Raw genomic sequence first — 72,089 nt, 5'->3', positions numbered from 1 at the left:
CTTTAAACATCCCAAGGAGCACTGTGCAAGCGATAATATTGAAATGGAAGTATCAGACCACTGAAAATCTACCAAGACCTGGCCGTCCCTCTAAACTTTCAGCGCATACAAGGAGAAGACTGATCAGAGATGCAGCCAAGAGGCCCATGATCACTCTGGATGAACTGCAGAGATCTACAGCTGAGGTGGGAGACTCTGTCCATAGGACAACAATCAGTCGTATATTGCACAAATCTGGCCTTTATGGAAGAGTGGCAAGAAGAAAGCCATTTCTTAAAGATATCCATAAAAAGTGTTGTTTAAAGTTTGCCACAAGCCACCTGGGAGACACACCAAACATGTGGAAGAAGATGCTCTGGTCAGATGAAACCAAAATTGAACTTTTTGGCAACAATGCAAAACGTTGTGTTTGGTGTAAAAGCAACACAGCTCATCACCCTGAACACCCTATCCCCACTGTCAAACATGGTGGTGGCAGCATCATGGTTTGGGCCTGCTTTTCTTCAGCAGGGACAGGGAAGATGGTTAAAATTGATGGGAAGATGGATGGAGCCAAATACAGGACCATTCTGGAAGAAAACCTGATGGAGTCTGCAAAAGACCTGAGACCGGGACTGATAGAAAACTGATAGAGACATACCCCAAGCGACTTACAGCTGTAATTGCAGCAAAAGGTGGTGCTACAAAGTATTAACTTAAGGGGGCTGAATAATTTTGCACACACATAATTTTATTACACACAGGTGGATTGTATTTATCAGCATTAGTCATTTAGGTCAACATTGGATCATTCAGAGATCCTCACTGAACTTCTGGAGAGAGTTTGCTGCACTGAAAGTAAAGGGGCTGAATAATTTTGCACGCCCAATTTTTCAGTTTTTGATTTGTTAAAAAAGTTTGAAATATCCAATAAATGTCGTTCCACTTCATGATTGTGTCCCACTTGTTGTTGATTCTTCACAAAAAAATACAGTTTTATATCTTTATGTTTGAAGCCTGAAATGTGGCAAAAGGTCGCAAAGTTCAAGGGGGCCGAATACTTTCGCAAGGCACTGTACATATGCAGCGTGTAAGTTTGGGGAAGATAATTTTCACCATAAAAATGCACCTTTATAATAAAAGCATCACATGCACAATTGCATTTGTGGTCACTTTTGAGAATGGTGGTTTCCTACTAATGGAACGTTCACGTTGATAGCCTACTACTGTGTGTGCATTGGTGTGCTTATAATGTAAAGAAATAGCCTAATAGTTTATCAACATTTTAATCTAAATGTTCTCATCTGTTGAGTCAGGCTCATTGCGTAACACAGGCGTGTTGAGGCTAATGGTTGTATTAATTTGGGATCTATTGCATCCCACAACTGTCCCAGACTTTGTTAGGAATATTTATTTCTCGCACAGAATAAAATAGGTCCTCTTTTGAACTATGGGGGATAAGGGGATAGTAGATTGACATAGGCTAGTGATTTTGCTGTTTGTTAGACCTACTCATCTTGTTGGCTGACGAAAAATAAATATGGACAGTTCTTCCAATGTCTTCAATATGCGCCTTGGAATTGGATAAGGACACGCGCAGTTGCATCTACGATGTCTATCTTCACTTGTAGCCTATGAGAAAGACCCGATCATGTGAAGAGAGCCATGTAAGTGAGAGGTGCTTTGGCATGCAGCCAGGAGAAGTGAATGATATTTATTATATTTAGCCCAAGGGCACAACGACTACTGGCCGCTTGTCGAACAACTAAAGTTACATTAATAACTCAAAATTTTAGGAACCACTCAACACAGAATAGCCCCATGTGCGCACTCCCTCAAATCGTTTTGATTCAGCTATTTTATTCAGCTATATTCTTTATACTATAAAATAATATAAAATAATGCCATAATGAATTCTAAGAAAATCTTGTCTGCTCAATGAACTCGTGTAGCCCACAGCCATATGACATAGCCATAGGACAACTCAGAGGATGCTATTCTGTTCTTCTGAAATAGAAAACATTTTCTTCATATCATGTTTCTTTAGAACTGTCTAAAATAAATAATTTATTGTGAAGGTGTAGGCTACATTAAATGGATTTATTAGACTTTTTAAAACATTTAGATATTCCAAAGGTCTACATCAGTGGCTTGTAGGTTATGCATGGAAGCTAGGAGATGCTAAATCAATTACCATGAGACAGCCAGTTATTTGCAATGACAATCACCGGCTGGAAAAAAATGTATGACTTCCATAGCCCTAGTTGTGATACAATAGATATTTTTGTGATTCAACTGAGAGTTTGTCTACACAAATCTGTTGGCACACACAACCATTGTGCGAGGTGACTCAATAACCATTGTGTGAACATTTTGCGCAGAAAAACGTCCATTATATCAAAAAGGTCTCAAATGTATTGGTTGTACAAACGGAGTGTATACAGTGCCACCTCAGACAATACATGAGACAAGCACATCAGACCACATCAATGTGGCCACCTGGGATAACTGTAGTTTTAACTATGCTTTGAGGAAAGTAACTATTGTTTCAGGGGAACAAATAGTTCATTTCGAGATGACTATAACTATTTGTGTGTATTTAAAAATAATTACTTTTTTTTTTTCCTATTTGAAACAGATCTCATAAAGTGACCATGTTTTCAAAACGACTTGAATCAGGGATTGGAACCGAAATTATCTTCTATTCGTTTAGTTGTGAACAGAACCATTATTTGTTTCATTCCGTTCCACTGTTCCCGACCCAACAAAATAAAGTTCTGAACTGGTTAGATCCAAAAGAAAGTAACGGTTTATATCGTTCCTTCATGTTCCTTTTTAAACCTCTGAAATCATTTGTTTTTTTACATTTAGCTCGACATTAAATTACTTAACCAATCAGTGAGGACAGAGCAGCTTGCTATGGAGCAGGCAAGCTATTGACATGCATTGGACAGACGAGTGTAGCGCGATGCAAAATGCATTTTGCGGGTGGGGAGAGAGAGAGAGTGGAGGAGGAGGAAGCTTGGCTTGAAGCGCTGGGGGCCTTGTTGTTACGGCATGGATTATTTTTAAATCATTGGGTAATAATACGGCAACCAGACCTGGACAGAAAATAGTTGCATTTTGTAGTTTATTTAAAAATACCAACTTTTCAAAAACTCAATGTAGTCAAATATACAGCACCAGTCAAAACCTAAGACACGCCTACTTTGATTTATTTGTACTATTTTCTACATTGTAGAATAATTGTAATAGTGAAGACATCAAAACTATGAAATAACACATATGGAATCATGTAGTAAAACAAATCAAAATATATATTTATCTTTGAGATTCTTCAAAGTAGCCACCATTTGCCTTGATGACAGCTTTGCACATTCTTGGCATTCCCTCAACCAGCTTCACCTGGAATGCTTTTCAAACAGTCTTGAAGGAGTTCCCACATGTACTGAGCACTTGTTGGCTGCTTTTCCTTCACTCTGCGGTCCAACTCATCCCAAACCATCTCAATTGGGTTGTGGTCGGGTGATTGTGGAGGCCAGGCTATTTGATGCCGCACTCCATTAGTCTCCTTCTTGGTAAAATAGCCCTTACACAACCTGGAGGTGTGTTGTGTCATTGTCCTGTTGAAAAACAAATGATAGTCCCACTAAGCGCAAACCAGATGGGATGACGTTTCGCTGCAGAAAGCTGTGGTAGTCATGCTGGTTAAGTGTGCCTTGAATTCTAAATAAATCACAGACAGTGTCACCAGCACACCTCCATCTCCATGCTTCACGGTGGGAACCACACATGTGGAGATCATCTGTTAATCTATTCTGCGCCTCACAAAGGCACGGCGGTTGAAACCAAAAATCTCAAATTTGGACTCATCAGACCAAAGGACAGATTTCCACCAGTCTAATGTCCATTGCTCGTGTTTCTTGGCTCAATCAAGTGTCTTCTTCTTATTGGTGTCCTTTTGTAGTGTTTTTTTTGCAGCAATTCGACCATGAAGGCCTGAATCACACAGTCTCCTCTGAACAGTTGATGTTGTGATGTGTCTGTTACTTGAACTCTGAAGCATTTATTTGGGCTGCAATCAGAGGCTGGTAACTCTAATGAACTTATCCTCTGCAGCAGAGGTAACTCTGGGTCTTCCTTTCTTGTGGTGGTCCTCATGAGAATCAGTTTCATCATAGAGCTTGATGGTTTTTGCAACTATACTTTTTATTTATTTATTTATTTTACCTTTATTTAACTAGGTAAGTCAGTTCAAAGTTATTGAAGTTTTCTGCATTGCTTGACCTTCATGTCTTAAAGTAATGATGGACTGTTGTTTCTCTTTGCTTATTTGAGCTGTTCTTGCCATAATATGGACTTGGTCGTTTACCAAATAGGACTATATTCTGTATACCATGCCTACCATGTCACAACACAACACAACTGATTGGCTCAAAGGAAGGAAATTCCACAAATTAACTTTTAACAAGGCACACCTGTTATTTGAAATGCATTCTAGTTGACTACCTCATGAAATTCGTTGAGAGAATGCTAAGAGTTTGCAAAGCGGTCGTCAAGGCAAAGGGTGCCTAATTTGAACAATCTCAAATATGAAACATATTTTGATTCCATATGTGTTATTTCATTGTTTTGATATCTTCACTATTATTCTACAAAGTAGAAAATAGTCCAATTAAAGAAAAACCCTTGAATGAGTAGGTGTGTCCAAACTGTTGGCTAGTACTATACATACTATACATACTATACATTGGCTAGTACTATACATACTGTAGTTTATATGGAACTATTTGATTTGATATTCAAATACAGGTCTCAGAAAAACAAATCATATTTGATAGTATTTTGAAGACCTCTCAAAGAAGGTATTTGAATATATGCCAAATTATTTGAAGGCTGCCAAATGTTTGAAGAACCAAAAACCTCAACAGTTTGTTGAATTAGTCTAAATATATGATCATAAGCACATGGTTTGGAGGGCTCTTAGATATGAATCTTGAAATGATATACATGAAGGACATGGAATCACCTCAACGTAAGAGTAGACCACTTTTGCTGCATCAAGATTACTATCATTTTTCTTAATGAGTAAGACATAAGGTAATACAGTAAGACTTGACATCAAGTTCTTATATGTGTAGTAACTAACTGAATTGCCTAGTTAAATAAAGGTTAAATAAAAAACAAGGGGAAAAAAAACATCTTTTTTTTCAAGATTGCGTAGCAGTCGAACATGTTTTTGTCTTGTCCCGAGTAAACAGTCTGTTTCTTCTGTTTGGTATATATTTGAATCTCACTTTCTATCTACGAACTAAATAAACTTTCCTGCAACCCGCCTCACCCAATGTGGTACGGATCTGCTATTTTTATACGTTATACCTGGAACCTCCACCAGGAGCTAGGCAGAGAACTAGCTACTAGTCTTTGTTAGCCACGTTTAGCTGTCCTCGCCTTTAGCTCGGAAACCAGCCAGCTTTAGCTCGGTCAATACCTGCCAGTCTGCACAGCGCGATTTCAACCCAGAGCATATTGGACTGCTTTTCTCTACCACATCACCGGATTCCTACCGCTCTGGATCATTACACTGGATCATTGCAGCTAGCTAGCTGCAACCGAGTGGCTATTGTTGGCTAACGCCTCTGTCCCGAAGCAAGCACCAATTAACCTTGAGCTAGGCCCATTTCCCGGCTAGCAAACAAAGTATACCAGCTAATTCTAGGGCTACAATACCTATTTTGCCAATTGGCCTGGACCCTTTATTGTCGACACGGAGCCCCGCCAATCCATCACGACTGGTCTGCCGACGTAATCGTCCGATGTGATTTCAACAGGCTTTTCCGTTGAGATGTCGCCAAAGACCCATCTGCTATCCCTGGCCCGCTAGCTTTCTGAACACCGTGTCTCATTGGACCCTATGATCACTCGGCTACACAGCTGATCCCTGCTGGACTGTTCACTAACACGGTACCTCATTTTGTTTATCTGTCGGCACCAGCCTCGAACTCAGGTCCTGAGTTAGGTATGTACCTAACTGACCCTCTCTGCCCATTCATCGCCATTTACCCGTTGTTGTCTTAGTCCTCCCGATCAACACCGGTGATTGCTTTACGCCTCTCTCTAATGTCAATATGCCTTCTCTACTGCTGTCTTGGCTAGTTTTTACTGTTTTATTTCACTGTAGAGCATTCAGTCCCACACAAAATGTCTTAGATAGCTTAGATAGACCTCAACTGGCTTAACTGGTGCCTCCAGCGATGCAACCTCTCTCATCGTCACTCAATGCCTCGGTATACCTCCCCTGTACTCACATCCTACCATAACCTTGTCTGTATATTATGCCCTGAATCTATTCTACCATGCCCAGAAATCTGCTCCTTTTATTCTCTGTTCCAAACGCACTAGATTACCAGTTCTTACAGCCTCTAGCCGTACCCTTATCCTACTCCTCCTCTGTTCCTCTAGTGATGTAGAGGTTAACACAGGCCCTGTAGCCATCAGTACTACACCTATTCCCCAGGCGCTCTAATTTGTTGACTTCTGTAACCGTAAAAGCCTTGGTTTCATGCATGTTAACATCAGAAGCATCATTTGTTTTATTCACTGCTTTAGCACACTCCGCCAACCCTGATGTCCTAGCAATGTCTAAATCCTGGCTTAGGAAGGCCACCAAATATTCAGAAATGTCCATCCCCAACTACAACATTTTCCGTCAAGATAGAACTGCCAAAGGGGGAAGAGTTGCAATCTACTGCAGAGTTCTGTCATACTATCCAGGTCTGTGCCCAAACAGTTTGAGCTTCTACTTTTAAAAATCCACGTTTCCAGAAATAAGTCTCTCACTGTTGCCGCTTGTTATATACCCCCCCTCTGCCCCCAGCTGTGCCCTCGATACCATATGAATTGAATGCCCCCCATCTATCTTCAGAGTTCGTACTGTTAGGTGACAGAAACTGGGATATACTTAACACCCGGCCGTCCTACAATCTAAGCTAGATGCCCTCAATTTCACACAAATTATCATGGAACCTACCAGGTACAACCCTAAATCCGTAAACATGGGCACCCTCATAGATATCATCCTGACCAACTTGCCCTCTAAATACACCTCTGCTGTCTTCAACCAGGATCTCAGCAATCACTGCCTCATTGCCTGCATCCGTAATGGGTCCGCAGTCAAATGACCACCCCTCATCACTGTCAAACGTTCCCTAAAACACTTCGGCGAGTAGGCTTTTCTAATCAACCTGGCCCTGGTATCCTGGAAGGACATTAACCTCCTCCTGTCAGTAGAGGATTCCTGGTTGTTCTTTAAAAGTGCTTTCCTCACCATCTTAAATAAGCATGCCACAAAAAATGTAGAACTAAGAACAGATATAGCCCTTGGTTCACTCAAGACTTGACTGCCCTTGACCAGCACAAAAGCATCCTATGGCGTATTGCATTAGCATCGAATATGCAACTTTTCAGGGAAGTCAGGAACCAATATACACAGTCAGTTAGGAAAGCAAAGGCTAGCTTTTTCAAACAGAAATTTGTGTCCTGTAGCACTTATTCCAAAAGGTTATGGGACACTGTAAAGTCCATGGAGAATAAGAACACCTCCTCCCAGCTGCCCAATGCACTGAGGCTAGGAAACACTGTCGCTACCGATAAATCCACGATAATCGAGAATTTCAAGAAGCATTTTTCTACGGCAGGTCATGCTTTCCACCTGGCTACCCCTACCCCGGCAAACATCTCTGCACCCCCCGCAGCAATTTGCCCAAGCCTCCCCCCGTTCTCCTTCACCCATATCAAGATAGCTGATGTTCTGAAAGAGCTGCAAAATCTGGACCTCTACAAATCATCTGGGCGAGACAATCTGGACCCTCTCTTTCTAAAATTATCAGTCTAAATAGTTGCAACTCCTATTTACTAGCCTATTCAACCTCTCTTTCATATCGTCTGAGATCCCTAAAGATTGGTAAGCTGCCGCGGTCATCCCCCTCTTCAAAGGGGGAGACACTCTAGACCCAAACTGTTACAGACCTATATCCATCCTGCCCTGCCTTTCTAAAGTCTTCGAAAGCCAAGTTAACAAACAGATCACCGACCATTTCGAATCCCACCGTACCTTCTCCACTATGCAATCTGGTTTCCGAGCTGGTCATGGGTGCACCTCAGCCATGCTCAATGTCCTAAACAATATTATAACCGCCATCAATAAAAGACAGTACTGTGCAGCCGTCTTCATTGACCTGGCCAAGGCTTTCGACTCTGTCAATCACTGCATTCTTATCGGGAGACTCAATAGCCTTGGTTTCTCAAATGACTGCCTCGCCTGGTTCATCAACTACTTCTCAGATAGAGTTCAGTGTGTCAAATCGGAGGGCTTGTTGTCCGGACCTCTGGCAGTCTCTATGGGGGTGCCACAGGGTTCAATTCTCGGGCTGACTCTTTTCTCTGTATATATCAATGATGTTGCTCATGCAGCTGGTTATTCTTTGACCCACCTCCATGCAGACGACTCCATTCTGTATACATCTGGCCCTTCTTTGGACACTATGTTAACAACCCTTCAAACGAGCTTCAATGCCATACAACACTCCTTCCGTGGCCTCCAACTGCTCTTAAATGCTAGTAAAACTCAATGCATACTCTTCAACCGATTGCTGCCCGCATCTGCCCGCCTGTCTAGCATCACTACTCCGGACGGTTCTGACTTAGAATATGTGGACAACTATAAATACCTAGGTGTCTGGCTAGACTGTAAACTCTCCTTCCAGACTTCCAGACTCACATCTCCAATCCTAAATTAAATCTAGAATCGGCTTCCTATTTCATAACAAAGCCTCCTTCACTCATTCTGCCAAACATACCCGCGTAAAACTGACTATCCTACCGATCCTTGACTTCGGTGATGTAATTTACAAAATAGCCTCCAACACTCTACTCAACAAATTGGATGCAGTCTATCACAGTGCTATTCGTTTGATCACCAAAGCCCCATATACTACACACCACTGCGACCTGTATGCTCTCGTTGGCTGGTCCTCGCTACATATTCATCACCAAACCCACTGGCTCCGGGTCATCTAAGTCTTTTCTAGGTAAAGCCCAGCCTTATCTCACACCCCATCTGGAAATAGCCCACCCAACTACCTCATCCCCATATTGGTTTTTTTTGTTGCTCTTTTGCACCCCAGTATCTCTACTTGCACATCATCTGCACATCTATCACTCCAGTGTTAATGCTAAATTGTAATTATCTCACCGCTATGGCCTATTTATTGCCTTACCTCCCTAATCTTACTACGTTTGCACACAATGTACATCGATTTTTTCTATTGTGTTATTACATTTGTTTATCCCATGTGTAACTCTGTGTTGTTGTTTTTGTCGAACTGCTTTGCTTTATCTTGGTCAGGTCGCAGTTGTAAATGAGAACTTGTTCTCAACTGGTTAAATAAAGGTGAAATAAATAAAAAAATATTTAAAAAAAAGAGATGCACTGCAGTACTTAACATCTGGCCACACCAGATACTGACTGTGACTTTTGATTTTGACTCCCCCTTTGTTCAGGAACACATTATTCCATTTCTGGCCTCCATTTCTGGCCTGCCTGGTTAAATAAAGGTGAAATAAAAAAAAGTGTTACTGAGAAAATATGGTTATTAAATGTCTAAAGGAAACCAAATATCTGAAAACTGCATTCTTGAATCAACTACAGCCAAGGTAGGTGGAAAATCATGTTAGTTTGTATTCTGGGTTCCTTATCCCTTTAAATATAGCATAGTGTGTGTTTGAAACAAGAACACTTACCCTCAGATGGAAAAAAGCTTTCAACCTTTTAAATGGCATGTTGAAAGAGTCATACAGTACTTGACTGTAAAAACATATTTATACTTATCTTTCCAAAATGTCATTGTTTAATTGTTTTGATTTTATAAATGTACACCTGGGACAATGGACATTTACAGAATGTTTCAATAGAAATGTACTATTGTGTTTTTATTTGTGTTCTTATTTGAATTCTGGTGCCTCTCTGCTCACACAAGCTTGCTAAGTAGTCCAATGTTAAGCCAACTCACTGAAGTTCAAAGACTTTCAGAGTTCTTTCATAGAACCTGCTCCTCCGTAGGTATAATTCTGTGGGCCTGAGTCAATAGGGAGTGAGTCAATATGAATCTGAGGGAAAAACAAAGTGACATACTGTATTTCATATTGAAAACCAGCAGTGAAATATGTCAAAAATGAAAATCCTTAACTTTCAATAGAACTTTCAATAGAGCCTAAACAACGGGGGGGATTTACTGAACGCAACTTGAGGCCCATCATGCAGCCGATTGTTCTCAAGAGCATTCTTTTGTTTTAATTATGTGTCAGGCAGACGTTTGTCTTTTGTTTTGTGAATAATAATTCTCATCATTTCCCTCAAATTACTTCTCTTTCCTTACAGACTCCATTCAATGGCACTTCAATCTGTTTCGGGAATCATTTACAATTTTGTTACCAAAAAAAAAAAGCCTTTGAGCCTATAAAGTTTGCCCATAAATAAACTGCATCTGAATTCACTCTTTTTCAACAAATTATTTAGCCAATCTAGCCATATTCCAACTGTTTAATCATTTTTGAAGTGCAAAGCTTGGGTGACTCATGTACTGTAGGTGTACTATTTGTTTACAGTATAAAGGGGCTGGTATGGGTATATTAACTTTATGTACTCTTTTAATGTTGACTAATGGTTTGTTCTGTTCATTTTCACTCACTGAGTGAGCAGGGGGTTTGTTGACGGTACGTTCCCATGCCTTGTAGGAGGTATGTTCCCAGACATTGTGTGTGTTTGTGAGCCTGCATGCGTGCGCACACATAAACACACACACATTTGTCCACGTGGGCAAATGTGTGTGTGTGTGTGTGTGGACTTTATGTAATGACTGTGATGATACCCCGCTCGGCTCTCCCCCCCCCCCCCCCCCCCCCCTCTCTCTCTGACTGATTCTGTGCTGCTCTAAGTAACAGCTCCCAGGGGAGAGGGCATTTACAACCCCAGTCAGCTGGTCAGATTCAGTTTAGCATCATTCAGTCCACTGCCTCCTAAATGCACACACCTGAACTTAAACCCACTCAGGTACGCACACACACATGAAAGCATGCACACACACACACGTGCACTCGCACAGGTAAGCATACGCGCACACACACGTGCACCCAAATCAGAACCTCTTTCAATCACTTGAATGAATGATATGGAAGTGTTCATGAGGAATTTGAGGAAGACATTTGGAATGTAGAATTTATCTTTGCAAATCCCGGGAACGTTCCTGCATGCGGTATTGTTTAAGCGAGAAGATGATAATAACCCAGTAAGAAGATAGGAATCTCTAGGCACAGTGTGGCGAGACTCCGTACACACACACACACAAGTACGTACAAGCGCACGCACACACTGAGAGAGGAGGGGGTTTAAGATAGCTAGAAGATGGTGCAAGGATGAAAAGAATAGCTGGGGATGAAGGTAACAAAGGAAAGGTCTGTTTGTGATAAGGTCTTGTTTCATTTTTGTTATACCTACAGTAAAATAGAATTAATAGGAAATAGGGCCCAATACTGTTCTCAGTCTCTCTCAAGATTTTATTTTGCAGTGCCTCAGAGGCAGTCTAAATCCCAAATGGCACCTTATTCAATATTGCCCCTAGTAAAAAAGTGCACTATATACAACAACAAAAAAGTGATATCTAGAACCTCAAAAGTGTTCTTCAGCTGTCCCCATAGGAGAACCCTTTGAAGAACCCTTTTTTGTTTCAGGTAGAACCCTTTTAGGTTCAATGTAGTACCATTTCCAGAGGGTTCTACATGGAACCCAAAAGGGTTCTACATAGAATCAAAAAGGGCTCTACCTGGAACCAAAAAGTGATTTCCTATGGGTACTTCCGAAGAACCCTTTTGAAACCCTTTTTTTCTAAGAGTGTAGGGAATCGGGTGCCATTTGGGACAAAGACAAAACAGAACTGGGACAGTGGGACGCTAGCTGTAAACAGTTCTCTGTAGGATTAGCAAGCCTCACAAAAGGCCTTCCTCTCATGAATAGACCTCACACAAATAGGCAGCACGGCACTTTCCATAAATGCACGACACAAAACAACAAACACCCCAGAGTCACCGGGCAAAATATATCTCTCCAAATACCACGTAATGCATCAATATCCAGTCTTTATTTTTTAAACTGTATAAAAAGGCGTCACCCGAGGCGTATTTGTGTGAATGCCCAGTGGAGGGACCCTTGGAGCTCGCCACCACGTGCCTGGCCTGTCCTGCAAACAAAGTTGGGGAGAAAACACAGACTTCACGTGTGTGTGTTTGAATGGGAGTTGTATGTGGGAGGAGGCTGCATGTGTGTGCACGTGTATTTGCTCGCACACACACACACGTGTATACATTCGTGCATATTCAGTGCTCTCCTGAGCTCTGTATTTTGAATGGGAGCCGCCCAACCTGTACTTGTTGAAACAACAATGGCTGTCAAAATGAATGCAGTTGTACAGCAGGCAAAAAGGGACACAACGTGATTTACTGTGAACAAAAGAACATAAGAACAGAGGTCAGTGGTGAGTCAAACTTAACATTCAGTATCACGTTTAAAGACGAAATGTGTGCCCAGAAATGGCCCATCTGGCATGCAACATTAGCACAAAAAAATTCAGCTACGGAGAGATATTTTTTCCAGATGTTCCTACTCTTTGAATACACAAATTGTAACGGCTGAGTTAAATATGTGCATATTTGTGTAAAACATCAATGGCTCTTTGAGCTATTCAAGGTGATTTTCACATAGTAGTGGAAACAACAGATCATTCCCCACTGTACGCCAGACTTGGAAAGAAACTCAGCGTCGCTCTACTCAAGACACTGGCTCCCTGCTGGGCTGAGTCTGGGCGAGGTTGTCGAAAACTCAGAGACATACCATAAAAGAATTTGCCCTACGAATATGACTCATGAAATCTGCTGCATTCAATGTTTGTACGAAAGAGTATGGGCAGATAAGATCCGTGTGTGTACATGCCTGTGCGTGTGACATCATGTATGTACTGCGGGACTATGTGTTAGTGTACATGTACTTGCGTGGTTCAATGAATGTTTGTGTGGTACCGTAACATGAAACATATTGGCAGGGGAACATGCCGGCCGGGCAGACACCGTTATTCATAAAAAAGTAGATGTTTCCTGAATTCCCGTGCCCCCAACCAAATAAATAACCGTCCCTGTTTGACAGAGTGAGAGCCCCTTGTCTCCAGATGCTCTGACCTGCCGTGTCTGCCTACACACACTGACACACACAACCCCCTGACACTCACACACACACGCCTGCCTGTCTGTCTTGTATCCATCTGCACTACCCAAGGCCTCCCCATCCCCACCAACAGACACCCAGAGGAGGATCGCATTGCCTGCAAACGATCACACACCAACATGATGGATGGCTATCCCCTCTCAGTAATGCATAAATGCATTATCTGTCACAGCCTGCCCGAGGCAGAGGGAGTAGCTCTTTTTTGACTCTTAGGTGGCCTGGCGTGGCCTAGCGGTATGCCAGCATGGGTTTAAATCCAGCCCACTACTCTTTCAGCAATCCCTCTATCTCCCTTCCACCTCTTTATCCCTAAAACATACAAAAACAAACAATATATGTAACAATGTTTTACACTCACAGTACACTCAGGCAGTTTCTCCAGCCACCTGTCAGACCGGGACTAGAACCCACTATTGCGGAAAGAATATACCCCTCTTCCGAGTGCCAGATCACAACCCTCACACTCAATTGAACAAATCCTATACTTCTTATAGATCATTATTCATACGGTAGTTGCTATGATCGGGACTATAAATACATAGGACCCTTAAGAACCCGCTGTTCACTTTGGGTACCCTGAACTGTGTGACTCAGTTGGTAGAGCATGACTCTTCAATGTCAGGATTGTGCGTCAAATTCCCTCATCTGACAATGTATGCAGGCGCCACTGTACATTCCTTTGGATAAAAGCATCCACCAAAATGGCATATATTATTATAATCTATACTGTTACTAGATGTAGGCTGCATCTGTAAAAGTGCATGATGATAGAAATGAAAGCAATGTCCCAAGGTGACCCAGGACATCACGGCGAAGTCAGACTCTGTAGCAATGTGCTATGCTAGCTCACATGTTAGCCTTCTTGACAGAGGGGTGGGAGAGGCCACCGATGTGATCATCAAGATGCGGCAGCCTATACATGTACACAGAACAAAAATATAAACTCAACAAGCAACCATTTCAAAGATTTTACAATTACAGCTCTTATCAGTCAATTGAAATACATTTATGAGGCCCTAATCGATGGATTTCACGTGACTGGGAATACAGATATGCATCGGTTGGTCACAGATACCATTAAAAAAATGTAGGGATGAGGATCAGAAACCCGGTCAGTATCTGGTCTGACCAGCCTTTGTCTCATGCAGTGCGACACATCTCCTTTGAATAAAGTTGATCAGGCTGTTGATTGTGGCCTGTGGAATGCTGTCCGATTCCTCTTCAATGGCTATGCGAAGTTGCCGGATATTGGCGAGGAACTGGAACATGTTGTCCAGAGCAGCCTAAAAATGTTTAATGGGTGACATGTCTGGTGAGTATGCAGGTCATGGATTAACTGGGACATTTTCAGCTTCCAGGAATTATGTACAGATCCTTGCAACATGGGGCCTTGCATTACCTCATGCTGAAACATGAGGTGATGGCAGATGAATGACACGATAATAGGTCTCAGGATTTTGTCACGGTATCTCTGTGCATTCAAATTGCCATCGATAAAATGCAAATTGCCATTGTTGTCCCTAGCTTATGCCTACCCATACCATAACCTCACCGCCACCATGGGGCACTCTGTTCACAACGTTGACATCAGCAAACCGCTCGCGCACACAACACCATACACGCTGTCTACCATCTGCATAGTACAGTTTAAACCTGGATTCATCCGTGAAGAGCACTTCTCCAGCGTGCCAGTGGCCATCGAAGGTGAGCATTTGCCAACTGAAATCGGTTACGACGGCGAACTGCAGTAAGGTCAAGACCCTGGTGAGGACGACGAGAACGCAGATGAGCTTCCCTGAGATGGTTTCTGACAGTTTGTGCAGGAATTCTTTAGTGGAGCAAACCCACAGTTTCATCAGTTGTTGGCGTGGCTGGTCTCAAACCATCCCGTAGGTGAAGAAGCCAGATGTGGAAGTCCTGGGCTGGCGTGGTTACACGTGGTCTGCAGTTGTGAGGCCGGTCGGACGTACTACCAAATTCTCTAAAACCAGAGCTGGGTTATGGTAGAAAAACAAACAGTCAGTTCTCTGGCAACAGCTCTGGTGGGAATTCATGCAGTCGGCATGCCAATTGCACGCTCCCTCAAAATTTGAGACATCTGTGGCATTGTGTTGTGTGAAAAAACTGCACATTTGGCCTTTTATTGTCCTCAGCACAAGGTGCAACTGTGTAATGATCATGCTGTTTAATCAGCTTCTTGGTATGCCACACCTGTCAGGTGGATGGATTATCTTAGCAAAGGAGAAATTCTGACTAACAGGAACACCCAAGATGACCGTCAACAATGCAGTATAGTGACCACTGCTGCTTGTGATACAGCATTGTATTCAAAACATTTATGTTCAATTAGTTACAGTGTAGGAGTATCACTGTATTAACAGAATACAGTGCCTTCAGAAAGTATTAAAAACTATAAGGGCATAGCAGGTCAATGGCAGGCAGACAGACAGGCTGCTATTCTGACAGAGGAGACCTGAAAACTGACTTCTGTTTTCTACAATAAAATGACATGTTCTTTCCTTTGCCAGTTGTCAATGCTTTCAGACCCTTGGTTACTGTCACTCTAGCTATGATACGAGATTGCCCCTAGTGACCAAAACGAACTATAGCATGGTAGTCGGGGTAATCAAATGAGTAAAGATGTACGAAAGCTGCTGCTTGTCAAGAAGAAGTCCATGGCATACTACCTTACTGTGCTACCCACCATCTCATTTACAGTGGAGTTAATCGATCCCTCGTTCAAGCTACCTCTCTTTTTCTCTCTCTCACAGCCACTCTCACTGACTTGTTCATTAAGCTTATCTTAACTTTGGCACTCTCTCTCTCTTCCTTTCCACTCTCTCTTCATATCTCCCTTTCTGGCTCTTTGTGTACGCAAATCTCTCTCCAACTCCCCCTTCTATCTCTCTCTTCCTCTCTCTCGCTGTCACCCTCTCTTGAGGAGTGTGGTAAAGGTTCAGTGTTTGCAGAACATGTCTATTTGTGTTTGCCAGCGGCAGCCTGACTGAGCGAGAGAGATCTTCTTCCACTTCCCTCCTCTCCTTTCCCTTCCCTTCCTCTTCTCCCCTTTTCGCCCCATATTTTCCTCTTCCATCTCCTATTCTCACCCCTCCTCTTTCTTCCTCTCCTCTCTCCTCATTTAAGAGGACAGTGCTTTTTTTTACCTTTATTTTACTAGGCAAGTCAGTTAAGAACAAATTCTTATTTTCAATGACGGCCTAGGAACAGTGGGTTAACTGCCTGTTCAGGGGCAGAACGACAGATTTTGTACCTTGTCAGCTCGGGGATTTGAACTTACAACCTTTCGCTTACTAGTCCAATGCTCTAACCACTAGGCAATCACATTGTATAGAATATCTCTAAAGTTCCAAGTATTCACTTAGCTTTACCTTGTAAATTGAAAACACTAAAGTTATTTCAATCATTATATTTATGATACAGCTGCTTTGTAGCAAATACTAATATTTTTATTAAACTGACTTGGGGCGGCAGGGTAGCCTTACAGGGACCTTACAGCCTTACAGGGACCAACAACATGTCCTTCTAAACCACTTCTAAACCACTTCACCACTTCACTTCACCTTCACCACTTCACCTGTGTGTAAAGTGTATTGACTACAGCCCTCATGTATCAGTGTCCACGATTCACGTTCCGACCCACTTCCTATGGCACACTGTTCCTATTATTCCCTTTCTCTCCTGTCCAATAAAAATATGAACTAATACTTTATGAATTTTAGGCAGGATATTGTGTTTAAAACGAGATAAAAGATTACCCTCACAGTGGAAACCGACATGATCAAAGTTGGTTTGTCAAGGCAGTGTTGTTCATTATGATCTTACACAGAGTTGATATTGGCAGACTGGCTTGTCTCTTCGGGGGGAGTTCCAGAAAATATTAAGAAAGACCACCTTTGGCGTGCTCTCCTACTTATTCAAAGATACAGTAGAAGTAGAAAATTATTTCCCCATAATTTCTGGGTAGATTTAGAAAAGCCTGCGGCATTTGTGGTGCTAAACATGATGTCCTGCTCGTTCTGGGATTCTGACATTTGACACAGGCATTTTGTGGATGGAACATCTACACAAACTGTGTCCAAACTGTGTCCAATGTGGACAACCAAAGGTGTTAAGATCACAATCTCAACTGATTCAACTGAGGATATGAGCTGAAAACAAAACAACCCTCCCCACCAAAAGAAAGAAACCACAAAGTTGAATGGATTTATATACCGGTATCCCTTTTTGGTCTCTGTTGAGATCTGAATGGAACATTTCTCCATACTCCAAAGTGCAACAATATAGGCCCACCATTTTATCTCTGTGCCAAAGCTTTAGATTGATACGCCCCCTATCCTTCTCTCACTCTGCCCATCAAACTGTGTCAGTCAGTTAAGCCACTTCAGTTCAGATGAAAAACAAAGACATGGAGGGGGGGGGAGAAAAGGGAGAAGAATGAAAGAAATAAAATATGTACCTAAAAGAGGCCTTTAACGGTCCTGCTGTGCTGCACAGTGGAGGTTGAGCCAGGCCCCACAATGAACGGGAGAAATGAGCGCTGCGAGTCTTGTGTCCCAAATGGCACCTTATCCCCTATGTAGTGCACTGCTTTTGACCGGAGCCCATAAGTTGACATTTTTTGGACGCACATTGTGACAGACAGGCCACGGCAGCCATCGAATTCACCGGGGACAATGGAGACGTGTTCGCGGTAGCTGACTGACAGAGGGCCCATTTCCACTCAACACAAAAGACCGGAGAGATGAAGCAGATAAGCCACTCTCTAGACCTTATGCGAGCGGGCCAAATGATAAGATTTCCCTTTCTCGATTCCTACTTACGTGCGCATGCTGCACGGCGATGGACCCAGGACTATAGTCTCAGCTTCTTTTTCTTCTTCTTTTTTTAAAAGGTTCTTTTATTCCCCTTCTTTTTAAGCAGCTCAGATGTGACAGCTGCCTTTTCAGTCCATCTCTGGTCTCCTTTGTCCCTCGGGCTGAATTGAAAGCAGGATAGTGGTGATAGGCTATAGGGCTTAAAGAGTGGCTCTCGTCATGAAAAAGTCGATATACTGAGATTTCCTCTCCAGGATTAGGGCTGCTGCATTCTGTAGAATATAAAGCATACTTACACAACAGAAGTATCAAATTGAATGTATTTTCTTGAAAAGCGTAAAACTGCCAATAAATGTAATATCAGGTGTTGTTCTATACCACATTGCATTTACTTTTTTTCTCTCCCAAATACTCAACACCACTAACAGTAAATTGTTGACACCTTATGGACCTTATGGACACCATAAGGACCTTATGGACCTTATGGACCAGTACCATGGGTACTGCTGCAGAGCAGTACCCATGGATTCTTGGAGAATATAACTACTACTAAATGTCTTATCTATTACATCTGTCTTATCCTATCATAAACCAAAATATAAGGTTACTCTTTTCTATTGTAAATTATTACAGATATCGGTGAAGAGAGATTTTAGAATTTCACTCCTGGGCTACTGGGTCTGCAGGCTTTAGGTCCAGGCCTGCAATAACACACCTGATTTTGTTTTATGGTCCAGATGTAATGGTTTTCTTCATCTGAAGGAGAGGTGGACCAAAGCGCAGCGTGGTGGTTATTCATATTCTTTAATTTATAAAGAAACTACACATGAGATAACTAACAAAAACAACAAATGTGAGAAAACCTAAAACAGTCCCATCTGGTGCAAACACAAAGACAGGAACAATCACCCACAAACACACAGTGACACCCAGGCTACCTAAGTATGATTCTCAATCAGAGACAACTAATGACACCTGCCTCTGATTGAGAACCATACTAGGCCGAAACATAGAAAACCCCAAATCATAGAAAATCAAACAGACTGCCCACCCAACTCACGCCCTGACCTTACTAACTAAATACAGAACACAGGAAATAAAGGTCAGAACGTGACAGTACCCCCCCCCCCCCAAAGGTGCGGACTCCGGCCGCAAAACCTTGACCTATAGGGGAGGGTCTGGGTGGGCGTCTGTCCGCAGTGGCGGCTCTGGCGCAGGACGCGGACCCCACTTCACCATTGTCTTAGTCCGCCTTATTGTCCGCCTCCGTGGCTTTCCACCATGGCCACCCCTCTCAATGACCCCACTGGACAGAGGGGCAGCTCGGGACAGAGGGGCGTAAGCTCTGGACAGAGGGGCAGAAGCTCTGGACAGAGGGACAGAAGCTCTGGACAGAGGGACAGAAGCTCTGGACAGAGGGGCAGAAGCTCTGGACAGAGGGGCAGAAGCTCTGGCGCCTCTGGGCTGAGGGGCTCTGGCGCCTCAGACTCCGGCAGCGGCACCGGACAGGCGGGAGACTCCGGCAGCGGCGCCGGACAGGCGGGAGACTCCTTCAGCGGCGCCGTACAGGCGGGAGACTCCGGCAGCGGCGCCGTACAGGCGGGAGGCTCCGGCAGCGGCGCCGGACAGGCGGGAGGCTCCGGCAGCGGCGCCGGACAGGCGGGAGGCTCCGGCAGCGCCGGAGAGGATGGAGCCCCTGTAAGGATGGGCCGGAGAGACAGCCTGGTGCGGGGGGCTGCCACCGGAGGGCTGGTGCGTGGAGGTGGTGACGGATAGACCGGGTCGTGCAGGCGCACTGGAGCTCTTGAGCACCGAGCCTGCCCAACCTTACCCGGTTGAATGGTCCCGGTCGCCCTGCCAGTGCAGCGAGGTGGAATAGCCCGCACTGGGCTATGCAGGCGAACCGGGGACACCGTGCGCAAGGTTGGTGCCATGTAAGCCGGCCCAAGGAGACGCACTGGAGACCAGATGCGTAGAGCCGGCTTCATGGCACTTGGCTCGATGCCCACTCTAGCCCGGCCGATACGCGGAGCTGGAATGTACCGCACCGGGCTGTGCACCCGCACTGGGGACACCGTGCGCTCCACCGCATAACACGGTGCCTGCCCGGTCTCTCTTGCCCCCCGGTAACCACAGGGAGTTTGCTAAGGTCTTCTACCTGGCATAGCCATACTCCCTGTGAGCCCCCCCCCAATAAATTTTTGGGGCTGACTCTCGGGCTTCCATCCGCTCTGCCGTGCTAGTTCCGCATAATGCCGCCTCTCTGCTTTTGCTGCCTCCAGCTCGGCCTTGGGGCGGCAATATTCTCCTGGCTCTGCCCAGGGTCCTTTACCGTCTAGAATCTCCTCCCAAGTCCATCTCTCCAAATAGTGCAGCCTCTCCCACTGCTGCTGCTCCTGCTGCTGCTGCCTCTGTTGCTTCTCCTGCTGCTGCTTTTGCCGTTGCCCGTTACCACGCCGCTTGGTCCTTGGTTGGTGGGTGATTCTGTAATGGCTTTCTTCATCTGAAGGAGAGGTGGACCAAAGCGCAGCGTGGTGGTTATTCATATTCTTTAATTTATAAAGAAACTACACATGAGATAACTAACAAAAACAACATGTGAGAAAACCTAAAACAGTCCCATCTGGTGCAAACACAAAGACAGGAACAATCACCCACAAACACACAGTGACACCCAGGCTACCTAAGTATGATTCTCAATCAGAGACAACTAATGACACCTGCCTCTGATTGAGAACCATACTAGGCCGAAACATAGAAAACCCCAAATCATAGAAAATCAAACATAGACTGCCCACCCAACTCACGCCCTGACTATACTAACTAAATACAGAACACAGGAAATAAAGGTCAGAACGTGACACCAGAGAGAAGACTGCTTAGTTCAACTCCTGTTCAATTCCTGAATCAGGTGTGTTCGTGATGGGCAAGATGCACACCCACTTATTGTAAATCGGTAGGGATGAGAGCATCTGCTAAATGATGAATTGTGGATGCACAAAAACACGTGTTGGTACAATGATGTCTCTGTGACAGGGATAGAGTGGATAAAGCAGCACCTAGTCAGGTTAGAAGTAAGAAAGAGCATTTTCAGATTAGAACATTAAAAAAAATGTATGTGGAAACCTTCAGTTGTCAAGAAGCAAGAAACAGGCCCATGACGCAATCATGGTTCACATCAGTATTTTCAATCTGTTATGTGTTGACCCATCAGTGACCTTTACCACTGCACTCTGCTCTCTCTTCACCGACATCTCAGGCACTCAGCATTTCACAGAAAGAAATGAGTCGATTTTGGGCTCAACATCACAGGGTCACAAGTATTGTAACATCAAGGCATAAGCTATATAAAAAAAAAAGGAATATCAATGTTTTTGCTATATTAAAAGAAGAGTTCAATTCACGTAATAGGGTTGATCTTTAATTGAATCACTAATCACCTAAAATAAATAATAATCTTCAGAAATGACTTTGTCATAGCAACAGAGTAACTAGCAAGACTTACAATGATGGTGAAAACTTGGATACATTTTTGAGTTAAAATCTACATGATTTTTGGTACTTTAGCAAGTCTTTATTAATATAAGGGATCTGATGTGTTACATTTTCCATGTGGTCTTTATTAAAGGGAGCTTCATTTAATGTAACAGGCTTTTAAAAGTTCTACTTTCAATAACAAAGGGACACAAAAGTGACTCTGTTCGTGGAACAACCCAAAAGAAGATCTGAAAAGTGCTACTGGTTGTTTAAGATATGTAAATGAAACACGCTACTGAAGCAAGAAACAGGCCCATGATGCAATCATAGTTCACATCAGCATTTTCAATCTGTGTTCTTTTAACCCATCAGTGACCTTTTTCGCTGCACTCTGCACTCTCCTCTCTGACATGTCAAGGCCCTCAGAGACAGAGTTGAGTAGATATTATGCTCGACATCATAGGGCCCCCAGTATCGCAACATCGAGGCATAAGATAACTGAGCAAAAGCAGATATATAGCAAGTGGTTTGTCACAACACATTAGCGGAGACAGAGTGTGTTTAATGGATTGTGTCACAAAGCTTAGCATTCTTCTGGCTGGTCTGATGGGAACCATCCATGCTGTCTAAGAAATCTATTAGATTAAAGGAGGAGGAGAAAGTTATGCTTTTTACAACAATGTCAAATCAAATCAGATGTTATTGGTCACATACACGTGTTTAGCAGATGGTATTGTGGGTCTAGTGAAATGCTTGTGCTTCTATCTCTGACAGCGCAGTAATATCAAACACGTAATATCTAACAGTTTCACAACATATACCCGAAATACACGTAAATCTAAGTAAGGTATGGATTAAATCATTTATTTACTAACTAAGTAATTCAAAGAAATGCATTAACAAACAGTTTATATTTACAAGGAAATGATAACGGAGTTTCCCTAGTGGGATAAACCGGCATCGCGACTTGGTGTACAAAGGGAAGTGGGGGTCGACTGAGATGACAACACACAGTTGATAATTATAACAATTGAAATGCTAATCCTTTGCACATGAACGCTCACTCATTTGGGAACAATTGCAATCAATATATATATTTACGCTCAGTGTGTCGTCGGGGTCTCTGTTGAAAAGTTTGTTTCTGTTGGAGAGTTTGTCCGCCGTCTCTGTCGTGGTTAGAATGGATAGTTCAGAGTGACATTCTTTCATGTTGTTATGGATAGATGTTTCGGCGGTTGTCGGTCTTCGCGTTCAATGGTAGCTAAAGACTAGTAATTAATATCAAAGACTTGTTCTTATTCTGTCGGTATCGGTAGTCTAAGAGTTTAAGAACAAGTGTATCTTTAATTATATGTAAAACATGTATCTTTCGTCAAAGTTTATGATGAGTATTTCTGTTATCTGACGTAGCTCTCTGTAATTACTCCGGATATTTTGGAGGCATTTCTGAACATGGCGCCAATGTAAACCGAGATTTGTGGATATAAATATGCATATTATCGAACAAAACATAAATGTATTGTGTAACATGATGTCCTATGACTGTCATCTGATGAATATTATCAAAGGTTAGTGATTAATTTTATCTCTAATTCTGCTTTTGTGACTCTATCTTTGGCTGGGAAAAATGGCTGTGTATTTGTTTGGATTTGGTGGTGATCTAACATAAATACATGTTGTGTTTTTGCTGTATAACATTTAAAAAATCTGACACAATGGGTAGATTAACAAGATGTTTATCTTTCATTTGCTGTATTGGACTTGTTAATGTGTGAAAGTTAAATATCGCGAAAAAATATTTTGGAATTTCCTGCGCTGCCTTTTCAGCGAAATGTTGGGGGGGTTCCGTTAGCGGAACGTGTGTCCTAGACAGGTTATTAAGAATATACTGTAGACCGCTGTGGCTATTATTGATAAAAAGGATCTCGGGAGATAGTACAGTTGGCATTTGATTGTGAGATATTCTAGGTCGGGTGAACAGAAGGACTTGAGTTCCTTCTGTTCCAGGGAAGTCGTAATCCTGGTCGTAATGCTAGAAGTTCTGGTGAGTTACCGCCACTCTAATATCCAATAGTTCTTCCCGGCTGTATGTAATGACACAAAACAATTCCTGAGACAATAACGTAAAAACAAAATAGTACTTAAGCATCATACTGCAGAATTGCTTAAGAGCTAGTCGCGATGCTGCCATCTCCGTTGGCGCCATCGCCTCAATGTGGGAAGGGACTACTGTTTGATCTTAAAAATCTGAATCTGAAGAGAGCCTGCTTTTACGGAACTCTTCTGACCCTTCAACTGAAAATTCCACCCTGAATGCCGAATTAAGGGATCGAGTGAAACTGAAATAGATTCATGACATTTCAACTGTCCTGATCCCGAACCTCTCGTCAGACACTGGACTATACAGGGCAGAGTGCTGGACAGCCAGCAAGGTAAAACTCCAGCAAAGCATCAACCTCAGTGTCTGAAGTACTGTTGCTGTATCGTTATTTTATATGTATGCTCATTTGAGAGGGAAAGTAGACCTGCAGTGTGGGGATTCTTGGGGGGGGGGGGGGGGGGGGGAGGGGGGGGGGTGGTGGTAACTTTACAGTCAGATGGGTCCGCAAGCACTTTTGGGACGTGAACGAATCCGCAAAGCCCTTCATGGAGGAAGTAAGGGGCCGGGTGCTGCTGGCTGACAACGGATCCTCTCTCCATATGACCAACCTCAGTCAGCATGATATGGGAGAGAAGGCTGTGCTTCCCTGTTTCAACCCTGACCCCAATGGGACAAAGACATGGTGGGGGAGAATCCTCAGTCATCAAGGGAAGCAGACATCGTACGTTGTGGATGGACTATTGTCAGGAAATGACTCCCTAGTCATCTCATCACCGATGCTCAACCACTCAGGGTTTTATGATTGCCAGCAGAAGCCGCCATCAAGAGTCATCATATCATATGGTCTAATGGTGTGCCCTAAGTCTTAGCCCCTCAAAGAGTTTTGAGGCGAGGTTGCCCTTACAAGCAGCTGATGTCCCAGAATATGACCGGGTGGAGTGGTAGAGAAAGACTACAAAGGTGGGCAATGTTATTCTGGAAACAAGATGTATGGATAAGTGTAAACAATTCCCTAAAGATTTGGAGGGCAGAATGAATATATTTTGCCCTTACATCTCTCTGGTCCTCTCTAACCTCTCACCGGAGGACAGTGGGGATACTGGTGTGCTCTCATCTCTGACCAGAAGAACATGGTCTGTTTATCAATAACTACAACCCTCTTGATTGAATGGTAGAGAGACCCGTTTGGTAGCGACGCCACAATCTATGCTGTGTACTCTTCACTGCTGGCCTGTGCTCTGCTGCAGAGGGACTTTGCTGTGATCACTGTGGACCTTAAGAACAGGAGAAGAGACCAGGCTTCCCCGAAGACCAGGAGAGGTTACCAGGCTTCCCCGAAGACCAGGAGAGGTTACCAGGCTTCCCTGCAGAACATGAGGTCTGCAGCCAAGACGCTTGCCAGCAGAACAGCAAAGTGGAAGAGGAGAGCGAACAAAAGGGAGAGAGAGAGGATAGTGAAGAGAAAAGAAAGTGAAGAATAAAGAGAAGACTAACATTTTAATCATTTTCTTCACTTGCTCAAATTATCCAAATAGGTTTAAAGTACACATTTGGGTATAAAAAAAAAAAACTTTCAGTAGCTTCTGGCTAGTATGTTTCTGCATGTAACAAAGCTGATGTAATTGTGTGGGGCAGCTATAACTTAGTGCATAAAATACATATACTAATCCTTTTAAGTATTTCCAAAATAACCTGTACAGGGACTTTGTCTTAGAAGTTTGCATATATGAATGTACACACCTTTTGTTTTTTTAGACATAAAGTATTGATATTGAGTACGTTTTGATAGTTCCACTCGTTAAAAATAGCTCCACTTGAGAAACAGGATTTGAACATTTCTTAGAAAATGTTACTTTACTTTAATAATGTGTTACTTCCATGTAAAATGTGCTTTTAATGATTCTTGTTAATAGTTTGTTACTTATATGTAAAATTGCTTTCAAGGATTTTGTTAATACCTATATGTTAAGTTTATTTTAAGGAATTTTGCTAAAGCCACAATCTAGAAGAAGTCCTGCACTTAATTTGATTTGTCATTTCAATTAATGATATATACCCAGCTAATTGAATATAATGCTTTGTGAGCTTAATACAACTTTCTTACCCTATCATCATAACCCAAACTATAAGGTTATTAAAGACAAAAAACTGCCTAATTCACAATAATGTGATTTGTACCTCATACAAATGGATTCTTCACACACCACACTAAGATATTATCCAATTCCACTACATTTCCCCCCCCAAAAAATGATTACATGAAAGTAGACCATCAGGTTTGTTTAAGTGAGCTGTTTTGTCTTGTGGTGCTTCCTGTATTTTCTTAAACCTTTATTTTAGCAATACATGTCATTGAGATTTTTCTCTTTGTAATAGTGCCCTTTTTCTTTTCTTTCTACGTTACACCCAGGGACACACTGCTTAATGGCAGGGTGGTGGATTGTGTTCCCTTGTCACCGAGAAATGCGTACACCAGCTGATTGACAGAGCTCTGGGCCCCCTCTATGCACTTGTTTATATTCTGGTCCCAATGGAACATCCAGCTTCTCCGCTGCATGATATCAGCTGGCGCAGAACACCGAGCAGTTTGTGCCACTTCATGCCTTGCTCTCAGAGCCACCTAATGTGACAGTCAAATAATGTATGTAAATAGTTCATTTCTAATGTTTTGAACGAGGTGTCTCTGAACAACCACAATGTTCGTCTTTGCACAGCAGAGACATGAAAGATATGAAATGCTGGCCTATGTTTCCCAATCAGAGTTTCATTCAGATTATTAGCTAAATCTGATCAGATTGTATTGCTTGCAAGGTCGCGTGCTTCAGGTATCGTGTGGATGCTAGTTGAATTGGTTTGAAAGATATTCCGACCTCTCTAACATATTAACCCATGTATTTAATTGAAACCGCTGTTACAGATGTAGATTTCTTTTACATATATAACACCGCTGTGTTATGAACATGTGACTTAAAGAATGGCGCTGCAATGGATGACTGACGTTTTATGGTCTCCTGATCAAATCTTCTATTTTGTGGGGGGGATTTTGTGCTGATTGTAACTTTTTGTATACATAATGTTTTCGACATTGTTTCTGTGATGTATACCCTGGGAGTCGGAAAGCAAGTGCAGGTGGGGAGTTTAATAATAAACAGAACATTGAATAATATATCAAACACGAGTAGCATATGGACAGGTAACACATAAACAGTACTGACTGGGGAAAGTACCTAAGGGGGTGCCAGATATAGGGGAGGTAATAAGTGAGGTCATGGAGTCCAGGTGTGCCTGATGATGATGTGTAGTTGTGCGTAATGATTGATACCAGCTGTGTGTAATGATGGATCCCAGGACCGATGATTAGTATACCGGCGACTTCGAACGCTGGAGGGGAGGGGAGGGAATACACATGACAGTACCCCCCCCCCCGACGCGAGGTACCAGCCGCAGGACAGCGCTGCCCAGAGGGATGGTGCTGAGGACGAGGAGTGGGCCGGTCCGGATGGCGAAGGTGGAAATCACAGATGATGTCAGGATCCAGAATGTCCTCCACCGGAAGCCAACACCGCTCCTCTGGGTCATACCCCTCCCAGTCCACCAGATACTGTAGCCGACCCCCACGACGTTGGGAGTCCAGCAGAGTTCTGACGGCATAGGCCGGACATCCTTCAATGTCCAGTGGGTGGGGGGTGTAGGGGTGTCGTGGGGGACAGCATCAGCTAGGGAACCAGGAACCACCGACCTGAGAAGGGAGATATGAAGAGAAGTTGAAATACGGTAGTCACTGGGAAGCTGTAACCTGTAAGTCACCTCATTGACCCTCTGGAGAACCTTGAACGGCCCCACAAACCGGGGGCTCAGCTTCTTACAGGGCGGACGGAGTGGGAGGTTCTTGGTAGAAAGCCAGACATGATCCCCAGGCTGGTACACAGGGGTCTCACTGCGGTGCCGGTCTGCCAGCTCCTTTTGATGGTGGAGACACCGCTGGAGTCTCACGTGAGCATCGCTCCACACTTCTTTTGTGCACCTCATCAACCCCAGGAGCTTCGGTCTGGGCCAGGGTCCATGGAGCCAGGGACGGCTGAAAACCCAGAACACACTGGAAGGGGGTCAACCCAGTGGAGGACTAATGTAGCAAGTTATGGGCGTACTCCGCCAAAAGGAATCGAGCCCACTCTCCCTGCCGGTCCTAACAGTGACTCCTCAGGAACCTCCCCAGCTCTTGGAACATCTTCTCCACCTGCCCGCTGGCTGTGAACCCGAGCTTCTCCATGAATGCTCTCCATACACGTGATGTGAATTGGGGGCCAAGGTCAGAGACGATGTCCTCCAGAAGGCCATAATGCCGGAAGATCTGCTGGAATAGTGCCTCAGCAACCTGGAGTGCAGTAGGGAGACCAGAAAGAGCGATTAAATGACAGGATTTAGAAAAATCTATCCCCAGAGGAGGGGAGATCAGAAACTGTCAGAGGAGGGGAGATCAGTATCAAAGTCAATGGATAGATGGGACCAGGGACGCTGAGGCACGGGAAGGGGAAGGAGTTTCCATACTGGAGCCTTCCGGGGGGATTTGGTTTGGCAACATACGGAATAGGAGTTGACGTAATGAGTGACGTCCTGCGCCAAGGTGGGCCACCAGTACTCCTCAGAGATGGATTGGGTAGTACGAGAAATGCCTGGATGTCCAGCTACAACAGCTGTGTGCGCCCAGGTCAGCAGCCGGTCCCTTATCCCTGTGGGAACTTGGAGGCGCTCGGGAGGACAGTTTGTGGGTGCAGACTCCCTCTCCTGAGCCTGGCAAATGTTCACATCTGTCCCAGACCACAGGCGCTACGACTCGGGAGGATAGGATAATAGGTGCATTCTGGACAAGACCATCTACCGAATCGTAGAGATGGGACAGAGCATTGGCGTTGGTGTTTTTTTAACCTGGCGATAGTTCAGCGAGAAATTGAACCTTGTGACGAAATGACCTTGACCTGACTGCATCTACATTCTTGTCATCCATCCTCACTCCCTGCGGGCTGACTTGGTAGCCTAAGAAAGAGACAGCCTTCAGATGAAATTGGCACTTCTCAGGCTTGACGAACAGGTGGTTAGCCAGGGGAGAAAAAAGGAAAAAGGTGGTTAGCCAGGAGGCGTTCCAGTACTGCTTGAACATGAGTGATGTGATCCTTCAGGGTAGCTGAGTAGATCGGGATGTCATCGATATACATGACCATCTGGCGTCCCAGCATGTCCCTGAATACCTCGTTAATGAATGCTTGACGGAGCATTGGCTAAACCAAATGGCATCACCAAGTACTCGTAGTGACCAGACATCATGCGAAACACATTCTTCCATCCATTCCCTTCCAGGATGGGGATGAGATTGTAAGCAATCCGCAGGTCCAGTTTGGTAAAGAACTGGGCCCCCACGGAGCTGTTGTATAGCTGCCGGCACCAACGGGAGAGGGTAACGGTACTTAGGTGATTTCATTGAGTCCTCTGTAATCTATACATGGACGTAACCCTCCGTAACCATCCGTCTTGGCCACAAAGAAGAAACCAGCCAACGCAGGAGAAGTGGACGTGCAGATGAAACCTTGTTGGAGCGCCTCTTGGAGTAGACGTGACCATTTCCTATAACCGAAAATAGCTTCTGGACACCAGAACAGTGATCATTAACCTCAATTTGGATGAGGATTTCTATTTCGATTAGTTTGAGGAGCAGGCCCCAATTCCCAAGACTCTGAAAACAAAAAGACAAACTGGACGTGCTCCGTTGAAGACTATGCTATCAATGGGACCTGAACAACTATAACATCCAATGTTTCTCGGAGTCGTGGCTGAACAAGGACATGGATAATATACAGTACATCTGGTTGGTTTTTCTATGCATCGGCAGGATAGAATGACAGTGACAGTGACAATGACAGGGTAAGCTCAAGGGGGGAGGTGTGGGCCTCTGTTAACAACAGCTGGTGTGCGATCTCTCGAAGTTCTGCTCACCTGAGTTTGAAAGCCCCATGATAAGCTGTAGACCATACAGTTTACCTAAAGAGTTTTCATCTATATTTTTCGTAGATGTCTATTTACCACCACAAACCGATGCTGGCACTAAGACCGAACTCAAGGAGCTGTAAAGGCCCATAAAAGCAAACAAGAAAATGCTCATCCAGAGGTGGCGTTCCTAGTGGACGGTGATTTTAAGGCAGGAAAACTGAAATCTGTCATCTCATTTCTGCCATCATGTCAACTGTGCAACTGGAGGTGAAAAAAACCTCTAGATAACCTTTACACCACACACAAAAACACATACAATGCTCTCCCTCGCCCTCCATTTGGCAAATGGATCTCAGCACAACTAATCTCAGCAAAAAAAGAAACTTCCCTTTTTTAGGACCCTGTCGTTCAAAGATATTTCATAAAAATCCAAATAACTTCACAGACATTCATTGTAAATGATTTAAACACTGTTTCCCATGCTTGTTCAAGGAACCATAAGCAATTAATTAACATGCACCTGTGGAACGGTCGTTAAGACACGAACAGCTTACAAGCGGTAGGCAATTAAGGTCACAGTTATGAAAACTTAGGACACTAAAGAGGCCTTTCTACTGACTCTAAAAAACACCAAAAGAAAGATGCCCAGGGTACCTGGATGGACAGGGAGACAGGATGGACAGCTGATCGTCCTCGCAGTGGCAGACCAAGTGTAACAAAACCTGCACAGGATCGGTACATCCAAACATCACACCTGTGGGACAGGTACAGGATGGCAACAACAACTGCCCGAGTTACACCAGGAACGAACAGTCCCTCCATTAGTGCTCAGACTGTCCGCAATAGGCCGAGAGAGGCTGGACTGAGGGCTTGTAAGGCAGGTCCTCACCAGACATTACTGGCAACAACGACGCCTATGGGCACAAACCCACTGTCGCTGGACCAGACAGGACTGGCAAAAAGTTATCTTCACTGACGAGTCACGGTTTTGTCTTACCAGGGGTGATGGTCAGATTCGCATTTATCGTCGAAGGAATAGCGTTACACCGAGGCTTGTACTCTGGAGCGTGATCGATATGGAGGTGGAGGGTCCGTCATGGTCTGAGTCGGTGTGCCACAACATCATCATACTGAGCTTATTTTCATTGCAGTCAATCTTAACACTTTGCTTTACAGGGAAGACATCCTCCTCCCTCATGTGGTACCCTTCCTGCAGGCTCATCCTGACATGACCCTCCAGCATGACAATGCCACCAGCCATACTGCTCGTTCTGTGCGTGATTTCCTGCAAGACATGAATGTCAGTGTTCTGCCATGGACAGCGAAGAGACCGGATCTCAACTTAATCCCATTGAGCAGGTCTGGGACCTGTTGGATCGGAGGGTGAGAGCTAGGGCCATTCCCCCCAGAAATGTCCGGGAACTTGCAGGTGCCTTGGTGGAAGAGTGGGGAAACATCTCACAGCAAGAACTGGCAAATCTGTTGCAGTCTATGAGGAGGAGTCCACGAGGTCCTAAACAATAACCGCCATCGATAAAAGACAGTACTGTGCAGCCATCTTCCTCGACCTGGCCAAGGCTTTCGACTCTGTAAATCACCACATTCTTATTGGCAGACTCAACAGCCTTGGTTTCTCTAATGACTGCCTCGCCTGGTTCACTAACTACTTCTCAGATAGAGTTCAGTGTGTCAGATCGGAGGGCCTGTTGTCCGGACCTCTGGCAGTCTCTATGGGGGTGCCACAGGGTTCATTTCTCGGGCTGACTCTTTTCTCTTAGGCGACATTGTTGCCAGTGATGTCTGGTGAGGACCTGCTTTACAAAAGCCCTCAGTCCAGCCTCTCTCAGCCTATTGCGGACAGTTGTTGTTGCCATCCTGTACCTGTCCCACAGGTGTGATGTTCGGATGTACCGATCCTGTGCAGGTTTTGTTACACGTGGTCTGCCACTGCAAGTACAATCAGCTGTCCATCCTGTCTCCCTGTAGCACTGTCTTAGGCATCTCACAGTACAGACATTGCAGTTTATTGCACTGGCCACATCTGTGTTACGGAGTCTAGTTGATAGGTAATCGACTAGCCGGACTGTTCCCCGGGACTCCAGTTGTAGGGATTTGTACAATGCACAAACAAGGCTATTGAACCTGACATTGGTGTCTGTCTTTATTCCTTTATCTAACATATCATACTGAAACATGGTATCAGAAGTGGCTCGGAAAACACACGTTTGTTATTTTTGTAGCTAAGTACAGTATAGGCCCAATTACGTTCCATATGCGAACACACGCCGTTTCCTACTCACAACACTGATCAACTCGTTGTTAGCTGGCTAGCTAGTCCAGCTAGTTGCTGGACAAAGACACACCATGGCACTGGCTTCCCAAGCACGAGGCCGCAGTGCAGGAGATGAAATCTTTGGCTTCATCCATGCCAGTGTTGCGCTACTACGACGTCATGAAGCCTGTCACAATCCAGAGCGACTCCAGCCAAAGGGGACTTGGATGCTGCCTTATGCAGGAAGGCCAGCCCGTTGCGTTTGCCTCGAGAGCGCTCACCCCCACCGAACAAAACTATGCACAAATTGAGAAAGAGTGCCTCAGCATCGTCTTCTCCTGCCAGCGATTCCATCACTACTTATATGGGCGAAACCTGGTCATCGCTGAAACTGACCACAAACCACTCATTGCCATATTCAGTAAACCTCTCCTCAACGCGCCCAAGAGGCTTCAAAGCATGCTCCTGACTCTGCAAAACTACAGCCTGAAGGTCATTTACAAGCCAGGACCAGAGATGTACATCAGCGGCACACTGAGCAGGGCAACAACACAATGTACAGGCAGAGGCACTGTATATCAGCGGCAGGCCATCTGTTCACTACAGCAGGAACAACAAGATGTTCAACAGATCAATCAGGCAGACTACTTAAACGTCACAGATCACCGCCTAGCCCAGATAAGGCAACACACTGACAAGGACGAACACCTACAGTCACTGAAGTCCATGGCTCTCGCAGGTTGGCCATACCTGAAAGAGGAGACACCTTTCACAGTGAGAGAATACTGGACCTTTCAAGATGAGATCAGCGTGCAAAATGGCGTCTTGTTCAGAGGTCAGAAGGTCATTATTCCCAAATCACTACGTCCAGAGATGCTTACCCGCATACACTCCAGTCACGTTGGAGGTGATGCATGCTATCGCCAGGCTCGTGAAACATTATACTGGCCAAACATGCAAGCAGAAATTAAAGACTTTGTCAGCAACTGTACCACATGCAACGAGTACGCTCATGAACAGCAAAAGGAAACCATGATGTCACACGAACTGCCCACAAGGGCCTGGCAAATCGTCAGCATGGACTTATTCAGCCACAGACAAAAGGACTATCTTCTCATCGTTGATCACTACTCTGACTTTTGGGAAATTGAACTGCTCCCTGACTTGTCTGCAGAGACGGTCATAAAGCGCTGCAAGGCGCAGTTTGCAAGGCAAGGTCAGCCTGACAAGGTAATCACGGACAATGGCCCACAATTCACTGCACAGTTCAAGCGTTTCGCCTCAGAATGGGAGTTTGACCACGTGACCTCCTCTCCAAGACACCCAAAAGCAAATGGCAAGGCAGAATCAGCTGTCAAGATTGCAAAAAACCTGTTAAGCAGGGCCTTGCGCGACAGCAATGACCCATGGAAAGCGATCTTACAGTGGAGGAACACACCCACCGAAAACATGGACGGCAGCCCAGCACAACGCCTTCTGTCCAAACGTCTGAAGACTACCATCCCCGTAGCTAACAAGCTACTTGAGCCCTGCGTCATGGTTGGCGTCACGGACAAACTGCGTCACAGAAAGCAGCTCGATAAGTGCTTCTACGACCGGACTGCTCGGGACCTACCAGAGCTGGAGATGGGTGAAACGATAAGGATGAAACCGCTGCCTGGAGACCACACAGGACTTTGGAGGCTGGGCACATGCCTGCAGAGAGTTCCACCACGTTCTTACCTGGTGGATGTTGGTGGCTCCCTCTATCGTCGCAATCGGGTGGATCTGCGTGTAGCAGAGCAGACAAACCAGAACACGCCATACACTCACCTAGATGAGCTGGATCACAGTCCAGGCCTAAGGGTAAGGGGCGCAGAATTGAGACATGGGCCAACTGAAGGTGAGGCTTCTACCCCACCAAGCTCTCCAGCTCGTGGCCCTAATCCTACCCCTGTCAGAGCCAATACTTACTCACGGGTGGGTCGGCTGTGCAAGCCACCGGACAGGCTTACTCTGTAAGCAAGGGACTGTTAACTTGCCCTCGGTTAATTAAAATCTATATTTTTTCTTAAATAATTAAATTAAAATTAAAAAAGGAAGATGATAACTGAAGTAAAAAAGAAAATGTAATGCTTTTTCTATCGTTATGACCTGACTGTTAAGAACTTAATGTTGTGCCTTTATGTTTGCACTTTCCATTGAAAAGGATGATGTTACGGAGTCTAGTTGATAGGTAATCGACTAGCCGGACTGCTCCCCGGGACTCCAGTTGTAGGGATTTGTACAATGCACAAACAAGGCTATTGAACCTGACATTGGTGTCTGTCTTTATTCCTTTATCTAACATATCATACTGAAACATGGTATCAGAAGTGGCTTGGAAAACACACGTTTGTTATTTTTGTAGCTAAGTACAGTATAGGCGCAATTACGTTCCATATGCGAACACATGCCGTTTCCTACTCACAACACTGATCAACTCGTTGTAGTACAATCAGCTGTCCATCCTGTCTCCCTGTAGCACTGTCTTAGGCATCTCACAGTACAGACATTGCAGTTTATTGCACTGGCCACATCTGTGTTACGGAGTCTAGTTGATAGGTAATCGACTAGCCGGACTGTTCCCCGGGACTCCAGTTGTAGGGATTTGTACAATGCACAAACAAGGCTATTGAACCTGACATTGGTGTCTGTCTTTATTCCTTTATCTAACATATCATACTGAAACAATCTGCATTCTTTTGCCTCCTTGCAGCATGCCTAAGGCATCTTTCTTTTGGTGTTTTTCAGAGTCAGTAGAAAGGTCTCTTTAGTGTCCCTGGTTTTCATAACTGTGACCTTAATTGCCTACTGTCTGTAAGCTGTTAGTGTCTTAACAACAGTTCCACAGGTGCATGTTCATTAATTGTTTATGGTTCATTGAACAAGCATGGGAAACCGTGTTTAAACCCTGTGAAGTTATTTGGATTTTTATGAATTATCTTTGAAAGACAGAGTCCTGAAAAAGGGACGTTTCTCTTTTTGCTGAGTTTAGTACCCTGTGTATATAGCCAAGTTATTGCTACTCATTGTCTATTTATTATTACATTTATTATTACATGCTATTACTTTTCTATTATTTCTCTATTTCTTTCTCAATTAATTGTTGGGAGGGGCCGAAAAGTAAACATTTCACTGTTTTTCTGCACCTGTTGTTTACAATGCTATTGAGAAATATAATTTGATTTGTAATGCATTGAAAGTTCTACTCCTTTTGATAGGAATTATCAAATGTATTTTCTTGTCCATCTTATTTTTCTGTTGCTAAGATATTGGTTTATTGACTGACTGCATACTGTTGGCCTGTTCCTGTCTGTTGGCCATGACGAGACCCAGCGTTCAGATGGCATTTTTGTGTGAGGTATGATGTCTTTGTATATACTGTCATCTACTGGCCATATATGAGATTGCGTATATTATAGTTGAACATGCGTGTTAGAGGGGGCGCTAGGATCCGGTTCAGGCAGTTGTGTCATTGTGAGAAAATGCCGGTTGCTGAGTCATGAAATACGTCGCTCCACGCAAGCAGCAAGAAGAATAAGGACAGTTTACTAGTGGATACAACAAGATGGCCATTATTGTTATTTTTGACTTGTAAAATCTCTTTGCGTAAAACTAGTTATTTGTTGGGAGCTTCAATTCACTAAATTGCTTTCCAGGACCAGCTTGTCTTGAGAATGTGAGTGTTGTATTAAAAGCAACAGATCTAAGCTTGCTAATGTAGATAGCTAGCTATCTTGATAGGCCAGACCGATAACGCCACACATGTATTTATTTAATTTTTATTTAACTAGGCAAGTCTCACAAATGGTAGCTAGAGAGAAACTCTACTGCTAAGGTTATTTTTGACGGTCTGTTTTTGTTGTCACATTTTTTAAAATATGTTCTGTCTGTCAAAGAGCGGGCCACCAAGAAAAACACGCTAAACAATGCCACTGGAACAAATGCATCTTGATGCCCACGACAATATCTGTAGTGCTCAAGAAATGATTCCATGAGAGCAACAACATCTGAAGCATTTGTTTAGAAAGTTCAATATCATATGACAACAAAAGCATAAACAATGGAGTAATAGGGGTTAATAGTTTTGTGCGGGTTATGATAATAAGGTACAGTTGTCGGCATACCACTGTAACCTAATTCAAGTATGTTATTTTGAATGAATATCAGTTGATGAAATGTGATGTGTTTTAAGTGCCTTGACTGAATCAGAATTAGTCCACTGCCCACCCCAGATGACTGGCTGGGGTGCTTTTAGGAGCCATGACTGAAGCACTAACCATATTGTCAAGTTCACAGCCCGATATAGCAGGGTTGGCCTGGATCTCTTAGGCCTATTAGGTCTGTTGAATGATTATACACGAGGAAGAGATGCTTGCTGTGTTTTGCTTCAAAGTACAACACACACACTTCAAGGAGATTCAATCTGCTCTTAACCCTGATTCATTAAGTAGGGTATAGCAGCAACGATCTGAAGTCACGAATGGAAGAAGTTAGACGAGTTGAATTCCATCACGAATAGCCGTTTAGAGTAGGATAAAAATAAGATCTGGTGAAAATACGAATTTCATGCAGTCAACTGTATGATTTGCTTTGCCTGTCCTGCTTTTTTAAAGTCTCTTAACATCCATGCGGACCAGGTTGATGATCCTGAGCCCTATGTGTAGGCTAATATGTCTGTTATAGTGAATACTCTCTTACCCTTCCCTGTCTCCCCAGCTTCCAGCCACCATGGTAGCAGTGCAAAGCTACTGTGAAGCCAGCGCTTCCATCTCCGAAGCCTGGCTGGAGGGCGGCATCTCGCCCTGCTTCTACTTCACCCTGGTGCCCACCGTCCTGCTTACCCTCTCCTTCTTCTTCGGCACCTTCCACTGCGTCTGCTACCGCCGCTACGGCACCGAGATGGAGCCCAAGTTCGTTCCGCGCTCGCGCCTCTATGACCTCCAACTGGCAGTCTCCCTGCTCCTCCTGCTGCAGTTCCTGGGGGGGCTGGTTTGGAGGGCGGCCGGAGGAGGGGAGCTCCCTGGCTACGTGGTGCTGTACGGCCTTCTGTCCATGCTGGGCTGGGCCTGGGCCGTGGCCCTGTTAAGGCTGGAGAGGAGGAGGGTGCTGGTGAGGGACCGGACACGTGGCCACAGCACGGTGCTGCTGCTCTTCTGGGCTGTGGCATTCTCAGCGGAGAACCTGGCCTTCGTCTCCTGGGCCAGTCCCTACTGGTGGTGGGGCCTGGAGAACACACAGCAGCAGGTGAGAGAGGACCAGTGGTATTGTTGAGGGTTTAACATTATAGAATGTCCCCAATAGAGCTGACGTAACTCCTCCCTCTACGCATCACTCAAAGAGACACGTCTTTTCTACATAATGTATTTCTATCTGAATGTTTCACATCCTTGCCTACTGAACGTGGCACTGGGGTCTGTTCAGGAGGGTGTAGCGTTAGAGGACCTTCCCGATAGAAATGTATTTGTGTTGAATAAACATGTTTAACTGTCAGGTTAAGTTGGAAATGGTGTTAGATCTGTTCCTTGTATTTCTGTCTGCATTTTTCAAACGTTTCACCTCTTTGAATTAACCCCACAGCTCAACCCTCAGTGAGGATAAACTGCCATCTCACTCCCTAGTTTCATAGAGGTTGTTAAAAACGTTAGCATATAATGTTACTGGCTATTAGTATTAAACTTAACATTGAGTTTTAACACTCCATTACACAAGTGTAATAGTGGGCTTTCTAAAAAGTAAGTTAGTTTACCCATAGGGTGTGATACTGTATCTGTGTAAATGAGTCACAGTCCTCTGTTTACTTTGTGTCATAATGTGTACAGTAGTTTACTTTGTATAGTCAGTCTGACTGTAACCACTGACTCACCTCTCCTCCAATCCTGAATGATCCAACAACTCCTGAGTAAATTACTTTTGAATGAGAACCTCGGCCTCACATTGAAGTTGGGGCAGCAGGTAGCCCAACATTTAACAGCGTTGGGCCAGTAACTGAAAGGCCGCTGGTTCGAATCCCAGAGCAGACTAGGTGACAAATCTGCCGATGTGCCCTTGAGCAATGCATTCAACCATAATTGTTCCTGTAAATCGCTCTGGATAAGAGTGTCTGCTAAATGACTAAAATGTAAATGGTATGGGTTGAATGGAGTATTGAAATGTGTTTTATGCCGTTATGCTTGTCAGTCATCACTTATTTAAAGAAATACTACACTCCAAAAAAATGAATGAATTATCAATGGACAACATACTAAAATGTAGTTTATGAGTGCAAGATTCCTTTAAAGAGTCAATCTACAATTGCTACATCTATTTTTGGACTAATGATGTATACCCATTGAGTCTTGAAGATTATAAATGATATATGCCTCATGAGTTTAGTTCAACTGTAACACCCCATGAGAACCCAACATATGAGCTTGTTTTACTTTAATGTTTAGAAACATTGTAAATGTAAACAAACGGTGTATAACCTTAAAAGATGGTTAAAACGGTCATTTTGAGACCATGGATGGTCGGTCCTTTCATCCGTTGAGTGGTTCCATTTCTCCAAGCCAAAGCTGCAGATTGCCCCGTTAAAGGTTCAGTCATGACTTAGCATTTTTCATTCATTACCTCAGGTGGAATTTTCTCTGTGGTTGATGCGCTACGTCGGCACGGGCACACTCTTCTTCCTGGGCCTGAAGGCCCCGGGATTACCACGGAGACCGTACATGCTCCTGATCAACGAGGACGAACGCGACGTGGAGGGCGGCACTGGCCAGGTAATCTAGTAATCAAATCAAATGTTATTTGTCACATGCGCCGAATACAACAGGTATAGATAGACTTTACGGTGAAATGCTTACTTATGAGCCCTTAACCAACAATGCAGTTTTTACGAAAATGGAGTTAAGAAAATATTTACTAAATTAACAGAAAAAAAAAGTAACACAATAAAATAACAATAATGAGGCTATATACAGGGGGTACCAGTGCCAAGTCAGTGTGCGGGGGTACCAGTGCCGAGTTAGTGTGCGGGGGTACAGATTAGTCGAGGTAATATGTATGTACAGATACAGTTGAAGTTTTCCCAAACGCCTGAAGGTACCACGTTCATCTGTACGAACAATAGTACACAAATATAAACACCATGGGACCACGCAGCCGTCATACCGCTCAGGCAGGAGACGCGTTCTTTCTCCCAGAGATGAACGTACTTTGGTGCGACAAGTGCAAATCAATCCCAGAACAACAGCAAAGGACCTTGTGAAGATGCTGGAAGAAACGGGTACAAAAAGTATCTATATCCACAGTAAAAACGAGTCCTATATCGACATAACCTGAAAGTCCACTCAGCAAGGAAGAAGCCACTGCTTCAAAACCGCCATAAAAAAGCCATACTACGGTTTGCAACTTTCCGTAGGGACAAAGATTGTACTTTTTGGAGAAATGTCCTCTGGTCTGATCAAAAATAGAACTGTTTGGCCATACTGACCATAGTTATGTTTGGAGGAAAAAGGGGTAGGCTTGCAAGCCGAAGAACACCATCCCAACCGTGAAGCATGGGGGTTGCAGCATCATGTTGTGGGGTACTTTGCTGCAGGAGGGACTGGTGCACTTCACAAAATAGATGGCATCATGAGAGAGGAAAATTATGTGGATATATTGAAGCAACATCTCAAGACATCAGTTAAAGCTTGGTTGCAAATGGGTCTTCCAAATGAGCAATGACCCCAAGCATTCTTCCAAAGTTCTGGCTTAAGGACAACAAAGTCAAGGTGGCATTCACAAATCCCTGACCTCAACCCTACAGAAAATATGTGGGCAGGACTGAAAAAGCGTGTGCGAGCAAGGAGGCTTAGAAACCTGACTCAGTTACACCAGCTCTGTCAGGAAGAATGGGCCAAAATTCACCCAACTTATTGTGAGAAGCTTGTGGAAGGCTACCTGAAACGTTTGACCCAAGTTAAACAATTTAAAGGCAATGCTACCAAATACTAATTGAGTGTATGTCAACTTCTGACCCACTGGGAATGTGTTGAAAGAAATAAAAGCTGAAATAAATCATTCTCTCTACTATTATTCTGGCATTTCACGTTCTTAAAATAAAGTGGTGATCCTAACTGACATAAGACTGAATTTGTACTGGGATTGAATGTCAGGAATTGTGAAAAACTGAGTTTAAATGTATTTGGCATGGTGTATGTAAACTTAAGACTTCAACTGTATGTAGGGGTAAAGTGACTGCATAGATAATAAACAGTGAGAAGCCGCAGTGTAAAGAAAGGTATAGAGGTTCTGGATGTCAGGATGCTCTCAATGGTGTAGCTGTAGAACGTTTTGAGGATCTGGGAACCCACCAATCTTTTCAGCCTCCTGAGGAGGAATAGGTGTTGTCATGCATTCTTCGCAACTGTCTTGGTGTGTTTGGACCATGATAGTTTGTTGGTGATGTGGACACCAAGGAACTTGAATCTCTAGACCCGCTCCACCACAGCCACGTCAATGGGGGCGTGTTCGCCCCTCCTTTTCCTGTAGTCCAAGATCAGCTCCTTTGTCTTGCTCACGTTGAGGGAGAGGTTGTTGTCCAGGCACCACACTGCCAGGTCTCTGACCTTCCTATAGGCTGTCTTGTCAGTGATCAGGTCTACCACTGTTGTGTCCACATCAAACTTAATGATGGTGTTGGAGTCATGCTTGGCCATGAAGACACTTGCCAGTTAGTTCACACATGCTCTGAGTACACTTCCTGGTAATCTGTCTGGAACCGCGGCCTTGTGAATGTTGACCTGTTTAAAGGTCTTCCTCACATCGGCTAGGGAGAGCGTGATCACGCAGTCATCCGGAACAGCTGGTGCTCTCCTGCATGCTTCAGTGTTGCTTGCCTCGAAACGAGCATAAAAGGCATTTAGCCTGTATGGTAGGCTCGCGTCATTGGGCAGCTCACGGATGGGTTTCCCTTTTGTAATCCGTAGTAGGTTGCAAGCCCTGCCACATCCAATGAGCATAAGAAGCCGGTGTAGTAGGATTCTATCTTAATCCTGTATTGACGCTTTGCCTGTTTGATGGTTCGTCTGAGGGCATATCAGGATTTCTTATATAAGCGTCTGGATTAGTGTCCCGCTCCTTGAAAATAGCATCTCCGGGCCTCCCGGGTGGCGCAGTGGTTAAGGGCGCTGTACTGCAGCCCCAGCTGTGCCATCAGAGTCCCTGGGTTCGCACCCAGGCTCTGTCGTAACCGGCCGCGACCGAGAGGTCCGTGGGGCGACGCACAATTGGCCTAGCGTCGCCCGGGTTAGGGGAGGGCTTGGTCGGTAGGGGTGTCCTTGTCTCATCGCGCACCAGCGACTCCTGTGGCGGGCTGGGCGCAGTGTGCGCTAACCAAGGTGGCCAGGTGCACGGTGTTTCCTCCGACACTGGTGCGGCTGGCTTCCGGGTTGGATGCGCGCTGTGTTAAGAAGCAGTGCGTCTTGGTTGGGTTGTGTATCGGAGGACGCATGACTTTCAACTTTCTAAAATATATAGCATCTCCATGGCTTCTGGTTGGGAAATGTAAGTACGGTCACTGTGGGGACGACATCATCTATGTCCTTATTGATGAAGCCGATGACTGAGGTGGTATATTCCTCAATGCCATTGGATGAATCCCGGAACCTATTCCAGTCTGCGCTAACAAAACAGTCCTGTAGCTTAGCATCTGCTTCATCTGACCACTTCAGTATTGAGCAAGTCACGGGTACTTCCTGCTTTAGTTTTTGCTTGTATGCAGGAATAGGGAGGATAGAAGTATTTTTTTCTCTCTGGTTGCACACACAATTTCTGACATGCTGGTAGAAATGAGGTCAAACCGATTTAAGTTTGCCTGCATTAAAGTCCCCGGCCACAACCCTTTTTGTTGTTGTTTATTGTCCCTGTCTGTATTTATTAAGTTCATAATAACCCCTAATATCTCTATCTGTACCCCAGCTCCTGTTGGATGGGGCAGAGGAATCCCAGTCTACCTGGCATGACTTTGGGCAGAAGGTGCGTCTGCTGGTGCCCTACATGTGGCCCAGAGGCAGCATGCTGTTACAGGGCCTGGTGCTCCTCTGCCTGTGCCTGCTGGGTCTGGAGAGGGTCATCAATGTCTTTGTGCCCATCTACTACAAGAACATTGGTGAGAGAGCATCCCTTGTTTCGTAACATCTCCCCTATATCCAGCTTTTATCTGGATGCCTTTTTAAATTCCTACTTGTTGCTGTCACAACCTTATTGGTTGCGTTGCAGGTTGTCTTTATTGGTGCTGCACGGCACATTCTCAGAAGTATTTTGTGATATCATTGAGGCTGACATGATAATCTACCCAGAAAAACTGCAGAAAAGATGACCTGGGTTTGTCAACCCTCTTTCTGTCACAGTGAATGAGCTGACTGATGGAAGCAGCTGGAAGACCTTGGCCACCACTGTGTGTGTCTACGTCTTGCTCAAGTTCCTGCAAGGTGGAGGGGCAGGTGAGTGCAGGGCTCTAAAGTTCGACCAATTTGGTCAATAATATCTTGCTTTGCGGCTAGGTTTTGTTTTGGGAGCACTGTGCAAGTATGAAATAATCTCCCAGATAATCGTTGTAATGATAAGACTTAGCTGTACCGTTGTTTCCGAGTGCCTTAGAGAAACAAGCTGGTGCGGATTCGTTAGCGCCATTGTTGCACCATTACTACAGCGAAAGCGGTTTGCTTCTCGGCTTGCTTATATATATATATTAATTTAGAGCCCTGGGTGAGTGGGAATTTCACCACCATTTTGTATTTCTCTGCTACTCCCATTCATTCCTTGAGTACTGTTATTTTAATTATCTCTCTTGTTCCCTCACTCTCTATATCTCCTCTCCCCTTTCTCCTTCTCCCCAACCCCACTCGTAACCCCCTGCCCTCTCTCTCTTTCTCTTCACTTTCCTGTACCTCACTCTCTCCCTAGGTGCGTCCGGCTTCGTCAGTAACCTGCGCTCCTTCCTGTGGATCCGCGTGCAGCAGTACACCAACCGGGTGGTGCAGGTGCGTCTGTTCAGCCACTTACACTCACTGTCTCTGCGCTGGCACCTGGGCCGACGCACCGGGGACGTCCTGCGAAGCATTGACCGCGGCACCTCCTCCATCAACAGCCTGCTCAGGTGGGTCTCCTAATAATAAATTGTGTGTGCGTGGTTTTCCGGTCCACACGTCTACATTTTTTTTAATGTACCTGTGACCAACAGATGCATATCTGTATTCCCAGTCTTGGCCTATTGGATTTATTTTCCTTATGAAATTTAACTCAGTAAAATCTTTTAAATTGTTGCATGTATGTAAATAAGATTTATGTATTTCATTTTCTGTACATTTTCAAAAATGTAATTTTTTGTAACTTTGTCATTATGGGGTATTTTGTGTGTTTTTTGTTCTCACCCATCTAAAACTCCTATTTAATCCATTTTGAATTCAGGCTGTAACGCATCAAAATGTGGAATAAGTCAAGGGGTATGAATACTCTCTGAAGGCACTGTTATTTTTATATATATATATATATATATATATATATAGTGGCGGCTCACATCTTGGTTTGATCTTGGTGTGATTACCTGATCCTCAAAGCTTCGAGAGACTTCCTCAGGGGTTTACTCAATAGTCAAAAAGAGAGATTAATCTGTTCTCCGTTCCACCTTAAAATTGAGTCAACATTCCATTTCTTCCATCACTACCAACCAGTGTGATTTTGTGACCCAACTTTGATCTCCCTGTAGTACGTCTCAGTCTTTTAGTGTCATCCTGACCTCTGGACAGTCTATGTGTTAATTCAGAGGTAAACCTGGCCTCCCGCTCATTCTCTCCACAGCTACATTGTATTCAGCATCTTCCCCACCATCGCAGATATCGTCATCTCCATCATCTACTTCATCACCTACTTCAACGCCTGGTTCGGACTCATCGTATTCGTCTGTATGTTCCTCTACCTCAGTGAGTACAAGGCCTCCTTTCCGGAGCTAACTTAGTTATTTCTATAAAGTAACAATCATCCGATCTGAGTCAAATATGTGAAATACTTTCAAATGACTTGACCTGCACCAATGGAATAGTCCCAAAAGTGTCAATTAAATCGACTCCAAGCTGAATCAATCACACCTACTTGAAAGTATTTTACATATGCATTCGACTGAGGTCTGGTAATACCAATGTAGTATTTCATAATGGTCCATCAATATATCTCTTCAGCTCTTACCATCATCATAACAGAATGGAGGACCAAGTACAGGCGAGACATGAACACCCAGGACAACAACGCAAAGTCCAAGGCGGTGGACTCCCTGCTCAACTTTGAGACGGTATCGAGATGGTCTCATTGACCTTTAACCTCAATAGTTGAATTGTGTTCATTAGGGCACGCAACAGAAAATGTTTAAAAACATTTTTGAATGGAAAATGTAAAAAGTCCAGGTAGTCCCTCCCAGTTTGTCTGTTTTGATGCCAAATGGACACATGAAGATTCCCTCAAACATATTGCATTTTTTGCAGCTTCAGAGTTGCTTCATGGCTGTGATTGTAATGTTTATCTAACAGGTGAAGTACTACAACGCAGAGAATTACGAGGTGAACCGTTTTGAGGACGCTATTCTGAAGTATCAGGTAATCCAGGCTATAGATGTAAAACTCTGAAGAGTTTAAAATATAGATATGTGTAAAGTTGCACCAGAGCGTTTGCTTAGGTTATTAAGGTCAATTCCAGTTCCACATTTTATTTGTCACATGCACAGTCCCAAGTCCCCAGCGAAAATCGGCTTTTCATTCATATGACTTTCATTTATCTGTCCAGCCTTTCATATTTTGCCTCACAAAGTTTATTTTATTTTATTTTTGTTATCAGGACAACCAGGGCTACAAGTAGGACAACCAGGGCTACAAGTAGGACAACCAGGGCTACAAGTAGGACAACCAGGGCTACACAAAACAATTTGACATAAACAGTTGCATTAATGAGTTTTATTGACAAATGTCAATAATAAAAAATAAGGTCAGCCAAAGCAAAAACCTGATAAAAATGTATTTATATGAACACTAAGTACAGAAGTTGTTCATTGGGAAATGAATATCCAACTAGTCAGTGACAACTGTGTGGAGTTTGTTACAGCAATTATGTACGCTTATTACAGTATTGTAGACACTTTGTCCTGGGATTTCCTATGATCTTCTATGTAGAAGAACCCCTTACCTTCTAATGACTTGTGTGGCCTGTGAGTGTTCGTGGGAGTCTTAGCTTTTCCTATACTGTATAGCTTTTAATAGTTTGTAGCTCCAAACCATTCGGGCTCTACAGATGTTTTTGTTTAAAAAACCCTGCCCTGGTCCCCTTCGAGATCCACCCTTGTCTCACAAATACCGCCTCAACCTCCGTTAATCACAGACTATGGATGCAGAAGAAATAGACAAATCCAATGTTACAACCCAGAAGTCTATATCTCAAACACACAATCTATAAAATGTGTTAGAAATTAAAGTCCTAAATCACACCTTCATTATGGTGGGACTCATTGTGTTAACTTGCAAGCCCTACCCAGCAGTGCAGTATTCAATATCAAAAAAGTATAACTGATAAGAAAATGTTTTATAATAACACAAGAAGTAAGAGCGGAATCTGTATACAGAGTACATTTACAATGTTCAGGGATACTGGAGTATATGAAGTAGATATTCACATGTAGGCAGTGATTAGGAGAAAGTGACTGGTAGCAGGATAAATAATAATATTAGTAAACAGGATGGCAGAAGCATGTGGGTGTGGGTGGGGGTGTGTGTGTGTGTGTGTAAGAGTGTCAGGTGTGACAGTGGGATGGATGCACAGTGCCTTCAGAAAGTATTCATACCCCTTGACTTATTCCACATCTTGTTTTAAGTCTGAATTCAAAATGTATGAAATAAAACAAATTCTCACCCATCTCCACACAGTACCCCTTGGCAGAGTGAAAAAATGACAGAGTGGAAATGTGTCTTGAGACATTTTTTCAAATGTATTTCAAATGAAATACAGAAATATAAAATGGATGTGAATATTTACACTCAGGAGTCAATACTTTGTAGGAGCACTTTTGGCAGTGATTACAGCTGAGTGTCTTTCTGGGTAGGTCTCTAAGAACTTTGCATCATTTGCCCTTTTTTTTATTCTTATAAAAATGATTTTAGCTCAGTCAAATTGGTTGTTGATCATTGCTAGACAACCATTTTCAGGTCTTGCCTTTTAAAGTAGATTTAAGTCAAAACTTTAACTCAGCCACTCAGGACCATGTACTGTCTTCTTGGTAAGCAACTTATTTTCCTGCTGAAAGGTTAATTCATCTCCCCAGTGTCTGGTGGAAGGCAGACTAATCCAGGTTTTCCTCAATGATTTTGCCTGAGCTTAGTTCCGTTCTGTAAAAAAAAAAAGCATTCTGAAAAAATCTCCAGTCCTTAATGATTACAAGCATACCCATAACATGATGCAGCCACCACTATGCTTGAAAATATGGAGAGTTACAGTACTCTGTTAATTGCTCTGATAACATTTCTTGCATTATTACTTTAGTGCCTGGTTGGAAACAGGATGCATGTTTTAGAATATTTGTATTCCGTACAGGCTTCCTTCTTTTCACTCTGTCAATTAGGTTAGTATTGTGGAGTAACTACAATGTTGTCCATCCTCAGATTTCTTCTGTCACAGCCATGTAACTGTTTTAAAGTCACCATTGGCTTCATGGTGAAATCCCTGAGGGGTTTCCTTCCTCTCCGGCAACTGAGTTAGGAAGGATGCCTGTATTTTTGTAGTGACTTGGTGTATTGATACACCATCCAAAGTGTAGCTAATAACTTCACCATGCTCAAAGGGATGTTTGCAGGGTTTTTTTATCTACCAATTTTCCAATGCCTCGCAAAATTGGAAAATCTCCCTGGTTCTTGTGGTTGAATCTGTGTTTGAAATTCGCTGCTTGACTGAGGGACCTTACAGATAATTGCATGTGTGGGGTACAGAGATAAGGTAGTTGTTCAAAAATCATGTTTAACACTTATTGCACACAGAGTGGGTCCATGCAACTAGTGTGACTTTTTAAGCACATTTAGACTTGCCATAACAAAGGGGTTAAATACTTATTGACACAAGACATTTCAGCTTTTCATGTTGAATTAATTTGTAAAATTGTCAAATTATAATTCCACATTTTGGGGTATTGTGTGTAGGCCAGTGACAAAAAATCAAATTGAATCCATTTTAAATTCAGGCTGTAACACAATAAAAAAGGCATTGTAGATGTAAACAGGGCTAAAAAGTGACTGGTAGCAGAAATATTTAAATACTTATGGAAAAATACTAGTGATAATATATACATGTAACAGTGACCAGTAACATGATGAATAGATATATATGAAATGTGTTTTGACCACATCAGAAGCATAGTTAAATTGAGCTTTCCACCATTAATGATGTTCTAGGATTTTGGAACTGCAACCAGCAGACATTGCTTTAGCTTTTGTATCTCTATTTTCCTGGTTCTAGGTCTGTTCAGCAGTGCAAACAGACAGCACAAACAGATCTGGGACCAGACTATAACTCTTTTGATTGTAATGTTGCATTTATGACCTGTTTGTCTGTCTGTCCCCTCCCGTCCTAGATCTCAGAATGGAAGACACAAGCATCTCTGGCCTTCCTGAACCAGACACAGAACTTGATCATCGGTTCAGGCCTATTGGCCGGGTCACTGCTGTGTGCCTACTTTGTCCAGGAGGGCAAGTTTAAGGTACTGAGCTCGGAGCCCTTGCTAGCTTAAAGGGAAAGTTTTTAGTATTTTATAAATTAATGTTAGATGGTTCCTCCCCTTGACAATAGTCTATGAGCCGGGACTGTAATCTATAATCCATTCTGTAATCTATAATCCAATCTATAATCCTATAATAATTTTTTTTGATAAATAACCACTTTCCGGGTGAGAAACAATTTAACATGAAGTTGTGAAATACTGAAGTTCCCCGTTAAAGGCTTAGATACTCATTCTACTACCCTTTTCACACTATCGGGCCGCCTGAAAACAAACTGCCCTGGCTCTTTTCACATTGTCCGTATCAGCACGGTTCCAGCAACTACGGTTAAATGTCTGGATGTGTAACCTGACCAGTGCAGCTTGGTTTGGCTCGGAAGTGTGAAAAGCCCTGTTGACCCACCTCAAACTCTCTCCACTCTGTTGTTTTTCGAACTCTGTCCTACATTAGATTAGAAAACGTTATTGTACTCTAATTAGGAAATTATTTGTAACTTGCCCAGCCAACAAAAGCAATTAATACAAATGCAAAACAGACATTGCATCACTACAAGGCCATGCAGCCTTGTTACTGTATGCATGTTTGAACATGTGCTAAAAAACTTCCCTTTGACACAGTGTTGTGGTATTGCATGTTTTTCTCAGTAATACATGTGGTGTATGAAGTATACATTCAAGTCAGCTGCTGTGAACTTTAGCCTGGTTAAACCAAACTGAACGAAGTGAAACAATAGTGAGCCAAGTGTTCAGTCTGGTTTAACCAGGCTAATGCACTCTATCTCCAGGTTGGAGACTTTGTTCTCTTCGGCACCTACATCATCCAGCTCTACACCCCTCTCAACTGGTTTGGAACCTACTACAGGTGAGAGGAGTTATGGGCTGGGTTTCAATTCTACTTCCTGTCATCCTTCCCTAGTCTCTTATGCCTATCACTTACAGCTAAATGGACTAGATGAGTTTCCACCATATTGCTTCCACATGTCTTGTCTAGATCAAGAAAGACACAAGCAAATTAAGCTAGACTATTGACACAGATCGATGAAAGGCATTGTTTACACAACAGGTGCTCTTTATAATACATACGTCCTCATCCTCCACAGAATGATCCAGAGCTCCTTTATCGACATGGAGAGCATGTTTAAGCTCTTTACAGAGGAAGAGGAGGTAATTTTGAAATTGGTTATCAATGACCAGCTTTTTGGTGTGTATGGGAGATTCTCAATTGGAAAAGCCTGTCCTCTCCTCCGCTCCTCCGTCCTCTGTGACAGGCAACCGATAAGTGATCGAGAAGTGCCAATTCGTAAGTAGGTAGTCTTCTCCCATCCTCGATTACCTACTTCGACAGAGGATGCACAATAGTGTCCTCGTGGCAGGTAGCTTGGAAGTGTTTTAAAATCCCTTTGAATCAGGTTTTGTTTTCTCAGAGGAGAAGAGCATGTACACATTTAAAAACAATGCACTACGTATACTTTTATCTATAAAATGTCTTGCACCACTAGAATATTTAGTTTTTAATCACTTTACACATTTATTTTTTCTGTACATATCATTTTCCTGGTGATGTGTGAGTGGAGAAAGAGTCTCATTTTTTATTTGTTTCCATGTTCCTTCTCCTCGCCACCTCTTTGATTACTTTCAACGTTTTTCAAATGAGGCGAGGGTAGAAGAGAGGAGGCAGGAGGCAAGCAAAACCAATCGAGATTCTCCCTATGTCAGAATCTAATCTTTGCATTTCATTATGGGAAATGTATTTTTTGTAGTTTTTATGTGCTTTATCTTGATTTCTCTTCAGGTCAAGGATGCGGTGAACGCAGGGAACCTTCTCTATAAACTGGGAAAAGTGGAGTTTGAGAATGTATACTTTAACTACACTGACGGGTAAGTCCTAAGATTTAAAAAATGTATATTCAGGTCTCGTTTGGACTGATGTGTAGGCTATACACAGAGACTGATTCAGAAACAGTTTGATGAATAATCATAGTTGTGGTAGTTCCAGCTTTCTCCTTTGAATTGGGACGTAGGTCTGGGTGCCTTGTAAGGATCCGACGGTGAGTGGGTAATCTACCTTTACAATCGGTCCTATGAGCCAACAATCAATCATTGGATAAAAAAATAGACAAACTACGAGCACGTTTATCGTACCAATGGGACATGAAAAACTGTAATATTGGTCTCCCGGGTGGCGCAGTGGTCTAAGGCACTGCATTGCAGTGCTAGCTGTTCCACCAGAGACTCTGGGTTTGAGCCCAGGCTCTGTCGCAGCCGGCCGCGACCGGGAGGTCCATGGGGCGTAGCACAATTGGCCTAGCGCCGTCCGGATTAGGGAGAGTTTGGCAGGTAGGGATATCCTTGTGTTGTGTTTCGAAACACAACCCAACCAAACTGCTTCTTAACACCAACCCGGAAGCCAGCCGCACCACTGTGTCGGAGGAAACACCGTACACCTAGCGACCTGGTCAGCGCGCACGGCGCCCGGCCCGCCACAGGAGTTGCTAGGGCGTGATGAGACAAGGATATCCCTACCGGCCAAACTCTCCCTAACCCGGACGACGCTAGGCCAAACGCATGGCTCTCGACCTTCGTCTCTCCCGAGCCCGTACGGGAGTTGTAGCGATGAGACAAGACAGTAACAATTGGATACTACGAAATTGGGGAGAAAAAGTATATTTAAACTGTAATATCTTACAGCCAAGTCGTGGCTGAACGATGACATGAATAACATACAGCTAGCTGGTTTTACGCTTTTTCGGCAGAATAGATCAAGGGGTGGCGGTCTATGTATATTTTGTCTATGTATATTTTTAAACAACAGCTGGTGCATATTTTATCTATGTATATTTTTAAACAACAGCTGGTACATGAAATCTAAGGAAGTCTCAAGGTTTTGCTCTCTTGAGGTAGAGTATCTCATGAAAAGCGTAAAACCCGCTAGCTCTCTTGGTAAATAATGTGGTCATCTATATTTTTCTTACTGTCTATTTACCACCACAAACCGATGCTGGCACCAAGACAACACTCAATGAGCTGGCCATAAGCAGACAGGAAAATACTCATCCAGAGGCGGCATCTACCAGCATGTTAAATGTGCAACCAGAGGGTTTTTCCCTCTGACCACCTTTACTCCACACACAGAGACGCGTACAAAGCGCTCCATCGCCCTCCATTTAGCAAATCTGACCATAATTATATCCTTCTGATTCCTGCTGACAAGCAAAAACTAAAGCACCAGTGACTCAGTCAATAAAAAAAGTGCTCAGATGAAGCAGATGCTAAGCTACAGGACTGTTTTGTTAGCACAGACTGGAATATGTTTCGGGATTCTTCCGATGGCAGTACACCACATCAGTCACTGGGTTCATCAATAAGTGCATTGATGATGTCGTCCCCACAGTGACTGTACGTACATACCTCAACCAGAAGCCATGGATTACATCTAAAGGGTAGAGCCTCCGCTTTCAAGGAGCGGGACTCTAACCCGGAAGCGATTGTTGCCTTTATAAGAAATCCCGTTTTTGCCCAGTGACATAAGCCTACCAGACGAGCTAAATAACTTCTATGCGCTCTTCGAGGCAAGTAACACTGAAACATGCATGAGAGCATTAGCTGTTCTAGATGACTGTGATCACGCTCTCCATAGCCAATGTGAGTAAGACCTTTAAAGAGGTCAACATTCACAAGGCCGCAGGGCCAAAAAAGATTACCAGGACGTGTACTCCAAGCATGCGCTGACCAACTGGCTAGTGTCTTCACTGACATTTTCAACCTGTCCCTGACTGAGTCTGTAATACCAACATGTTTCAAGAAGATCACCATAGTGCCTGTGCCCAAGAACACTAAGGTAATCTGCCTAAATTACTACCAACCCGTAGCACTCACGTCGGTAGTGCTTTGAAAGGCTGGTCATGGCTCACATCAACACCATTATCCCAGAAACCCTAGACCCACTCCACTTTGCATACCGCCCCAACAGATCCACAGATGATGCCATCTCTATTGCGTTCCACACTGCCATTTCCCACCTGGACGAAAAGGAACACCTATGTGAGAATGCTATTCATTGACTACAGCTCAGCATTCAACACCATAGTCCCTCAAAGATCATCACTAGGCTAAGGATCCTGGGACTAAACACCTCCCTCTGCAACTGGATCCTGGACTTCCTGACCGGCTGCCCCCAGGTGGTAAGGGTAGGTAACAACACATCCGCCACACTGATCCTCAACACGGGGGCCCCTCAGGTGTGCGTTCTTAGTCTCCTCCTATACTCCCTGTTCACTCATGACTGCCATGAAAACAACCTCTCCCTCAATGTGATCAAGACACAAGAAGATGATTGTGGACTACAGGAAAAGGAGGACCGAGCACGCCCCCATTCTCATCGACGGGGCTGTAGTGGAACAGGTTGAGAGCTTCAAGTTCCTTGGTATCTACATCAACAAACTGTCATGGTCCAAACACACCAAGACAGTTGTGAAGAGGGCATGACAAAGCCTATTCACCCTCAGGAGACTGAAAAGATTTGGCATGGGTCCTCAGATCCTCAGTTCTACAGCTGCACCATGGAGAGCATGGTTGCATCACCGCCTGGTATTTCAACTGCTCGACCTCCGACCGCAAGGCACTACGGAGGGTAGTGCGTACGGCCCAGTATACCAAACGGTGTCAGAGGAAGGCCCTAAGAATTGTCAGACTCCAGCCATCGATTTAATTCTACCTACATGTACATATTACCTCAAATAACCGGTGTCCCCGCACATTGACTCGGTACCCCCTGTATATAGCCTCGCTATTGTTATTTTACTGCTGCTGTTTAATTATTTGTTACTTGTATTTTTTACTTATCTATTTTTTTACTTAACCAACGGTGCAGTTTTTAGAAAAAATAAGTGTTAAGGGCTTGAAAGTAAGCATGTGACAAATAACATTTGATTTGATTAAATATATATTTTGTGCTTCTGTGTGTGTTTTTTTTTTTAAGGAAGGAGATCCTTAAGGATGTATCATTTACTGTGCAGCCAGGCCAGACTGTTGCATTGGTAAGATTGGATTCCAAGCTTCCGATCATTACCCAGATATTCCGCACACTTGAGTAGTGTTTGATTTCTCTCTATCAGTCATGTGATGGTTTATGTCCGGACCATGTGTAGTACAGCTGTTTCTTGCTTCTCAACAGTTTGTGTGTTTGTTGACATCCCTAGGTTGGCCAGTCAGGGTGTGGTAAGAGTACCATCCTTCGCTTGCTCTTCCGTTTCTACGACGTCCAGGGAGGATGCATCCGCATCGATGGCCAGGATATCTCTAAGGTGAGTAATTTGCCCAGTTGCAAGAGAATAGTTCCCAGACATAGTGCCTTGTTAGCACATGCTGTATATAACATTAGGTTTGTTACACATTGGTCTTCTATTTCAGTTATACAGTATTGTTAATATGATACACCTGGGTCGTGTTCATTAGGCACCAAATTAAGAAAAAAACATTATTATCTGGATGTTTGAAAACATTTTTTTCATTGCGTGACCTAGTGAACTTGACCTTGTATTAATATAGAGTAATCTGAGCCTCTTGGTATCTGGGTGCAGGTGAAGCAGGTGTCTCTGCGTGCCCACATCGGCGTGGTGCCCCAGGACACGGTCCTCTTCAACGACAACATCCGCAACAACATCCGCTACGGACGTATCTCTGCCAGCGACCACGAAGTGGAGGAGGCGGCAATCGCCGCGGACATTCACGAGAAGATCCAGACGTTCCCAGAAGGTACCGAAATAAAACGGTCTCTTTCGATGGTTTCCCGGACACCAATTTAAGCCTTGTCCAAGACTAAAAAAATGATTTCAATGGAGATTCTCTATTGAGTCCAGGACTAGGCTTAATCTGTGCCTGGAAACCAGAGCTGTATGTTGTCATTATATTTATGTTTGTAGTTAACCTGAAAGTGGCTTATGGGTTTCAATATTGTTGTTTTAAGGGTTTGTGTAGGTGTTTTGTATTTACCAACCACATTTGCCGAAGCATTTTGACATCTAAATCTCCTCAAACAAGTGGGGAGATTTGCGGAGTTCACACAGTAGCTGTCGGGCTGTCATTGTTACTGTATGAGGTGAGTGACGTTTGTGTCTGTGTTGTCTCTGTCTGTCCCCCTACCCAGGATACGACACCCAGGTGGGCGAGAGGGGTCTGAAGCTGAGCGGGGGGGAGAAGCAGAGGGTGGCTATCGCCCGCACCATCCTCAAGGCCCCTCAGATCATCCTGCTGGATGAGGTAAACTTTCAGGAAGGTCCAACAGGAGGCTCAATGACCCTGTTCAGATAGGTATAGCGTGAAGATGATCTTGGGTTAGTTGAATTTTTTTCTTCTATTTTTGGTTAGGTTTAGGATTGTGTAGGGGAAGCTGGTCCTAGATCTTTACCAAGGTGAAACTTCACCCCGGAGCATTCAAATACTTAAAAAACACACACTTCCTCCCTCCTCTCCTTGAAGATATCGCTGAGCTTTCACAAATTGATAGGTGAACAAAGGGTTGCAAAGGGTAATAAACTTTCTGTTAAATATCTGGAATTTTTCCATGGGAATTTTGCTTAAATTCATTAATAAAAGTTAGCTTATAACAGTGAACCTTTTTTGTGGGATACACATAAGGCAACTCTAGGTATTGTGGCATATTTTGGTTAAATTATCCCCAATTCAATGCAATTGCAACTCTCTGCATGCACAGTGCATTCTTCCATCACATGTACAGTTCACTCTTCCATCACATGTACAGATGATTCTCAAGATCTTGCACACTAATGAGATGCTATTGAGTCCACACTACTACACTGTCTAAGCCAAGGACTACATGCTTTCTGGTAAGTTTTGATTACAATACTGGGTGGGGTGAATATATTTTATATGACATACATGATTTTTTGTTAACTAGTAAATAGTAGCCTACAGCAAAGTGTGTTTAAATCATTTCTAAGTTAACAATATCTGCTAGTTAGCTTTTGCTACCATGTGGGTTTTAGCTTGCTTGAGCACGCTATCTGAGGAGTGTTAATTCACCTGTTCCCAAACATGTTTAATTAAAAATAAAAATAAATCTTACAAAGGAGTTGTTTAATCTAACTGCTTAACTATTTATCTGTACATGGAATTTTATTTTTTATTTTTTTTACTAATTTTTTCTAGTCTTTACAGGAAAATGCCATGGGCACTATCTGATGTGTGGAGACATTTCACTGCAGCTAATGTAGAAGGAAAAGCTGTGTACATTTGCAAATACTGTGCCAAATCATGTGTGAAGAATGCAACAAAGATGCAGAATCATCTGGCCAAGTGCATAAAGTTCCCTCAGCGCTCAAAACAAGCAGCCTCTGACAAAAGTCCCTCTACTTCTATGATGAATCAGACACCTTATCGATAGCAACAGCTCATGGTCCTCCTGGAATCAGAGGTTACGTAATCAGAGAAATGCTGATGAATGTCTTGCTCGAGCTGTGTATGGCAATGTGTATTGGAAGAGATTTCTGAATATCCTTCGCCCAGCGTACACCCCTCCAACCAGACATGCTTTATCTACTAATTTGCTGGATGCAGAGTTCAACAGAGTTCAAGTGAAGGTCAAGCAAATCATAGAGAAAGCAGACTGTATTGTAATCATCTCTGATGGGTGGTCGAATGTTCATGGGCAAGGAATTATTAACTACATCATCTTCACCCCTTAACCAGTAGTCTACAAGAGCACAGACACAAGGGACAACAGACACACCGGTCTCTACATTGCAGATGAGCTGAAGGCAGTCATCAATGACCTTGGACCACAGAAGGTATTTGCACTGGTGACAGACAATGCTGCGAACATGAAGGCTGCTTGGTCTAAAGTGGAGGAGTCCTACTCTCACATAACACCCATTGGCTGTGCTCCTCAAGGACACAATGGCACTGAAAACAATGCATACACTCTACAAGAGAGCCAAGGAAATGGTTAGGTATGTAAAGGGTCATCAAGTTATAGCAGCAATCTACCTCACCAAGCAAAGTGAGAAGAATAAGAGCACCACATTGAAGCTGCCCAGCAACACCCATTGGGGTGGTATTGTCATCATTGACAGTCTCCTGGAGAGGAAGGAGTCTCTCCAAGAAATGGCCATATCACAGTCTGCCGATATGGACAGCCCCATAGAGAGGATCCTCCTGGATTATGTATTTTGGGAGAGAGGGGTGAACAGCCTGAAAATCCTGAAACCTATAGCAGTAGCCATTGCACAGATTGAGGGAGAAAATGCTATCCTGTCTGATGTTCAGACTCTGCTTGCAGATGTAAGAGAAGAAATACGGACTGCCCTGCCCACTACACTGTTGCTCCAAGCAGAGGAAACTGCAGTTCTGAAATACATCAAAAAGCGTGAAGACTTCTGCCTGAAGCCCATACACGCCGCAGCGTACATGTTGGACCCCAAGTATGTTGGCAAGAGCATCCTGTCTGGCGCAGAGATCAACAAGGCTTATGGTGTCATTACTACCGTGTCTCACTACCTTGGCCTGGATGAGGGCAAGGATCTTGGCAATCTGGCGAGTACACTTCCAAGCAAGAGCTTTGGGGTGGAGATGCCAACATATCGTGCCAACATATCTCATCAGCCACCTGGTGGAAGGGACATTGTGGATCTTGGGCTCTTTCCCCTGTTGCCTCCATCATCCTCCAAATCCCACCATCATCAGCCTCCTCAGAGCGCAACTGGTCCTTGTTTGGGAACACACACCAAAGCACGCAACATGCAACGGTTAGGACATCTACTTTGTGCATGACACAAGTAATTTTTCCAACAATTGTTTACAGACAGATTATTTCACTTATAGTTTATTGTATCACAATTCCAGTGGGTCAGAAGTTTACATACACTAAGTTGATGGTGCCTTTGAACAGCTTGGAACATTCCAGAAAATGATGTCATGGCTTTAGAAGCTTCTGATAGGCTAATTGACATCATTTGAGTCAATTGGAGGTGTACCTGTGGATGTATTTCAAGGCCTACCTTCAAACTCAGTGCCGTTTTGCTTGACATTATGGGAAAATCTAAAGAAATCAGCCAAGACCTCAGGAAAACAATTTAGACCTCCAGAAGTCTGGTTCATTCTTGGGAGAAATTTCCTCACACCTGAAGGTACCACGTTCATTTGTACAAACAATAGTACACAAGTATAAACACCATAGGACCACACAGCCATCATACCGCTCAGGAAGGAGACGCGTTTTGTCTCCTAGAGATGAATGTACTTTGGTGCGAAAAGTGCAAATGAATCCCAGAACAACAGCAAATGACCTTGTGAAGATGCTGGAGGAAACGGGTATAAAAGTATCTATATCCACAGTAAAACAAGTCCTATATCGACATAACCTGAAAGGCCGCTCAGCAAGGAAGAACCACTGCTCCAAAACCCCCATAAAAAAGCCTGACTACGGTTTGCAACTTTACATGGGGACAAAGATTGTACTTTTTGGAGAGATGTCCTCTGGTTTGATGAAACAACAAAAATAGAACTGTTTGGCCATAATGACCATCGTTATGTTTGGAGGGAAAAGGGGGAGGCTTGCAAGCCAAAGGACACCATCCCAACCGTGAAGCACCGGGGCGGCAGCATCATGATGTGGCAGTGCTTTGCTGCAGGAGGGACTGGTGCACTACACAAAATAGATGGCATCATGAGGGAGGAAACGTATGTGGATATATTGAAGCAACATCTCAAGACATCAGTCGGGAAGTTAAAGCTTGGTCGCAAATGGTTCTTCCAAATGGACAGTGACCCCAAGCATACTTCCAAAGTTGTGGCAAAGTGGCTTAAGGACAACAATGTCAAGGTATTGGAGTGGCCATCACAAAGCCCTGACCTCAATCCTATGGAACATTTGTGGGCAGAACTGAAAAAGCGTGTGCGAGCAAGGAGGCCTACAAACCTGACTCCGTTTCACCAGCTCTGTCAGGAGGAATGGGCCAAAGTTCACCCAGCTTGTGGAAGGCTACCTGAAACGTTTGACCCAAGCTAAACAATTTAAAGGCAATGCTACCAAATACTAATTGAGTGTATGTAAACTTTTGACCCACTGGGAATGTGATGAAAGAAATAAAAGCTGAAATAAATCATTCTCTCTACTATTATTCTGACATTTCACATTCTTAAAATGAAGTGGTGATCCTAACTGACATAAGACTGCATTTTTACTGGGATTGAATGTCAGGAATTGTGAACAACCTATTTTAAATGTACTTGGTTAAGGTGTATGTAAACTTCCAACTTCAATATGTTAAATGTTTTTGGGAGATGCAATGGATAATTGGGGATCATTCAGTATTCCCTTTATTTTATTATTCATTGAAATCATCCCATGTGAAGAGTCAACTCATTTAATTAAAGTTCAATTCGTAACTAAATTGTATTTTTTATTTCTATTGGAAGGATTTAATCATTTGCAATTATGTCTACTTATGACAAGGTAAAAGGTTTATGTTTCTGTCTCCATATGATATGGTAAATATATCCAATTCAAAAAACATCTACATTTAAATAGTATTAATATTACTTTGCATATATTTGTGTTTATTCCCATATTTTCCCACGGAAAGTTTCCACCTCTGAATATTCCCCAAAATGTGCAACCCTAGGTGAACGCATTGGCTCTATCACTTAGCTTTCACCAGTCCAGCCATGTCAGATCAGATATTTCTTCAAGAACGAGACGAAGCAAAGATGCATTCTTCACATATTTGAAGAGGGACAATGTTTGCCCCCACACCACTGATCCCCTTTCGTATTGTGTTACAGTGGATTAATACGAGTTCACCAAACTCGAATATGTTACTTATCTCGTAAAGTTTTCCCTCTGCACAGGCCACATCTGCTCTCGACACACAGACGGAGCGCAACATTCAGGCGTCGCTCACCAAAGTGTGCTCCAATCGGACCACCATCGTCGTGGCTCACAGGTATGCGATGGCTCTCAGTTGGAACAAGATGCATGTATAGAGGGAACCCATACAGTATGATCAGTGGAGGCTGAGGGGAGGACGGCTCATAATAATGGCTAGAACGGAGCGAATGGAATTGCATCATGATGTGTTGGATACCATTCCACTCCAGCCATTACCATGAGCCTGTCCTCCTCAATTAAGGTGCCAACAACCTCCTGTGATTAGGACACACACATTTCCCCCCCTCTAATGCTGAGTTTGTATGGTTTGGATCTGTCCGGTCTGTAGTCAGATTGTGAATTGTCTGTCTTCAGGTTGTCGACCATCATCGGTGCCAACCAGATTCTTGTACTAAGTGACGGTCAGATAGCAGAGCGAGGACGGTGAGTTGAATGGTTGAAAGAGTGTTTGTTCGATTGCTGCACACTCCACAAGCCTATTCCAATCAAAATATTGTTTTATGCTCTTCAAGAAACAAACATCTAAAGAATGTATGTAAATGCCAAGAATGGGACAGGCCAATGTTGGATGCTTCTCACACTATAGTTCTATTCTCAACACCATATAGTGGGAACATCTTGACATTGTACTTGATGATGGTAATGGTGATTGTGTGTCCCCATTGTAACTACATATTCTCTACTTTCTTCCTCCCAGGCATGATGAGCTGCTAGCTAAGGAAGGGTTGTACTGTGACATGTGGATGAAGCAGCAACAGGCACAGGACTCCGACTCAGCCTCTGACACCGAAGCCAAAGACAGGAAGTCTGAGAAACTACAGCCCCCATCAGTCACTGCAGGCCACAGGAGCCACTGAGTCTTGAGTGAGAGGTCAAGAATATGTAGACATTGTGAGGAGACAGAGGAGGACAAAAGTCTGTTTTGTATTTTTTAGGGTATCCGTCCATCGAGGTTAATTCTGTTATGAGTAAAATTTTAAGCACATATTTATTGGGTATTTTATGTTTGATCATTCAATCAAAATGTTTGTACAGTGAATGCCTCAGGCCAGTTGTTTTTAAGTGTATTCAGGATCGTGTTCATTAGGTTAATTAACAGATGTTTTTTTTTTTTTAAGTAGTCCCCCCCCCCTTTCTGCAAGTTATGGGCACGTTTAGAAGCCAAATGTTCCCTCCCCTTCCAAAATTTTAACGATGCAAACACCTGCAAAATCATGATTTCTCCAAATGATCCGTGGCTGTTGTCTCATCCCACAGTCTGTTGAAAAACACTACTGTACCAGTTATGTTACGTGCGTCTGTGCATGAGTGATTAGTGCCGACTGATTCAGTATAATCCGTCTTCTTGCTGTCTGAAGTCGTTTGATTGCAGCCGTCCACAGAAGCGGCAGCAAGTCCAAAGTAGACGAATACCTTAAGCGCAGGTATCGGCAGTTTGGCACAGTCTCACGACACTTTAAATGGTTGACTAATGTTTAGGGGTTGAGAAGTGAATTTGTTGTATTTACAGCAGATCTTATTGAACAGGTTCATTGTAAATGAGATTTTTAGAGCTGCATCAATTTTACTCAAATCAGACTTGGGTATTGTCATGTACAGTACAGTCTAGGTGTTGACTGATACATGTAAAACTTTGAATTGTCACCAATGGTGATCAATAAGAACTACTGGCAGTATATTAAAGAGAACAGAATCGATAGAATTTACAAAATTAGTAGCGGAAAAGCAAACCTTTATCTATGAATGAACCCAATCCTCAAGCCTGTATGCTGCTACCCGTTTTGAGTACAGAACTACTGTCAAGTGTATCTTTATTTTAATGGAAGAAATTAGTCTGTTTGAATTTGTAAATATCTATGCCTTGCATTCCCAAGGCAGTGTGGAGTTTGTCAGTATCTGTTGATAATAATCACACTCCATTTATTCATTGTCAAATTCTGTTTAATTGATTTTAAAAAGGGCCATAAGGGAAGATATAGCCATTTAGCTGAACTTTAGTTTATTTGAGAGAGAATGGGGACTTTAAATCTATGTTAAGTCTCCTAGGGTTACAGGTTTGGGGTTGAATTGGAAACTGTCTGCATTAATCAAGGGGACGTGAAAACTAACATACTTACCATCCATATAGTGCAGAGCAGACTTTACATCATGAAAAGTTATTGCAGACTGTGAAATAAATAGATGAATCTCAAATGCATTTGAGCATTTGTGACTGCAGAAGTAATACCAAAGAGCTAGAGTTGTTCTGCTACCAAATAATTGCTCCACCACTACAGCAGTCAATCATTTGTAGGTGTACAATGTGCACAAATTGGTGCAGTCAAATTATTTACACTAATGCACCATGAATTTGAAATGTTATCTGTGACATGAGTGACATTGACACCACAGGAGGTTGGTGGCACCTTCATTGGGGAGAACGGGCTTGTGGCAATGGCTGGAGCGGATAGGTGGAATGGTATCAAATACATGTTTGATGCCGTTCCATTTGTGCCTTCCAGAAATGTTTGTAAAGATATTAACTGCTTTGACACAATGTCAAACATTTTTGAAATGTGATTTGGGGGCATAGTTTGTCTGTAGTGTGATCTTTGCCTTTGGAAGAGTGACCATGTGTGTGGGTGTGACATCTGTCCATGCCTGGAAGTCAAATACATCAATGGTTTGTTTTTTCTTTGTATATATGTTAATAAATTGTATAATTAAAGATGTATAATGACAAAGTGGGCTCTGTTTTTGCTAATTTACCGTATTGATAGCTTTATATTATTAGACATTTTGTATCCATACAGTACGTTGCATAACTGTTCTCGAAACGGTTCCCTCCCTCCATCTCAGCTGCTGATTGGTTTTATAAGCGGGCTTGTCAGACGTCACAACGGGGGTTACTGTTGTGCTAGGTAGCTAGCCTGAGTAATACCAGGCGCCGTTTTATATATATAATTTTTTTTCCCCAACTCGAGTTTTCTATTTCTACTATTTGGCTAATGTTGGATAGACCAGCATGGATTTCGACGAATTGTTTAGTGAACGAGCATTTCAGTTTTCTGACTTTCAGGAGTTTACGGTAAGTTAGCCTATCATGGCGAGTGACGCTAGCTGAGTTGGCTAGTTTAGGTGGTTAAATATGACCGCAAACGGGTTGATGTGACCTATTTGTCAATAATCGCATTTTAAATATGCATACCAGGTTAAACAAAACATGTTGTATGCCTTATAATTGAACATCAAAACACGGCAAGGTTAACGCTTACTGGACAGTATTGTACTAGCTCACGCGTTTAACGAAGCTAACCAGCCTGCTAACGTTAGCTACATGTGATTGTGGCTGTTCTGGATTTAGGTGACAACTCGTGAAGTTGAAGCGAACGTTAACCTCGTAGAACGGTAGCCAGCAAATACAGTAGGATAACCGACTATAAGAGGCAATTTGTGGGATTGCTAACTTATTCCAACCGTGTTGACATGACTTGGTTGTGTAAAGTTGGCTAACTTGACGTTAGCTAGCTAACATTATTTTAGGTTCGTTTTTGTCATGTCGGCCCTTCGCTCAATGATTCACTTTGCTCTCTGATCTGCCTTCACAGTTTCTTCCTGGACATCAGAAACTGTCAGAGAGAGTGCGGAAGCGATTGTACTATGGCCTGGAGCAAGACGGGTCTCCAGATTCCCTTTCCTGTCCTGTTACAGGTTAGCTATTCTGTCTGTCAGGTTATGTCCTGTCCGCGTGTGACTGTGTTGTGAATTTGATTGATTTGATTCTTATGTTCGGAAAATGATTTCTAGATATTGCTGTGGAACTCCTTCAGAAATCTGCCCCGAGCCCAATTCGAAAACTGCACAAGAAATATGCTGCTCATGTCGCGAGGTATGTTGTCAGTGAGTGTTGACACTTGTTATCCTTTCTGGGCGTGTAATGGTCTCCATAACTTAATGCAGGTGGTCTGATTTTCAGGGAGGCGTGCATCTCTCCATGTGCCATGATGTTGGCCCTGGTCTACATCGAAAGGCTACGACACAGGAACCCCGAATACCTGCAAAAGATCTCCTCCTCGGACCTCTTCCTTATCTCCATGGTATGTGGGCCAAAGTTTGGATGCGTCTGAAATGGCACCCTATTCCCTTTTGTAGTGTACTGCTTATGACCAGACCCAAGATCTGCATTTCACTGTTTGTCTACACCTGTTGTTTACGAAAGCATGTGACACCATTTTTTAAAATTAATTGGAATGGGTGCCATTTGTGACTCACCGGTTGTCCCGCCAGAATTAGGCAAAGGCTATTTAGCCCATGTGATAAGTATTAGGTCATCTCACCAGAATTAGGCCATGGCTATGCATGTGATGGGGACAGTACAGCTTGTTATGAACATGGGTGTCTGTAATTGCTGGGCATGTATGTCCCAGACCCATATACTACACCCAATTCTTGTTCAATTTAGAATTTCCCGCAGCCACCCGCAATGTGTTTTTAGACCAGGGGTAGACGTAAGAGTGTGTCTGGGAAAGCATCCTGTCATGTTATCAAATCACATTTTACTCGTCACGCACAGTTTACAGCAGGTACAGAAGATGCAGCAAAAAATGCTTATGTGACAATGCAGTACATCAGTCAATAACAATGTTCAAGTCAAAAAATAAAAAGTAATAGAATTAATCAGATGGAACCTCCTGTGTAGTATGTGTGAGGAGATGGATGCAAACACAACTTGCTTTCTATGACATATGGACTGATCTTAACCTCCTTTCCTCCAGATGGTTGCCAGCAAGTATTTGTACGACGAAGGGGAGGATGAGGAGGTGTTCAACGACGAGTGGGGGGCAGCTGGGAAACTGGACGTCCAGACTGTCAACACCCTGGAGATGAATTTCCTCGACGCCATTGTAAGTTATACGTAGTATTACATACTACACCACAGGCCCAGAAACTTGTGGTCCTACTCAGAGCCATACAGTGCCTTGCGAAAGTATTCAGCCCCCTTGAACTTTGCGACCTTTTGCCACATTTCAGGCTTCAAACATAAAGATCTATAACTGTATTTTTTTGTGAAGAATCAACAAGTGGGACACAATCATGAAGTGGAACGACATTTATTGGATATTTCAAACTTTTTTAACAAATCAAAAAACTGAAATTGGGCGTGCAAAATTATTCAGCCCCTTTACTTTCAGTGCAGCAAACTCTCTCTAGTTCAGTGAGGATCTCTGAATGATCCAATGTTGACCTAAATGATAAATACAATCCACCTGTATGTAAACTGAAATGGAAGGAGTATCAGACCACTGCAAATCTACCAAGACCTGGCCGTCCCTCTAAACTTTCAGCTCATACAAGGAGAAGACTGATCAGAGATGCAGCCAAGAGGCCCATGATCACTCTGGATGAACTGCAGAGATCTACAGCTGAGGTGGGAGACTCTGTCCATAGGACAACAATCAGTCGTATATTGCACAAATCTGGCCTTTATGGAAGAGTGGCAAGAAGAAAGCCATTTCTTAAAGATATCCATAAAAAGTGTTGTTTAGAGTTTGCCACAAGCCACCTGGGAAACACACCAAACATGTGGAAGAAGGTGCTCTGGTCAGATGAAACCAAAATTGAACTTTTTGGCAACAATGCAAAACGTTATGTTTGGTGTAAAAGCAGCACAGCCCATCACCCTGAACACACCATCCCCACTGTCAAACATGGTGGTGGCAGCATCATGGTTTGGGCCTGCTTTTCTTCAGCAGGGACAGGGAAGATGGTTAAAATTGATGGGAAGATGGATGGAGCCAAATACAGGACCATTCTGGAAGAACCTGAAGGAGTCTGCAAAAGACCTGATACTGGGACGGAGATTTGTCTTCCAACAAGACAATGATCCAAAACATTAAGCAAAATCTACAATGGAATGGTTCAAAAATAAACATATCCAGGTGTTAGAATGGCCAAGTCAAAGTCCAGACCTGAATCCAATCGAGAATCTGTGGAAAGAACTGAAATCTGCTGTTCACAAATGCTCTCCATCCAACCTCACTGAGCTCGAGCTGTTTTGCAAGGAGGAATGGGAAAACATTTCAGTCTCTCGATGTGCAAAACTGATAGAGACATACCCCAAGCGACTTACAGCTGTAATCGCAGCAAAAGGTGGCGCTACAAAGTATTAACTTAAGGGGGCTGAATAATTTTGCACGCCCAATTTTTCAGTTTTTGATTTGTTAAAAGTTTGAAATATCCAATAAATGTCGTTCCACTTCATGATTGTGTCCCACTTGTTGTTGATTCTTCACACAAAAAATATAGTTTTATATCTTTATGTTTGAAGCCTGAAATGTGGCAAAAGGTCGCAAAGTTCAAGGGGGCCGAATACTTTCGCAAGGCACTGTATATTTAATAGTGGTGTGTGGGTCAACTGTTAGTTGAGGGTCAACTGTTAGTCCGTCCGTCCGTCCCCCCCCTGGCAGAACACTTTTTTTGACAGAAGGTGCAGGATTATTTTTATTTTTTTGCCTGATTTTAGATATGTTTCTGCTAAAAAATTCTGACATTTTGGTAGGCTTTTTTTAGCCATCTTGTCTATAATTAGATACATGCAGCTTCTCTTCTGTCATTGTTTCCCTAGAAGACTAAATAAACCCTTGCTCACCAGAATAATGTCATAAATCGATAGAAGGAATGCTTCAAATTAGTTGACATTGGTAAAAATGTTCTGTTGTCTCTGCTTCTTTAATGGAGCAAAGACGTTCAGGAACCGGGAGAAAATATTTTCTGTGTAAATTTCCAAATAGCATCAGTGTGACTGACTGGTTGTAAGGAAGTAGGAAGCTGTGAAAATGACAAAGATAAAGATAGCACCTCTACAGAAGATATATAACTGCGCATTCACTTTCTCTCAAGATGCTGAAAGAAAGAAATCATATTTCTCATCCTTTTCGAGTCAAAATGTTTCCTACATTTGGTGTATCATTTTATTGCAAGAAATGCTCAATTCTGCTGGAGTTAATATTAAGGCTGTGTGAGAGGTTATAAACCTAAAGTCTGTTTCCATTTAACCCATCTGAACAGTAGGCTACAGTTCCCTTGAAGTGTCATATTTGAAAGTGTAGCGCCTCACAATCATCACGCATAACATAGCCGGCTATCATCCTCTTTTACCACTTCACCAAATCTTTTCCAAACATTACTTTTCTTTCTATTCTTTATTTTCAACTCTCCATTTCATAGCTTTTCTCTTATTGAATTTAACTCGACATTGTCACTTTTTCTGCCTGGCCCCTTCCCAAAAGCATTTTACGATTGGGGTGTATGCGGGGGGGTGTGACTTTGAAAGTTTCTTCAAGTGCAGTTCAAAAAACCATCAAGCGCTATGATGAAACTGGCTCTCATGAGGACTGCCACAAGAAAGGAAGACCCAGAGTTACCTCTGCTGCAGAGGATAAGTTCATTAGAGTTAGAGTAACAGACACATCTCAACATCAGCAGACCTTCATGGTCAAATTGCTGCAAAGAAACCACTACTAAAGGACACCAATATGAAGAGACTTGCTTGGGCCAAGAAACACGAGCAATTGACATTAGACCGGTGGAAATCTGTCCTTTGGTCTGATGAGTTCAAACTGTGTCTTTTTGAGAAGCAGAGTAGGTGAACGGATGATCTCTGCATGTGTGAATCCCACCGTGAAGCATTTAGGAGGTGTGGAGGTGCATTGCTGGTGACACTCAGTGATTTATTTAGAATTCAAGGCACACTTGACCAGCATGGCTCCCACAGCATTCTGCAGCAATCCCATCTGGTTTGCGCTTAGTGGGACTATCATTTGTTTTTCAACAGGACAATTGCCCAACACACCTCCAGGCTGTGTAAGGACTATTTGACGAAGAACGGAGAGTGCTGCATCAGATGACCTGGCCTCCACAATCCCCTGACATCAACCCAATTTGAGATGGTTTCAGTTGAGTTGGACCACAGAGTGACGGAAAAGCAGCCAACAAGTATTCAGCATACAATATGTAGGAACTCCTTCAAGACTGTTGGAAAAGCATTCCTCATGAAGCTGGTTGAGAGAATGCCAAGAGTGCGCAAAGCTGTCAAGGCAAAGGGTGGCTACTTTGAAGAATCTCAAATATAGAATATATTTTGATTTGTTTAACACTTTATGTTTTCTACATGTGGTGTTTTGATGTCTTTGCTATTATTCTACAATGTCAAAAATGGTACAAATAAACAAAACACAACCTTTGAATGAGTAGGCGTGTCCAAACTCTTCAAGTTAACTAAGGGGTAAAACTCTGGGAAGTTGAGTGGAGTTCGCTCTCGTGCTTCTCTGCGCAAGCTGCGCACCCCCCCCACTCCCCCTGTCATCCACACAATATTTCATGACCCTAGACCCACCCGCCTGCTGTTATAACCACAGGGACTGTAGTTTGTGTCAACCCGCCCATCACTAATTTTTAAATCCCATTGTACTGTATTTGTATGGCCATAATTTACAATCTGACAGCTGCTCTCACTTCTGTGTTTCAGGAGTGGAGCCTCTTCACTGAGCCCGGGGACTACTTTGGCATACTGAATCAACTCGAAACCAGGTTTGTGGTTCTTGTTTTCACAGATAGTTTTTCATGCTAGTGCAGGTTTCCCCAACGGTTGCCCTGCGAGCCGAATTTGGCCCGTGGGTCATTTTTATTTGGCCACCTAAGTTTGTTGTTGAACGTAAAAACACCAGCAAAATATTTCCATGCGTTTTTAATTCTGTAACTCTGTTCCAAAGTATTCCTATGCATAATAGAGATACAGTATATGTGATCGTATACAAATGTATGCCAGATTTGAAATGATTGTTTTAGTCAAATATTTTATCTGTTTGGGCTTCTTGTAAAAAAAAAAACAAATTGGCCTGTGTGTCAGGGTGGGTGTGTGACTCCTAATGCATTAGAAACACAAGAAGCTATGAAGGGTTGGGAATGTCATAGAGACTTCTATTTTTGTAGGCCCTGTGATTTTTTTTCAGAGAATAACTAAATTAGTAGTGTCAAGTTCTTGTGGTAATTTGCCTGGCATAGGGACTGTAGATCTGATACAGAGCTAACTGCTAGTTCAAACAAAGGGTGGGTTGTGTGTGTCACATGCGCGTAGTCATTTGTTTGCCAGACTCTGTTCTACGTCCATCTCTCTCTCTGTGTTTGCATAGAGTGTGTGTATTAACTCAGGCCTGTTGTGACTCCAGTATTGCAGAGAAGCAGGGGATGAAGCGAGGCTGGTTCACCTACACCGACCTCTGTGTGCTACTGGAGCAGGCGGCGTGGCGACAGGCTCTGACAGCCATCTACCTGCACTTTGCCAAGGTGAGGAAGGGCAGGGGCAGTGGGGTGCACTGAAGGACTGAGTTGTGGGTCATGCTCAGTATGGGCACACTGTAGCAGAACATTTTGAACTAGAAAATAGCATTTCTTATTTGACACGTTCAGGTAGTATGTTTTTTTTTTTTCCTGTTTTGTGCCGAATGGACACGACGCTAGTCTCAAACTCACCTGAAAGTAACATGTCAATGTCATGGAAATTCTTACACAGGGACACTCAAAGTCAATCTTAAATGAATCATTGTTTGTCAGCGCGCTGGAGAGTTTCCATCAAACTTAATGCACCATAGTGAACATCTGTCAGAAGCTCTGCTGAGGCAGTCTCAGCAGTTGTCTTATATACGGATATACACAGACAACTTATATTTGCATAAGTAATTCAATACTGGGTCATACATGTGACCAATACCTCGCAAGGCTTCTTCTCTCTAAGCTGGGACCTTGAAACTGAATTATCTTTTGTTTTCAAAACAAGGTTTGAGCCTACTGACAAATTGTAGATACTGATAAGTGAGGAAATTGGTTATTAGAACAGCACATGAATAGAACACAGAAATTAGTTATAAGAAAAGCACAAGTATAACATCGCATCAATTTCCGAAAACTGCAAATTGCAGAAACCCACGTAGACTGTGTTGATTGAAAGAAGCAACACTTTTGAAAGTAGTCAGTTTGGGGGGGAAAGGAAAAACATAATGAAAGAAATCTACTAAATCCACGTCCTCACCTCTCTCCAGGTGACCTGCATGCTGGGGCTGGTGTATCTGACCAGTGTCGCGGGCCTTATCGCCACCAGCCTCCCCAGGAGCAGCCAGCCCCTGGCCCCAGTCCGCCAAGTCCACCTGCTGAGCTCCAGCCTCTCTCCACCACCACTAGGCCTGCTCCCAGTCCCAGAGACCACCAGTCCAGCATCCGACCTCCCTCGCTGCTGCGTCTTGGGCAACGACAGTCACAACCGCCGGCCTGGCACTCTGCACACCCACGACGACCACAACCACGGCTCGCCAACCTCCTCCCAGACCTCTATACTGTGTCTATGGGGCTCTATCCTCACTTCGCTAAGCCACACTGACCCCCACCCCCAGCCTGACACTGAACCAGCCTTGTCCACCTCCTCTCTGCACTGCCCCGGCTGCCAGGTTACAGTGGGGAGCCTCCCTCCTGGCTCCATCCAGTGCGGCGCACAGAACACCTCTGCTCCGCTACTAGAGCCTGGACACCCTGGCCACCCGGCAGCACCGTGGCTGGCCCCTGCCCCCCTCCTCTACGGAGCTGCCCCGATGCTCCTGGACTCCCGTCTGACTGGCATGGCACAGCTCCGTGTCGGACCCTGCTGCCCACAGTTCATGCTGCCCATCGAGAAAGCCCCATCTCTCCTCATGCCCAGCTAGATGCAGACGGACAAAACAAGCCACTATCGTTACCCTTCAATGACGCCGGACTCCAAATGAAACCAGCTGGTTTTTCAGAATGCATCCGTTGCAGTGAAAGGAAAGTGACATTTTGTTTTGTATGTGCTTTTGTTTGTTGCATATACTGTCTAAATTTGAGATGAGGGCCCATAAAGGTGAGTAGCACATTTTGTACAGTGGTTTTCCAGCTGAATTGGTGTAAATAAGTAAGATGAACTCATAACAGCGTGAGATCTGAGTTCTGTGCTCAGGCACTTATCTTTTCAAATTTTTATTTTTCAAAGGTTGGATCACGCAGCTTTTCAATGGGTGTTTCTAGAAGGTGTGTACATGGCAAACTAATATTTCATGTTTGGTTTAAAAATACACAAAAATATGTCTAAGCATGACTACCGTACTCACACAGCGTTTGTTACTACCTAATCTTTAGCCTTGGGTACCAGATTTGTTCGTGGAATGATGGAACAAACAGACTGGTACCCAGGCTACCTACACTTTACCTATGTTTGAAAATGGGGGGGGGGGGAATGTGGGGGTTGGGCTAAGTCATGTTGTTAGATGGAAGAGTTCAGTTTTGATGTGACATCATAGCCATTTGAGAATGTTGAGAAAGTAAGTTGTCTCCACAAAAGCAAGGCTGCTTTCTAAGTCAGTACTGTAGTGCTTTAAGAAGGGAGTCAATTTAGCCTGGTGCCAGATCTTTTTGTGCTCTTGCAAACTCTTGCTCTCCTTGTCAAGCCAAACATTGCATGACAATGAGCGAGTGACTAGGAGTTGGATTGATGGCACAAACAGACTTACACTCAAGCTAGAGACAACTAGCTTGCCTACATTTGATTTGCCATGGAGTCTTTGGGTCATTATTTTTCTCAGTTATTGCAGTTATTTTTAACATATTTATGCTTTTTTGGGGGTTTGTTAATAATAACTAGACCAGCAAAGCCACAGATGGCTACTGGTCCCTGCACTGAACAACAGTAGAGATTCATTTATTTTTATTATTCCCGTGGGGGGGGGGGGGACGACGACATTAAATTCATATCTCAGTATGGCTGCCCCTCAAGTCTTGTTCATTAGGGCACATCATAGCGAAATGCTTTAAACCGCTTTGCAACAGTAAACGAACATTTGTTTCTGAACATGACCCTGAACTCTGATAGCACTGGGTGAGATGCAACTCTGAGAGTGTAGCTTTTTTTTCAATTTTTTTTTCAAGTAACTATTTATTTTACCATGACAGAATGCAGTGGCGCTCTCTGATTTCATGGTTTTCCAACAGAATGCCACCCAACTGAAATAGGTCATAACCATAAGCGTTTTGAATACGATGGCGCTTGACATCAAACATGATTGTTTTGGAAATGTATCTAATGATTGCAATTTTCATCCAATAACCTTTTCATGGAAACCTAACATCCTCATATGGGTGAGTTGTATTGTGCAAAACACAAATTTTCATTAAAACATTATTATTATTTTTTTAAGATCTGTTTTTCAATTTTTTTCAATTAATTAGTATCCCTCTTTAACATACCCATTTGGTTGGGGAGACCTGACCAACAGTAAAAGTCACTCATACACCATTTTGTCTTCTCTTCCTGCTCAAAAATGGAAAATGTCTTCTTTCTGCATAGAAATAGAATTCCTCGAATGGGGATATCCATTCTTGAATGGGGATGTAAATTCTAAGTCATACTGTTTCTATGTGTCTCATCTTGGGAAAACAGTTAGCACTTCTCATATTTTTCTACTCAAGATAAATTCCCTAGCAAGAAACTATGATTATTTCAACATTTGACTTGGTTTTACATAGACACGTTTCTAAATAAAACCTTTTTCAAATCGGCCTGAGATTTTGAAGCATGAAATCCTTGAATTTTGTAAACAATGTACAAAACATTCAATGTGTAGAAATCTGTAATAAAATGTTTGACCCTTAAAAGGTTTGGTTTTCATTTGTCATTTATGTCTGTATTGCTGTTCACGTGGTCCACTTTGACAGACTGTATGTAATGTGAGTTGTCAACATTGTGAGATGAATAGCTTAGTCTTGGCACGCGCACACACACACCCTAGAAAGCAATATGCCATTTGAGCTCACATCTAGGGAACTGCAAAGGCGCTGATCTGCATGTGTGGTGTCAAGCAAGGCGACATTAACCTGGTCACAGATTTGTTTGGGCTATCTTACCAATTCACACAGTCTTTGTCAAAACTGCACAAACAGATCTGGGACCAGGCTAAGGCACTGTCACCTAAGCCATCAGCTTTTGGAATCTCAATTGTATTTCTTTCATTCCTCACTTCTTCGTCTCCTCAAATGCAGTGGAGTAGAATATATGGCGTTCCTGCCCTGTGGGCTGTATTCACAAAGCAATTCAGAGAAGGACTGCTAATCAAGGATCAGGTTTCACCTCTTATTGTCATCTAAATGCTAAGGACCCTGGGACTAAACACCTCCCTCTGCAACTGGATCCTGGACTTCCTGACGGGACGCCCCCAGGTGGTAAAGGTAGGTAACAACACATCCGTCACGCTGATCCTCAACACGGGCCCCTTGGGTGCGTGTTCAATCCCCTCTACTCCCTGTTCACTCACGACTGCATGGACCGAGCACGACCCCATTCTCATCATCGGGGCTGTAGTAGAGCAGGTTGAGAGCTTCAAGT

At 43.5% G+C, this 72,089-nt stretch overlaps 2 protein-coding genes across 2 annotated transcripts; both read left to right on the top strand.

Annotated features, from left to right (window-relative positions):
- The first annotated feature begins 35,439 nt into the window (after positions 1 to 35,439).
- On the top strand, positions 35,440 to 61,392 carry abcb6a (ATP binding cassette subfamily B member 6 (LAN blood group) a). Its single transcript, XM_020482696.2, has 20 exons — positions 35,440 to 35,676; positions 36,717 to 37,244; positions 38,612 to 38,755; positions 41,940 to 42,129; positions 42,371 to 42,463; positions 42,927 to 43,119; positions 43,821 to 43,942; positions 44,198 to 44,307; positions 44,543 to 44,608; positions 47,620 to 47,745; positions 48,549 to 48,625; positions 48,864 to 48,927; positions 49,556 to 49,641; positions 52,742 to 52,799; positions 52,962 to 53,066; positions 53,343 to 53,517; positions 53,909 to 54,021; positions 58,630 to 58,724; positions 59,024 to 59,092; positions 59,367 to 61,392. The coding sequence occupies exons 2-20, from the start codon at positions 36,729 to 36,731 to the stop codon at positions 59,524 to 59,526; spliced, it is 2,562 nt and encodes an 853-aa protein (XP_020338285.1). The 5' UTR covers positions 35,440 to 35,676; positions 36,717 to 36,728; the 3' UTR covers positions 59,527 to 61,392.
- Positions 61,393 to 61,459: 67 nt separating this feature from the next.
- On the top strand, positions 61,460 to 71,362 carry cnppd1 (cyclin Pas1/PHO80 domain containing 1). Its single transcript, XM_020482695.2, has 8 exons — positions 61,460 to 61,736; positions 62,257 to 62,359; positions 62,456 to 62,537; positions 62,625 to 62,745; positions 63,424 to 63,552; positions 67,176 to 67,237; positions 67,876 to 67,993; positions 68,746 to 71,362. The coding sequence occupies exons 1-8, from the start codon at positions 61,674 to 61,676 to the stop codon at positions 69,397 to 69,399; spliced, it is 1,332 nt and encodes a 443-aa protein (XP_020338284.1). The 5' UTR covers positions 61,460 to 61,673; the 3' UTR covers positions 69,400 to 71,362.
- The last annotated feature ends 727 nt before the right edge of the window (positions 71,363 to 72,089 follow it).

Source organism: Oncorhynchus kisutch, linkage group LG5, assembly GCF_002021735.2.
Source record: "Oncorhynchus kisutch isolate 150728-3 linkage group LG5, Okis_V2, whole genome shotgun sequence".
Taxonomy (NCBI): Eukaryota; Metazoa; Chordata; class Actinopteri; order Salmoniformes; family Salmonidae; genus Oncorhynchus; species Oncorhynchus kisutch.
The sequence above is the reverse complement of the archived record's forward strand: the minus strand, read 5'-3'. Positions and strand labels throughout refer to the sequence as shown.

What these genes read in the sequence shown, in the direction of transcription:
- cnppd1 (XM_020482695.2), top strand. Translation starts at nt 61,674, where the DNA reads ATGGATTTCGACGAATTGTTTAGTGAACGAGCATTTCAGTTTTCTGAC. An exon ending in CCTTTCCTGTCCTGTTACAG is followed by an intron (nt 62,360 to 62,455) that starts GTTAGCTATTCT and finishes AATGATTTCTAG; the next exon opens with ATATTGCTGTGGAACTCCTT. An exon ending in ACCTCTTCCTTATCTCCATG is followed by an intron (nt 62,746 to 63,423) that starts GTATGTGGGCCA and finishes CCTTTCCTCCAG; the next exon opens with ATGGTTGCCAGCAAGTATTT.
- abcb6a (XM_020482696.2), top strand. Translation starts at nt 36,729, where the DNA reads ATGGTAGCAGTGCAAAGCTACTGTGAAGCCAGCGCTTCCATCTCCGAA. An exon ending in TCCATCAACAGCCTGCTCAG is followed by an intron (nt 43,120 to 43,820) that starts GTGGGTCTCCTA and finishes TTCTCTCCACAG; the next exon opens with CTACATTGTATTCAGCATCT. An exon ending in CAGATAGCAGAGCGAGGACG is followed by an intron (nt 59,093 to 59,366) that starts GTGAGTTGAATG and finishes TCTTCCTCCCAG; the next exon opens with GCATGATGAGCTGCTAGCTA.